Genomic DNA, 72,089 nt, shown 5'->3' with positions numbered 1-72,089 from the left:
ATTGTTGTTGTTGTTGTTGTTGTTGTTGTTGTTGTTGTTGTTGTTGTTGTTGTTGTTTCTTATTGTTGTTGTCATTGTTGGCATCTTTTCCATTGTTACCGCCTTTATCACCTTTATCACTCTTGTTACTCTTGCCACTCTTGTTGCCTTTGCCACGCTTCCTGCGGCCTCCCTTGTTTTTCGCGAGCTGCGTCCTATTCAGTGTCTGGATACAACAGCTTCTTCAGCTCCGCGAGAGCGTCAGCCACGTCCTCAGGCACTGATGTCACAGTGCCGCACCCCTCGGCCTCACCCATTGTTGGGGGTGCCACCTGCACGTCATACATGCTCTCCACAAGAAGGCGGCAGCCCTGCAGCAGCGGATCTCTCTCTCTCTCTCTCTCTCTCTCTCTCTCTCTCTCTCTCTCTCTCTCTCTCTCTCTCTCTCTCTCTCTCTCTCTCTCTCTCTCTTTCCTCTCTCTCTCTCTCTCTCTCTCTCTCTCTCTCTCTCTCTCTCTCTCTCTCTCTCAACAGTGTCAATCAAAAGTTCATTTCTAGCTCCGCCCTCGTGGACACGGGCCTCAATAATGCCGGCGGGCGGGAAAGGCGCCGTACGCAGCCTCCTCCCACGTGGTTACGAAGGGATGCCCGTGGGTCCCAAACACCCGCACGGAGGGCGAGGGCCAGACGGGCGTCCTATCGGATACCGGCTGTTAGTGGGTGCCCGCGACGAGCCAGTCCTCGCTTTTAGTCCTGGCGGCTAATGCCTTGCGGCGGGCCCTTCGCCGCCTCGTAGCGCTCGTCCCGCCACAAGTCGCCGGGGCAGCAGTAGCTTTAGTCACCAAGGGATCCCCGTCGCTCCCAGACGCCCGCGCTGAGGGCGAGGGCCAAATGGGTGTCCTGTCGGGTGTGCGAGTCTCCTCGGTGCAATCAGCGCGCGAGGTTTTCTCGGCACACGGCAGCCGAGCAACACTCTTCATCCTCGCAGCTGATGCCTCATTTTCTGCTGCTGCGCGAGTTTCTTCGAGCTTCGCAGCAGCCTCGCCTTCTGCTGAAGCTTTAAGAGCTTCAGCTAAGGCCTTGCGGCGGGTCCTTTGCATCTGGGAGGTGCTCAACTTGATCTCAGTGGCTACAGCTGCAGTAGCCTTATTTTCTGCTGACACGCGAGTTTCCTCGGGCTTCGCGGCAGCCTCGCTTTCTGCTGAAGGTTTAAGAGCTTCAGCTAAGGCCCTGCGGCGGGCTCTGCCCTTCTGAGTGGCACTCATCTTGATCTCAATGGCTGCAGCTGCAGCAGCCTGATTTTCTTCTGAGGCGCCTGTCTCGCAGTGAAGTATCACACTGTAGGGAAGGCAGTTTGTCTGCGGGGCGAACACGTCCAGGCCTTTCTCCTCCGCCTCATCCACTTCCTGAGCCCAGGTCTTGACAGCCTTGGGCTCCAGCTGCAGGTACACGTGGGCTGAGGGCAGGTCATCCATGTGGAAGACGACGACGCGATCCGTGGCCTGCGTCAGGAGGTGGTCCGTCTCGTGTTTGTTGGTGCCCATGACCAACGTAGCGGGAGGGTCGACGACAGCGGAGCTATGGAAGGTGCGGGCGGCGCCTTGCGGCCACAGCAGCAGCTCGTGTGTGGTGGAGGGCGCGGCGGAGGGCGGGGCGGTAGCCATCATGCTGTTGTTCTCGGCCTTGCCTAGGGAGGCCTTGCCCTGACATGCAAGCCGCGGACACTCTTCCCAAGACGACTGCTTGGAGCCTGAGTCGTCAGCGACATCGTCGTCGAAATCAGAGTCGCTGTCGTCAGGCTCTTCCACTGCAGGCTGGGCCGCCATGCTCTTGTCCCGCACAGGCTGTTCCTTCACAGGCTCTTCCAGCACAGCCTCTTCCATCAAATGCTCTTCGATCTCCTGCTCCTCCATCAGATGTTCTTTGACCTCTTGTTCTTCCATCAGATACTCTATGACCTCTTGTTCTTCCATCAGAGGCTCTTTGACCTTTTGTTCTTTCATCACATGTCCTTCGACCTTTTGTTCTTCCATCATATGATCTTTGACGTTTTGTTCTTCCATCAGATGTTTTTCGACCTCTTGTTTTTCGAGTAGATGTTCTTTGACCTCATGTTCTTTCATGAGATGTTCTACACCAGGTTCTTGCATAACAGGTTCCTTCACAATAGTTTCTTCTCTAGCAGTAGATTCTTGCACTATAATTTTTTCCATAACGTGTTCTTCCTTAAAATGTTCTTCCTTAAAATGTTTTTCCTTAATATGTTCTTCCATAACAGTTTCTTCCTTAAGATGTTCTTCCATAACAGGTTCTTCCTTAAGATGTTCTTCTTTAAGATGTTTTTCTTCAAGATGTTCTTCCATAAGATGTTCTTCCTTAAGATGTTCTTCCATAACATGTTCTTCCATAACAGTCTGGTGCACCGCAGACTCTCCGAGATGAGTCAGCACAGGCAGAGACTCTTCCAGGGAAGTGTGTATCATAGCAGGCTTTTCTTGCCCACGCTTCTTGCGTGTGAACAGCCGCAGGAAGGCGTGGATGAAGGCGCAGCATCCAACCTTCCTGGGTGCCTTGTTGCGCTTGTCTGGCTTGGTTTTTTCATTGCTTCTCGCTTTGATGAATTTGCGTGTTTCTCTGGACTGATTGTCGCCACTGTCTGTTTCTCTCCACTAACTGCTGTCACCGTCTGAGTCCCGGTCATGCCATAGAGTTACACAGTGTCTCTTTTTCGGCAGCAGGTGCGGCAGGGTTATGTTTAGCAGGAATTGGGCCCCACCAAGCAACACAAAAGGAGATTGGAGTTAGCGCCCCACGGCTGCTTGGAGTGGCGCCTGTGATTGGCTGGCGTGGTGGATGATGGACAGTGATTGGTTGGCGTTGTGAGGATTTAATTGGGTGGTAAATATATATATATATATATATATATATATATATATATATATATATATATATATATATATATATATATATATATATATATATATATATATATATATATATATATATATATATATATATATATATATATATATATATATATATATGTATATATAAATATTAGAGGTGAAAAGGATAAACATTCAGAGTTTTTTTTTTCATCACTTTATTGCTTCCAACGTTTCACCCTCACGGAAGGCATCCTCAGGCATTGCATGTTGTGGAGTAGGTGTATAGACCTCACTCCATCAGACTCCACCTCTATATATATATATATATATATATATATATATATATATATATATATATATATATATATATATATATATATATATATATATATATATATATATATATATATATATATATATATATATATAACATGCAATGCCTGAGGATATATATATATATATATATATATATATATATATATATATATATATATATATATATATATATATATATATATATATATATATATATATATATATATATATATATATATATATATATATATATATATATACATATATGTATATATATATATATATATATATATATATATATATATATATATATATATATATATATATATATATATATATATATATATATATATATATATATATATACATATATGTATATATATATATATATATATATATATATATATATATATATATATATATATATATATATATATATATATATATATATATATATATATATATATATATATATATATATATATATATATATATGGCAAATAATTGGCGCATTTTGTGCGCTCGAGCTCGATCTGTAGTGATGAGGCGATAGTTGTGCGAGTTGCGAGGCAGAAACCTTCGCCCACATGCCGATAAATCGAAATATGCAAAATATAACAAAAAGGTGAGTCTGACGAAGAAATTAAATAAAATAACAAAGATACGCCATCAGAAGTTACCAAGAAGTGTTTCCGAAAATGAAATCGAAACTTTTATATACGATGGACATCAAAAGGTGCTCCTGGCCAAATCATCGTTGTGCCCTCCAGGGCCAGGCGGGAGCGGTGGGGTGTACAGATGTGCGGTAACAAAAATAGAGCCCCCTCGCTCCGCTACGGGAATGATCCCTCCAAAGATATTAAATACGTTACTAAATGATTAAGAAAATCATGAATTATCTTTCATTCGCTGACAAGGAAAATAAAAACGTTAGGAAAACTAATATTTTCAGAAATCTACAACGACGAGCCTCTAAAAAAAGGGAGACAAATAGTGTGGGCCGGCTCTAGTCATCAAGGCCCACGTCACCTTGACTTTTCAAGGCGACAATCAACACACACAGAGACAAATAAGAACACTTCACAGAACTATACAAGCTTTCCTCTCTTTGATTTTACTTGAATAAAGCTGCAACAAAGGTTATGACGCTAAAAAGTTACCTTAGGTTAGGTCACAAATATCATGGTGGTGGCGCTTCCCGGGAAATCAGAGTTAAAAATAATATCAATACCAATTGAACAAAGAAAATATAAATATCTTTTCTCCATAGAAGGAGAGTTTTTTTTTTTTTACGTGGAAACCAAATTCACACTAAATGAAATGTGTTACAGTAATAGTTTCCAAGGACACTTTATCATAACGTGCAAAAGAGTATTAATCTACATAACGGTAAAATACAGTAAAGGATAAATAGACATATAAATTTGAAGATCTGATATTTGTTACCTAAAAAAGTCTTCAAGTGAATATTCAAGTGAATATTGTGGATTTTATTGTAATTGCATCTTTCCTTTCTTCACTCATATATTCGTACATACAATATATATATATATATATATATATATATATATATATATATATATATATATATATATATATATATATATATATATATATATATATGAACGAACGCAATAATAACGGCTAATTGTTAGGTTTCAACTGAATCTCTAAATAAATATTTATACCAAAAAGATGACATCATTATAGAAAATATCCTTTTCTCTATGCATACACTAAAATAAGCACACGAATACTGGAATACAAAAATTATAGTTTTGAAAAGAATCTTTGTTAATCCTCAAAGGACTTTTTTCCCTGTAAGATGTAGCAATGAACATTATACACTAAATTTACATTCTTTCTTCTTTCATAATATATATATATATATACCATAGGGAGGCAGAAAAATGAGAGACAAAACAACGCTTTGGAAAAAAAAATTAAACTAATCCTTCCATGGATAATAGTACTGACACGATACCATGGAAGCACATCCTTTCTTTCCTTAATAGATTCGTGGGAAGCTGACAGGAGAAAGGCAGGCAACAGTGACAGGTATCCGTTGACATGAATAAAAAAAAAAATTTACAGTGAGTTCCAAAATAGTGGGGCACATGATGTAATGAAGCAGGTACTCACTTTCCTCCTGCATGTGTTGGGAGTGTTCACCGCGGCACCACCTGCCATCCTTTCCTGAAAATATCAAAACATCCACATAAAAAAGTGATGCAGCTTCACTATTCTAAAAAGAGCTAAAAATGAAGCATCATAAACAGAACCACCAGAAATCCTTTACTGCATGAGTTAACAACATACACATGAACAAAAGAGGAAAGAATAAATACTGAACAAAAACACGAAATGTCATAAATAAAACGTGTCAAATTCCTCCAAGCAAGAACACATGGATACATGGAAAACAACACTGAAAACAGAACACACTTCAAACGCTGAGAATGTTAAATATGCACAACAGCTGCAACAAAATAAAACGAACAAACACCATTACATATATAACAAGATCAAATAAGAAAATAAAAAGAAGCAAAAATAATAAATGTAAAGCTTGCCAACATTCAGCGGTACAAACCTAAATACAACAGCAAGGATATACTTAGAAAATAATAAGTACCACTTCAGTCTAGCCATAAAAAGTATTCACGGCACAAAACATGAAAATAACTTTTTAGTATCTCCGCCAAGGTGGCCTGACTCATCTATTCTTCTTTCTTTATTGTTGTTCAGTAATACAACACCTCCGCCTTCCTCCGTTTGTGGTTCTGATAACAACAACAACAAAAACAAAAACAACTCTCACCACTCCTAGTTAGATACCTCCCTTTTCGAGTAGTTACTGCGAGGACACAGGATGTTCCCTATAACGTCTTACACAACAAAACAACAACAACAACAAAGGCTCCAGAGACCACACAGATATCGTAGTTGCTGTTGGTTCTGGATGTCACCGCTTCTTGGTAAGAAGCGAACACCTGTGAGATCCACCCTCCTTCATGCTTGTGCTGCTAACTCGTCTGGATGAACCAATACATTTAGTGTGATACCTTTCACTGGACCTGCCTAGTATAGTATAGAATACTATACTAAATACTATACATATATACTATAGTATATATATATATATATATATATATATATATATATATATATATATATATATATATATATATATATATATATATATATATATATATATATATATATATATATATATATATATATAAAACCCAAAACCTTTAGAGTTCCTTTAATCCCCTGAAAAGTGTACATCATGATGAACTTTTCAAATTTAATATATATATATATATATATATATATATATATATATATATATATATATATATATATATATATATATATATATATATATATATATATATATATATATATATATATATATATATATATATATATATATATATATAGGGGCGGAGGAGAGAGGGAGGGGGAGATGGGTGTGAGTATGGTGGATTCCACTATCCAAGTCATTGATATAAATTAGAAATAATAATGGCCCTAATACTGATCCCTGTGGCACCCCACTAATTACATGACCCCACTCGGATTTCGAGCCGTTTATTACCACTCTCTGTCGCCTGTCACTAAGCCATGACCCTATCCAGCCTAACACCTTCCCATCTATCCCGTGTGCCCTAACCTTTCTCAGGAGCCTTTGATGGGGTACCTTGTCAAATGCTTTACTAAAGTCCAGATATAAGATATCATAACTATCACCATTATCTACTGCCTCGTACACCTTACTATAAAAACTTAACAAGTTTGTCAGGCAAGACTTTCCCTTCGTGAAGCCATGCTGTGACTGATTTATCAAGTTATGTTTGTCTAAATGTTCCCTAATGTTCCTCGCTATTATTGACTCTAACATTTTACCTACAACTGAAGTTAAGCTGACAGGTCTATAATTAGACGCTAAAGTTTTATCTCCTTTCTTAAAGATGGGTACTACATTAGCCTGCCTCCACATTACCGGTACCTCACCCGACTCCAGTGATTTCCTAAAGACAGAAACTAACGGCTCACTAATAATCTCTTTACATTCCTTAAGTACTCTGGGGTATATTTCATCAGGTCCTGGTGACTTGAACTTTTTTAGCCTATCTATCTCCTGTTCCACTATCTCCCCAGTTATGGAAATATCTGTCAGCTTCTCATTCTCATCTGCTCTAAACACCTGTTCACTATCTGGCATATCCTGCATGTTTTCCTGGGTGAAGACAGTTAAAAAATAATCATTCAGAAGTTTACTAATCTCCTCCCCAGAACTAACCAGCTCCCCATCTGCTGCGTTTAATGGACCTACAGTATCCTTATTCTTCGTCCTGTATACCTGATAAAATCCCTTGGGGTCCGTCTTCGCCTGGCTGGCTACCTTGGATTCATAATTGTCCTTAGCTTTCCTCGTTAACTTCCTGACTGTTCTAACTAATTCATTATATTGTGTCCTTAAAACTTCTTCACCTGCCCTTAATCTCCTATATATACTTCTCTTACGCCCTATATAATGCTTTAACCTAGCAGTCATCCATTTAGGGTCATTTTTTTGTGATCTTATTGTTCTATACGGGATATTTGCTAACTGACCTGTATGAACTTTATCTACGAAATATTTATACAATTCATCTACATTTACTTCACCTAGTCCCCTCATCTCGTCCCCTACCATCCTCTCCACTCCCTCATCTACTCGCCTCGACCTCACCTCTCTCATTTATATATATATATATATATATATATATATATATATATATATATATATATATATATATATATATATATATATATATATATATATATATATATATATATATATATATATATATATATATATATATATATATATATATATATATATATATATATATATATATATATATATATATATATTTTTTTTTTTTTTATTTGGAAAGAATTGCCCTCAAACGCAGTCAGCTCGAATACGATAGCAACATTTAAAAATCGCCTTGATAAATATCTGATGTCAAATCCCCGGTTGTCACTGTTCACCTCCTCATAAAAATCTTACCGCGGATATTTAGTCTTTCGGTGCGATTACATCTGTCATCTGGTGAGAGTATATATCACTGAGGAAGAAAAACAACTAATTCACAACAAAGAAAATGAATCACATCAAAGAGACCTTGGTGATGGCCAGGTTCCTCGGCGACTTACTGCTGACCCCGCCACAATAATGGTATAAGGAATCGAGTCCTTGCTGGGCAACTAACCCATCACTATAGTCATCTAGTAAACATGTATCCCACGCAGGCATGTTTAAGGAAGAGGAAACGCCTCATCAGATATCACTAATAAAAATAGGACCGTATGTAGACTAGATGTGATAGAAGTAGACATCATCTCTTTCTTACTTTCCTCTCAAATTACATGTTTTTTTGTTTTTTTTTGTTTTTTTTTCTATACAAATGTTATAATTTCCCTTTTCCTCCCAAGTTCTGCAGGAGGGATGGGGAAGAGAGTTCTTCTGTGGTATCCTGTCTCTCCCACTAATAGCGTAGAATTGTTAACCAAACAACCAAGTAAGAACCACAGGGTCTGTTGCTGTCTCGTCTTCTTTGTATATTCCTCTGTATATTCCTCCACGACCACCACCACCACCACCACCACCACCACCTCCACCACCACCACCACCTACACCTCCTAGTCTTGCCCTTGCTCTTTTTCTTTCTCTTTCTCTTTCTCTTTCTCCTCTTCCTCCTCGTCCTCCTTCCATCCTCCTGTCTGTGACGTAGGGTGGCGTGATCATGTCCGCCCAACCTTTATCCACCAACACCCATTATCTACACTACATTATACATTACATTATCTACATTATGTATGTGTACATACATGTACATGTACATGTATTGCTAACTAGGCGAAGCATTATAAATACAATACACATTATTATTAATTGTGTGACACCGTTACTTGTAGTGGATAAACTTGTGGAATCAATGGTACGGGATAGAACAGTAGAATTCCTGGAAAGTAACCGTATCATAAAGGACGCTCAACATGGATTTAGTAGTAAACGTTCATGTTTAACGAATTTACTGGACTTTTTTCACGACTTACATAATATGTGTGATAATACCAGGCCACTAGATATAGTTTATTTTGATTTTCAAAAAGCATTTGATAAAGTTCCTCATAAGCGTCTCCTACATGAAGTAAAAGCTCACGGCATATCAGGTGACCTCGCTGCGAGGATAGAGGATTGGTTGACAGACCGCAAACAGCGAGTAGTAATTAACGTGTCGTGGTCCGAGATGTTGCAAAGAATTGGTTTATAAAGGCTACTGGGAAACTCACAAACATTTTCATATTTTGATTAATAACTACTATTTACATTTCTTACAACTCAAAATTTCTCACTCGCATTCATCTTCAAATCATTCAAAGTTATTAAGTGTTACCTTATATTTCTTCAACATATTCACTGATCAGCGCAGTCATCGTGCAAAACACAGACAATATCAAATGCTCAAACACAACAAATATTCAGTCGGCGCCATTAATGTTCAGTTAGAAAAACACATGATATCAGCAACACATCACTTACTATAAACATTCCATGACTGAGTAAATCTTCGTACATCATACACACCTGTCATGACAAACATAAAACATCAGTTAAACATCCTGCTCCTCCTTTAATAAGATCATTGATTTATAGACTGCATTAATACGCTTTCAAACTGCACTTACTTTCAAGTTATTCCGTCCATCTCGACCCCTCTCTGGTCAGGCCCTGTGGAACCTCTGGGTCTGTGTCTGCCACTCTCTAGTACTCTCCGCTACTGAATTATTCCACTGTTACACGCTATAATATACAGTCGTTTGGGACTGCCTGTTTCCCTCAAAAAACTATCGTAATTTTCATAACATTTTACGTATCTACTATTCACATTGCTCATCTATGCATGTGATCCGCCCACAGGCGTGGTGCTTGATACAGAAGCCAGTCAGAGGGTAGGGGCAGTTTGGAGGCGGAGCGTTAAGTGGGCGTAGGCTGACTTGTCCTTCTTGGTGCCTCACGCCTCCTGGCCTACTTTCCCTTTCAAATCCTTTCTCTGCCTTGCCCGTGCTATCATTACCGTTAATCCCTCCTTGACCCAGGCTGCCTTCCCAGGTTGTATGGCCGTCTTCCTGTTGTGGAGTGCTTGGGTCCTGTGTCCTTGTTTGTGTTTCCTCGGTTTCCTCGATATCAAGTGCCAATTATCTTCCCTTTCCCGTGTAGTATGATCGTTTGTTATTCTCCATACTTCATTCATCTTCTCCATTTCTTCTTTCTTTTTATTTATTATACCTTCTTTTCTTTCCTCTTCCTTATTGTTTTTTTTTTCGTTTTTTCTTCTTTCTTGTTTTTTGACAGTACAATATATATTGTAGTTTGGGGTCACCAGAAACTCTAATTCTTCAAATTGGATTAATGTAAGCAGTGGCGTTTCTCAATGTTCAATCTTAGGGCAGATCCTCTTCATAATATATATGAATAACATAGACGAAGGAATCAGAAGTAAACTGTCAAAATTCACAGACACTAAAATTGCTAACAAGACTGACACCAAACCAGCGTCAAATTTTACAAAATGATGCATACACTCTCATTGAATGGTGTGAAACGTGGCTTATAACTTTAATTTTGATAAATGCCACGTATCAAATATTGAAAACAGCAATCCGCAGGAAAATTATAAAAAGTAATCCCCCATCAAAAGTTTGGATCCTGAGAAAGATAACTTCGGGCAAACATTGCCCGAAGTCATTGAAATTGCCAATAAATTAATAGTTTTCACCTTCCAATCTGAAAAAAAAAAATCTCACCTTGTACAACTCACTTGTACGTCTTCATTTTGAATACAATGTACAGTTTTTGTCATCCTGTTATAAAAGGAATATTGAGAGATTATAAAAAAAAAAAAATACGAAGTAGAGTAACGAAAATTACTCGAAGGCTTCGCAATAAACCCTACAAGGAACGCCTTAAAGACCGAAATCTATTCTCCCTCTCCAAACGCAGGATAAGAGGGGATCTGATATTGCTTTACTAAACTTTTAAGGCTTTCACAAATATCAGACCGGAATTCTTCCTAAGATTCAACATGTCTAATATTACAAGAAACAATAGCAAATAATAGGTAAGCGATTTTAAACAAATGAAGCCAAACATTTTATTTCAATCGTGTCATAAATATGTTGAATTGTGTTCCATCAAGCGTCGTTAACTCAGGTACTGTTCACTCATTGAAAACCTGTCTTGACAAGTATGTAGACACTAATTCCCGGTTGTCATTGTTCATGTCTGAATAACGAACACGTTCACTCCGTACTGTCCGTGCTGGCATGTAGATTGTATGTGGTCGAAGTAGTCCTCCTGTCTTTCTTAGTTTCCTCTCACACTCCATGTTGTTTTTTCTGTACAACATGGTACCATTTCCTTTTTCAGGTGAGCCTTGCCTGGAGGGATAGGGGGTGGGGGATGGAAGGACCCTTCTTCTGTGCTATCCTTTCTCTACCACTAATAGAGTAGAATAGTTACCCAAACAGACTTACAAGGACCTCTTGGTCTGTTACTGTTTGGACTTCTTTTGTATTCGTTTGGTTCCTCTTTCTGTGCTATCCTGTTTGTCTCTTCAACTAGTTAGCGTAGAGTAGTTACCCAAACAGCCCAGTATAGACCTCAGGAACTTTTGCTTGTTTGGACTTTCTTTTTATTCTCCTCCTTCTCCTCCTCCTCCTCCTCCTCTCATCACATGATGAACAATTAGCTGTGAGGGCCATTGAAAACTGAACAACCCAATCAGTTAGTGACTATCATAGGGATTTGAGGTACCAGGGGTCACTGCTGCAGGAGTGCGGCGCTTCTTTACGAGAAGTGCACTCTTATAGGAGTCGCATGGTAGCCGGAGCCTCATTGACTGATGCCTCTCTTGAAAGCGCCAGGCACAGTATAGAGAACCCAGGAAGCCCACTTTTGTTACAATTTTTTTTTCAATTTTCCGCGCATGACGTCACGTTGTCGGAGATCAGGACTGCCAGATTCGCCTTTTTTAGGCCAAAACATAATTTTTGGCTTTTTTCATGCATTTGGTCTAAGGATATCTGGTTTGCCATGAATTACATTATTATTATTATTATTATTATTATTATTATTATTATTATTATTATTATTATTATTATTATTTATTTATTTTTTTAAATATGTTGCTTAAATATGCTCCATTTGGCCATAACAAGTTTATTTAATATAGTAAGTTTGTTCGCTGCCACCTAAGACAAAACTTTTTTTTTCAAGTTGTCAAGTGCGCGTATGTTTTCCTTTATTCTCCTTCTGTTACCATGGTTATCCTTGCAGTTTTTCCCATTTTCTCTTATTGCTATTGAATAACAATAAGGAAAAATTGGACAAATCAACTGGGTGATGATGCTGATGACGCGCGAGTCCACGGCTGAACTCTGGCGTGTTTATTTATTTATTTTTTTTCAAGCAGCTGATGTAATTTAAGGCTTCCTATCAACAGCTACCTGTGTTCATGAACAAGCCAGGAGTACGTTGATAGGGTGCTGTCTATGGTAGTACCGTATATTTTGTTATGATGAGTCATTGGTAAACTCGTTTTCCATCCCCCAAAAGCGATCGTTCTGGTTGTTTATATTTATGTCGAGTGGGAAAGAAAAATGTCTAGAGCAGTGTGATTGAACTGTAGGCCCGCGCGCCAGTTGATTTAGTGTGGCCCGCGTGCACTCATTGATTAATTTTATGAGGAAAAAAATACTTAAATGATATTCAGCAAAGGTCAAGTGTGTGGAATAATAACGATTAGCTTGTTATGACATTGCTGCTACAATAACATAATGCCTGCAGAGCGAAAGTCCTTCCCCATGGTTATGAAGTAGGGACGTAGGTATATGGTACACGTCATGAACACGGCCACTTCTTTGTGCCAAGAACGTTTTCATAATGTGTTGTTAGTATTTTTGCATTCACTCCTGAACCCACCAATCTCAGTTAGTGTACATTGGATTGGGGTCAGGTTTCAGATGAGGCGTCGGGAGCTGTATGGCCTTAGGCCTAGTTGCCTAGCACATACCGTTACAAGTAACTCTCTTCCACTGTCGGTATTCTCACACTGGAATTGAATTATCTGAATTCGTTTCCGTTTTTTGGCCCAGGCGAAGGACTGACGAAGTACGTGGCACTTGTATACACAGATCGCCACTCCAGTAGTCCGCTATAGCCCAGTGCTCAGTACACATCGTGTAATATTATTAATATTATAATATTATAATAATAATACACATTGTGTAATATTATTAAAATTAATTTTTCGATGTTTATTCATCAGTTTAGTTTGTCATCCATAATCAGTATTATCATTATTAGTAACATTTATAATTCCTGTGTGCACCGTTACCTAGTGAACATAAAAGAAGAAAAACACAAACCTCAACACACTTAAGAAGAAAGTATCCTACACAACACAAATAAGTAAATCTACATAAATGTTAACTTGAGCGAAAATCAAGTTGTATGGTAATAAAACAATTCTGCAAAACAAATAGATTCAGTACATAAGTAACAGAAAAAAAAAAACACTAGGAAATACAGATGTAAATGCCAATGACACCGTGCAGAGCATAAAGAATAAAAAACAAGGTCTCCATCGTTACAAATACGAGTACTGAACTATTAAAACTTACAGCTTACAAGATACGACGCGGAAATAAAAGGACACAAACCAGCTACACTACAATGATGGTGCTGATGACGATGATGACGGTAATAATGATAATTTTAATGATAATAATAATAATAATAATAATGATAATAATAATAAATAATAGAAAAAATAATAATAAATAATATAATAATAATAATAATAATAATAATAATAATAATAATAATAATAATAATAATAAAATAATAACAACAACAACATTACCACTTCAGCACGTATCGCCTCACGCGGGGAGCAGGGGTGGGAGGGGCACAGGTCTTTCTTCTTTTTCATGCAGTATTCTTTTTTATACCTATGAAGCATAACCACACTTCCAGCCTCCGCTGGTCCCCCCTACCCTCTCTCTCTTAATCCTTCCCGACGCCGCCCTTCCTCCCAGTCGGAAGCTTTCATCCTGCTGATAGGTAGTAAAGCCTGTGTGAAGAAGTGAGTGCTTCACCAACTTTTTTCAGTGACATAATTTGATTGATGTCTATGTTGAGAGTGGACGTGAATTACGAATAAAGCAATCCGTGGTTCTCTGGGCTGAGTCATTCTCGTGCTGCAGGATGGACAGGTGTAATGGTGTGTTGTTGTTATTGTTGTTGTTGTCTGTGGTGGTGGTGGTGGTGCAGCACAGGGGAGGGTTCCAGAAGGCTGCTCCATAACCAAGGAATTCCTGCCTCTGTAAAGTTCTCTGATCTTACCTACTGCTATTTGTACTCCACGACATACTCCCACAAGTCAACAGTTATGTAATTATCACTGTGGGATGAACGTTCACATTAGAATGAGCAGCAGTTTTTCTTATTGAACTTTTGGTGCTGCATGAACACAGGAAGGGAAATGATGTGTTCAAATATATCTTGTTTACCGTTGGGGTTTCATGGCGTAGTGACAGTCTTGGGAACCCAGTGTGTGTGGGATGCCAGCGGTCTTATCCCATACAAAATACAATAAATAAATAACGTCATGAAAATAATTGACATCGTAATTCTTTAATACATACTGGCGTGAACATAAGGTGGTTAAATAGAGCAACTTTACAAAAAAGATGGGGAAGATGGGGAAATAGACCAACTTTAAAAAAAAGAAAAAGGGCCCTCGTGGCCCAGTGGGTAGAGTGATGCACTTTGAGTTTGGCGTGAGGGAAGTGAGGGGCGCGTAGGTTCGAACCCCCCTCTCGGAACTCACAAAAACCTTGAAAGAGCATCCCTCCATCACCATGTGTGATGGAACTGCCCACGGGGAGGAGGGGAGGTGAGTGCGCAGCACCTCCCTACCCCTCCCCAGGGGAGGAAGGCACCGCCTTACCGGCCCCCGGGAGAGCAAGGGAGGTGAGTGCACAGCGCTTCCCTTCTCTCCCCTACCTAACCCTGGCAAGTCTACGGACTACCAGGCAAAAAAAAATAAATAAATAAATAAATAAATAAATAAAGGTAAGTGCATAGCACTTCTCTTCTCTTCCAACCTACCAGGCAAAAGATAGAAAAAAAATAATAAATAAAGAATTAAGGTGAGTGCATAGCACTTCCCTTGTCTCCTAACCTACCACGCAAAAAAAAAAAAAAATAAATAAATAAATAAAGATAAATAAATAAATAAATAAAAATAAATAAAAACCTCCTTACCACCTCGGACCTCGGGAGAGCAAGGGAGGTGAGTGCACAGCACTTCCCTTCTATCCCCAAGTCTACGGACTGCCAGACTAAAAAGAATAAAATATATATGGGTATAAATAATAATGATAATAATAATAATAATAATAAAATAAGTAAAAAAAAATTAAGTAAAACAAAAACAATAAAACTCCTAGTCGCACCTCAATAAAACTGACTGAGTCTGGCAATCAACAATAAATAATAAAAATAAAACAATACCAACTGACTGACCCTGACAACCCCAAAGACCACCACCCCACCTGGGAAGCACGGGAGGTGAGTGTGCAGCACCTCCCTACCCTTCCCAGTCTCCCAGTTTGACTTTGACCACCAATCTGACTCATCCTACCAACTCCAAAGAGCAACTCCAACTGTACAGACCACCACCACCACCACCCTTCTGATCTCGGCAAGGTGAGTGCGTAGCACTTCCCTGGACTGACCCTGACTGACTGACCCTGGCAACTCCAAAAACAACCAACCTGACTGACTTACAGATATGTAATCACCTAACTGACTGGCCCTGGGGAGCATGGGAGGTGAGTGTGCAGCACCTCCCTACACTTCCCAATCTCCCAGTTTGACCTGACTCATCCTGGCAACTTCAAAGAACAACTCCAAATGTACAGACCAACAGTACCTCCTACTCTGTGTCCCACTCTGACCCTGATCCATACATCCCTACATCCTACCCTGTCCTGGCTAGGTGAGTGCGTAGCACTTCCCTACCACCTGCCTTACTGACCCTGGCAACCATAAAAACAACCAACCTGACTGACCTACAAATCTTACTGTAATCTGGCAACAGACCACCAAACTGACGGACTCTGGGGAGCATGGGAGGTGAGTGTGCAGCACCTCCCTACCCTTCCCAGTCTCCCAGTTTGACTTCCACCACCAATGTGACTCATCCTACCAACTCCAAATGTACAGACCACCACCACCACCCCTCTGATCTTGGCAAGGTGAGTGCGTAGCACTTCCCTTGACTGAGTGGGCCTGACTGACTGACCCCCGCAACTCCAAAAACAACCAACCTGACTGAGGTTACACTGAGGTTACTCTCCCCAGCCTTCTAGTTTGACTTTGACCACCAATCTGACTCATCCTAGCAACTCTAACTGTACCGACCACCACCAGTACCCTGACAACTCAGTACTCCCCACCCTGGCAACTGATCCTGGCAAGGTGAGTGCGTAGAACTTCCCGTGACTCCTCCTGGCAACTCCAAAGACCCACCATCCTGACCGCCCCTGGGAAGCACGGGAGGTGAGTGTGCAGCACCTCCCTACACTTCCCAGTCTCCCAGTTTGACTTTGACCACCAATGTGACTCATCCTACCAACTCCAAATGTACACACCACCATCACCACCCCTCTGATCTTGGCAAGGTGAGTGCGTAGCACTACCCTTGACTGACTGGGCCTGACTCCAAAAACAACCAACCTGACTGATGTTACAAATGTAACCTGGGGAGCATGGGAGGTGAGTGTGCAGCACCTCCCTACCCTTCCCAGTCTTCCACCAACCTGACTTGAATTATGAATACCCTATCACCATACAATTCAGACCACCAAACTGTCTTAGAAGAACAACAACAGGAAGCAACGCCATCAGAGGAAGAAGAAGCAGCAGCAGCAGCATTACCGCCATCAGAGGAAGAAAACAAGAAAAAGAAGCAAAGAAAAAGAATTACCACCACTGTTATCGGGGGAAGAAACAGCAGCGTCACCGCCATCAGAGGAAGAAACATATATATGTAAACTACGACTGGTCAAACTTTCTGTGGCACCAGGCTAAGTTCGACCTGTGATGGGCTGTGTTTAGATTTTAGTTTTGTTCCTCCATATAGCGTGGTATTTAAGAAGCTCAAAAACACAATACTCGCTTTCCATGCATTTTCGCGTTCTGGTACTTAACATTGTAAAAACTCAAAATAAACATTTTTAGGAATGTTGTTCTGTTTCTCCATGTAAAGTGCTCTTCAAGCATTTTCTACGTAAGAAGCTCAGGAACACTTGTAATATTGTTGTAATATCGTTTCCTAGGAAAAAAAAAAAAACGTTTTCGGTAATGTTATCCTGTTTCTTAATAAATGGTGCTTCCATGCATTTTTGTGTTTTCGCAAGTAGCTCAAAAACACACGAAAGACATTTTTTTTTCTTTAAAGAGACTGAAAACACTTTTTTTTTTTGGTTATTTCCATACCTTTTAGCGTTTTGGTGTCTAAAACGATAAAAAAAAAACACTAAGTTTTTTGTATGCATTTTGGCGTTTTGTGAAAAAAAGACAAAAAAAACCCGTTCTTTTTAAGCATATAGAGCATATTCACGCATATTCAGCATATTCACGCGTTTTAACGGTTTCTTACCTCTGGTGAATAACACTTATAAGAAACGTTTCTGGTAAATAAATTTTGTTCTACCATATCGGGTATTTTGGATCTTTTTTCCATTCTTCTACAAACAAAATCAAAATTTCTGAAAACACAATTTTTTGTTAATATTATTAAGTTTGTCAATATAGGGTGTTTCGCATGCTTTTAAGGTTTGGTAACAAAGAAGCTCAAAAAGACTCAAAATACACGTTTTTGGTAATGCTATATTTTTCTTTTCTTCCTTTTAATCCATATAGAATGTTCTTCAGGCTTTTTTGTGTGTTTTTTTTAAATTTATTGGTACCTAAGAAGCTCAAAAATAATGAAAAAAAAGTTTCTAGAAGTATCGTTTTATTTCATTTTTTTCTTTTTTTCAGCATTTTGGTACTTAACACGCTCAAAAGCATTTATAATATTCGTTTTTGATAGTGTCGTTTGTTTCCCAATATAGAGTATTTTTCGTGTATTTTTACGTTTTGGTACCTAACATTGTAAAAAAACACTCAAAATACACGTTTTCAGTAAAAATTTTCTGTTTCTCCATATAGAGTGCTATTAACGCATTTTTGCTTTTTAGTACCTAAGAATCTCAAAAATACTTATACACAATTTTCACAATGTCTTTTCGTTTCCTCGTATAGAGTGGTTTGCATGCATATTCGCGTTTTGATATCTAACGAGCTCAAACACACTTAAAATATACGTTTTCTGGGAACGTTGTTCTTTTTCGTCAAATGACGTGCTTTGCATGCATTTTGGTGTTTTGATACCTGATAAGGTGAAAAATAATTAAAACATGTTTTTTGCATTATTCATTTATTTTTTTTCTTCATATAGAGTTGTTAACTTGTTTTAGCATTTTCCTACCTAAGAAGCTCAAAAACAATCATTATACACGTCTCTGGTAAAATCGTTTTGTTTCCCATTATAGAGTACTTTACATGCGTTTTGGCGTTTTTGTATGTAACTTAAAATTATTCAGAATTCAAGACTCTGGTAATGTTATTACGTTTGTTCATGAAGGGTATTTTGCATGCATTTGAGCATCTTGTTATGAAAGAAGCTTGAAAACACACAAAAAACACGATTTTGTTAATGTTCATTTGTATTCCCGAATAGGTTGTACACTTTTCTGGTAATGTCATTTCATTTCCCAACATAAAGTGCTTTCCATGCATTTTGTCGTTTTGATACCTGAGAAAAAAAAAAAGTGAAAATGCACTTTTATCGTAATGTTTCTCCATATTGAATGCTATTCACACGTTTTAGCATTTCGGTACCTAAGAATCTTAAAAACACTCACTTTCTGATAATATCGTTTTGTTTCATTATATAAGGTAGTTGCCAAGCATTTTGACGTGTTGGTATCTAACACTGTGAAACACACTACAAAAATACGGTTTTTGTTAAGTTGTTCTGTTTTTCCATATTTATTGCTATTCATGTCTTTTAGCGTTTTGGTAAGTAAGAAGCTCAAAATACTCAAATACATGTCTACCGTAATGTCTTTTGATTTCCCCATATAGTCATGCATTTTGGCGTTTTGATACGTAACAATTTCAAGAACACACAAAATACTTATTTTTGTTATGTTATTTTGTTTCACCATGAAAGAGTTTTGCATGCGTTTTAACGTTCTGATACGTAGCTAATAAGTAGCTCAGAAACACTTAAAAGACACATTTTTTTTTTAATGAAGTGGTTTTTTTTCCCTATATAGGGTGCTTTCCATGCTTTTTAGAGCATTCAAAAGACAACTTTCTAGAAAATGCGTTTCTTTTACAGATATAGGTTGCTTTACGTGCATTTTGGCCTAATGGTACCTACCAATGTGAAAAACACTGAAATTACATCTTTTTCGTAATATTGTTTTGTTTCTTGAAATAGTATTAACGAATTTAAGGGTTTGGTACCATAAAAGCTCAAAAACATTTATAATGCCTACATGTTTCTGGTAATGTCTTTTCGTTTCCCCATATAGAATAATTTACATGCTTTTTCCCGTTTTTCTACGTAACAACCTCAAAAACAATGCAAAATATTAATTTTATTCTTTTTTTTTTTTAATAAAGTGTGTTTTGCATACCTAACATGCATATATCGTTTTGGTTCATATGAAATTCAACAGCACTGAAAATACATGTTCTTCATAATGTTATTTTTTATTCCCATATATTGTTTTGCTGTGTAACAGGCTCAAAAACAATCAAGAGACATGTTTCTGGTAATGCCGTAATGTTTAACCACATAGGAGACTTTTTATTGCATTTTTGCGTTTTCGTACCTAAAAATATGAAAAAAAAAAAACACATATTCGTCATGCCGTTCTGTTTCTACTTATACAGTTATTTATTTATTTGTTTTAGCCTTTTGATACCTAAGAAGCTCTAAAAACAATGATAATACATGTTTCTTTTAATATGTTTTCGTTGCCCCATCTAGGGTACTTTCTATGGATTTTGGCGTTTATCTTCGTAAGAATCTAAAATAACACTCAAAATACTTGTTTTTCGTCAAATATTATGTTTTTCCATTAAGTCTATTTTATTTATTTATTTATTTATTTATTTATTTTTTTTCATATAGGGAGTTTTCATAAACACTAAAAAGATATGTTTTTTGGAAATCTTGTTTCCTTACCCCATATATGATGCGTTGCATGCATTTTTGGCATTTTTATATCTAACAATGTGAAATGTGCTTAAAATTTGGTAACGTTTTTACTTTTTTTTTTTTTTTTTCATATAGAGTGCTATTCATGCGTTTTCATGTTTTAAAAAATAAGAACCTCAAAAATGCTCAAAATACAAGTTTCTCGTAAAGTGTTTTCGTTTCCTAATTTAGGAGTACATTTTTGTAAGGTTCAAAATACTTTTATTTGCTAATGTTATTGTGTTATTCTATATAACGCGTTTTGCATGCGTTTTATCGTTTTCGTATGTAAGTGGTTGAAAACACTCAAAATCTTTTTTTTTTTTTTGTAGTTTTTCTCCACGTAGGGTGCTTTATCTTTATAAACACTCAAAACACACGATTCTTGAAATCTAGTTTTCTTTGCTTAATGAGGATGCTTTGCATGTTTTGTTACCTAACGATAAGAAATACACTAAAAATACACGTTTCTGGTAATGTTTTTTTTTTTTTTCAATATAGACTGCTATTTGTGGCTTTTAGTGTTTTGTTACCTAAGAAACTTAAAAACACTCATACGAGAAATACGTGTTTCTCGTAACGTCTTTTCGTTTCCCCATATGGGGTAGTTTGCATGGATTTTGATTTTTTTCGACGTAATAAGAACAAAAACACTATTTCTTTTATGATAATGCTATTCTCTTTCTCCATAGAGTATGTTTTGCATGCCTTTTTAGCATTTTAGTACTTATGAAGTTCAGAAAGACTGAAAAGACACATTTTTCGTATCTTCATATTCGTATTTTTTTCGTATGGTTTGTATCGCCATATAGAGTAAATTCCAGGCTTCTTAGCGGTTTTTGTGCTTAAGATTCTCCAATACACTCAAAAGACACGTTTCTTTTAATGTCGCTTCGTTTTCCTATATAAGTAAGAACTTTGCATGCATTTTGTCGTTTTTGTACATAATAATATGAAAAACACTTCAAATACACGCTTTTTGAGAATGTTCTGTTTCTCCATATAAAGAATTCTTTATGCGTTTCAGCGTTTTCATACCTAATAAGCTCAAAAACACTTTTAATACACATTTCTTGTAATATCTTTTCGTTTCTCTGTACAGGGTACTTTCCATGCATTTTGGCGTTTTTCTACCTACAAAGATCCAAAATACTCAAAATATTTGTTTTCGGTAATGTTTTTTGTTTCTCCATAAAAGCTGTTTTGCATGCATTTCAGCATTTTAGTACGCCAACAGCTCAAAAACACTGAAAAGAGACTTTTTTGGTATATTATTTTCTCCCATACAGTGATTTTCATGCTTTTTAGTGTTTTAGTGCCTAGTACTCTCATAAACACTCAGAAGATACGTTCCTGGATATCTCCCTTCCTTTCCATGTACAAGGTACTTTGCTTCTATTTTTGCGTTTTGGTACCTAACAATGAGGAATACACTCAAATTACATGTTTTTGGTAATGTTGCTCTGTTTCTTCTATAGGGTGTTTTTTTATGCGTTTCAGTGTTTTGGTACTTAAGAAGCTGAAAACACTAATAATACAGGTTTCTTGTAATGTCTTTTCGTTTCCTCATATAGGGTACTGTGCACGGATTTTAGCTTCTTTATACGTAACAAACTCAAAACAATCAAAATACTTATGTTTGGTAATGTTATTTTGTTTCTACATAAAGCGTGGTCTTTGAGGCATTTTACAGTTTTCGTACGTAGGTAGTTTAAAAACGCTGAAAAGAAACGTTTTTGGTAATGTTGTTTTGCTCTTACATAGGTTGCTTCCCTTACTTATCCAATTTTTTAGTGCCTGACACGCTCATAAAAACTAAAAAAGACACATTTCTAAAAGTCTTGTTTATTTTACCAATATAGGGGGATTTACGTACATTTTGCCGTTTTAGTACATAAGAATATGAAATACATTAAAAATGTTTTTTGGTGTGTTGTTTTATTTCTCCATATAGATTTCTATTCTAGCGCTTTCGAGTTTTTTTTTTTTCTTTTTACCTATGTTCAAAAACACTCAATACACTTTTCTCATAATGTCTTTTCGTTTCGTCGTATAAGGTACTTTCAATATATTTTGATGTTACTGTACGTAACAAGCTCATAAACAATGAACTTTTTTTTTTTCATAAACATTGTTTTGCATGTGTTTTAACGTTTTGTTACGTAAATAGATTACAACACTCAAAAGACACGTTTTTTCATAATGTTTTGTCTTCGTATATAGAATGCTTTATATGTTTTTTAGCTTTTTTTTCTGGATAATACCCTCATAAAAACTCAAAAGTCACGTTTGTGGAAACGCTATTTTCTTTCCACATATAGTGTATTTTTCATGCATTTTTCGTGCATGCATTTCCATACATATAGAGTGCTATTCAATCTATTTCAAGTTTTTATACCTAAGATGCAGAAAAACATTCATAAATACACGTTTCTCGTAATGCCTTTTTCGTTTCCTCATAAAAGGCACTTTCCATACTTTTGACTTTTTTGTACGTAACAAGCTGAAAACACTCAAAATACTCGTTTTTGGGAATGTTATTATCTTTCTCCATAAAGTGTGTTTTGCATGCGTTTTATTGTTTTGGTACGATCGAAAACACCCAAAGGAAAAGTTTTCCGTAATTTTGTTTTGTTTTGGCATACAGGGTGAATTCCATGCTTTTTAACGTTTTCGTATCGTACACGCTCAAAAACACTGAAAAGACACGTTTCTGGTAATGTCGTTACGCTTCCTCATATTGGAGGCTTTGCATGCATTTTCACGTTTTGGTAATTAACAATGTAAAAACTATGAAAATACACATTTTCATTAATGTTGTGGTTTTCCATATAAAACACTATTCATGTGTTTTAGAGTTTTAGTAACGCTTATAATACACGTCTCTGGTAATGTTCTCTCGTTTCCCCATATAGGGTATTTTGCATGCATTTCAGTGCTGTAAATACTTATGTTTTGCAATATTATTCTGTTTCTACAAAAAGGTTGTTTTGCATGCGTTTAAGTGATTTGGTATGTAAGAAGCTCAAAAACGTTTAAGAGACATCTTTTTTGTAAAATTTGTTTTGTTTTCTCATATAGGTTGATATTCTTGTTTTTTTTTTTTTTTACTTTATGTTGCTTAACACAATGAAAACATTCAAAAGACATGTTTATGGAAATTTTGATTACTTTCCTCATGTAGGCTTTATTGCATGCTTTTAGCCGTTTTGGTACCTAACAATAAGAAATATACTTATTATTCTGTTTCTCCTAGAAGGTTGTTTTCCATGCGTTTAAGTGATTTAGTATATAAGAAGCTCAAAAACGTTTAAAAAGACATCTAATCCGTAAAGTTGTTTTCTTTTCCCATATACGTTATTTTTCATGCTTTTTTAACGTTGTTTGCTCAACACGTTCAAAACATTCAAAAGACATGTTTCTGGAAAACTTGATTCCTTTCCTCATGTGGGGTTTATTGCATGCTTTTTGCCGTTTTGGTACTTAACAATGTGAAATACACTCAATATACACGTTTTTGGTAATGCTGCTCTGTTCCTTCATATAAAGTGCTATTTATCCGTTTTTATGGTTTTGGTACCTAAGAAGCTCAAAACACTAATAATACACGTCTATGGTAATGTTCTTTTTGCTCTTTATATAGATTATTTTGCATGCATCTTTGTTGTTTTTGTACATAACATGCTCAAAAACAATCAAAAGAGTTGTTTTTGGTAATGTCATTCTGTTTCTTCGTAAAGGATGTTTTGCATGCGTTTTAGATTAAAAACTGAGAAAAAAAAAATTTTTGGTAATGTTTTCTGATATGTTGTGCTTTCCATGCTTTTTATCGTTTTCGTGCCTAACATGCAAAAAAAAAAAAAAAAACGCAAAAAATCAGTTTCTCTGAGTGTCATTTCGATTCTAAATGTAAGGGGCTCTTTCTATGCATTTTGTCGTATTGATATCTAACAATGTGAAAAACACTCAATTTTTTATTTATTTATTTTTTTTTTCTAATTATAGACGCGTTTTCTAATTTCCGTAAATGAGATGCTGAACACTCCATATAGATTTTTTTGCATGCATTTGGGTCAATTTTCGACGTAACAAGCTGAAAATTCTCTAAATTCTTGTTTTTGGTAATGTTATTCTGTTTCTCTATAAAGTGTGTTTTCCTTGATTTTTTTGTTATTTTGGTATATAAAAAGTAAAAAAAAAACTTAAAAGATACGTTTTTCGTAATGTTTATTTTTTTTTTATAATCATATAGGGTGAATTCTATGCTCAAAAACACTCAAAAGAAACATATAGGATAATTTCGTTTTTTTCCCCCCAATATCGGAGACTTTGGATGCATTTTGGCGTCTTGGTTCCTAATAATGTGAAAACAATCAAAATATACGTTTTTGTTTATTTTATTCTGTTTCTCCATATTCAGTGATATTGATTCGTTTTAGATTTTTTTTTTTTTTTTGCTGAAAAAACTGTCATAATACATATTCTTCGTAATGTCTTTTAGTTTCTTTATGTAGAGTACTTGGCATATATTTTATATTTTTTTCTACGTAACAATCTAAAAAACACTAAAAATACACGTTTTTTTTCGTAAATATATACAGTTTTTCCATTTAAGTTTTTTTGCATGCTTCTCAGCGTTTTGGTACATAATTCAGAAACAATGAAAAGAGACGTTTATGATAATATTGTTTACTTTTCGGTATATATGGTGCTTTCCATGTTTTAATCGTTTTGGTGCCTATATCGCTAATACCTATATCGCTTAATACCTAAAAAGATTAAAAACGTCCATAATAGAGTTTTTTTTCGTAGTGACTTTACGTTTCGCAATATAACGTACTTTGCATGCATTTTTGACTTTTTTTTTGTACGTAAAAACATCAATAACACTCAAATTAGCTCTTTTAGGTAATGTTCTCCTGTTTATAAAAGGGTGTTATTGAATGCATAACGTACGTTACGTAAGTACCAAAACGCGTACGTAAGTAGTCGAAAACACTCAAAATTCACTTTTTTTTTTGCTTTTTTTCCCATATAGGGTGCATTTTCTTCATAAACACTCAAAAGACACGATTCTTGAAATCTAGTTTTCTTTCCTTATTTTCTTTTTTTGACGTTTTGTTATCTAACGATAAGAAATACACTAAAAATACACGTTTCTGGTAATGTTTATATATATATATATATATATATATATATATATATATATATATATATATATATATATATATATATATATATATATATATATATATACAATGCTATTCATGGCTTTTAGTGTTTGGTTACCTAAGAAAATTAAAAAACACTTATACGAGAAACAAGTGTTTCTCGTAACGTCTTTTCGTTTTCCCATATAGGGTATTTTGTATGCATTTTGACATTTTTCTACGTAATAAGCACAAAAAACTATTTTTTTTTTATGATAATGGTACTTTCTCCGACTATTGACTCGTTTACCGATGAACAATTAAGGCACCACGTGGAAAATAAAAACAGCTCCGCTACAATATTAAAGTCAATTAGAAAATCAAATTACCTGAAAGATTTAGAATAAAAGACAAAAATTAAAAGGTAAAAATAATGACCACAATATTGAAAAAACAGCTACACTTAATGGAAAATAGAGGCTTTCTCCTTAAAGAGAAATGTCTCCAGCATCTGAGAGAGAGATGGAAAGTTCCGTTTGTGAGGTGAGAGGCGGCCCTCCTTCAAGACAAACGTGAAATTGACTCATTAGTATTTAACTCACCGAGACAACTTACGCACTTAAACACCGACACAACCCTTTCTGAGACGAAAAACAAAGGGAACGTGAGTGTAGAAGCGTCCACGAGATAAGAGATCAAAGGGGGATAATGAGCTAGCACACTACCTTAAGAAAAGAAAGTAATTAATTACAAAGAGCCAAACGTTACTTAAAGGTCGAGGGAGACTGGCAAGGGTGTACAAGGCTGAGGGCTATTTGAAGGAGCAGACGACCTGAAGGGAAGGGAGGGGGAGGGAGAGGCAGTACTTCTTTGCTAATTGCCAAACATTACAGTGACGTGCTTGGGTATACAACGAGAGCCCCGAGGATGAATGAACCTCCAAACAATGCCATCTTGCCTTCCCGTAGCCAGGTGCAGGCCATTTGTGTTTGATTACTTGTGAGGAAGGGGAGAGACTCAGAAGGGGAAGAGAAGAGGAGGAGAAGCGGAGACACTGGGATAAAAGAGAAGGGAAGGGGACAGGAGAAGAGAGGAGAGGAGAGGAGAGGAGAGGAGAAAGGAAAGGGAAGGAAAGTTAAGAAAAGAAAAGAAATGGAAAGGAAAGAAAAGAAAAGGAGACGAAAGGAAATGAGAGAGAGGGGAGGGAGGAGGAAAGGAGAGAGGAAGAGAGGAAGGAAGGGAGAGAGGGAGGGAGGAAGGAAGGGAGAAAGGGAGGTAAGAGAAGAGAGGAGAGGCAAGGAAAGTAATGAACAGTGAAGGAAGGGAAAGGAAATGTAAGGAGACAGAGAGAGAGAGAGAGAGAGAGAGAGAGAGAGAGAGAGAGAGAGAGAGAGAGAGAGAGTGAGAGAGCCTACCAATTATGCTCCTTTCCTTCCCCCCTCTCTCTCTCTCTCTCTCTCTCTCTCTCTCTCTCTCTCTCTCTCTGACCACGTGCACCTGTGTTTTGTTACCCCCTCCTTTCATCAGTCTTTCATTAATGCTACAAACTTCACCTATTTCCTTATTAACGTGTTTACCAGAAGCACCACCTGTTGCCTGCCTCATCACGGACACAGCGGTGATGATGGTGGTGGTGGTGGTGGTGGTACAAGGGAGTGCAGGTGACGGATGTATACAAGTCCAACGAAAAGAAAAAAAAAAAGAAGTACAGTAGGCGCAAGATACAACTGAGATTACAATATAAGGTAAAAACAATAGCAGTAACTTAAACTCTCGAAAATGTAAAGTCGCCACGGCTGGAAGTGAAGGAGACTAGCAAGAAATAGCTTCTAGGAAATAGGTGCTAACATACATACTAACACCAACTTTATGGGACGTTTCGACAGCTGTTTTAGCATCTTCATTCCTGATAATGTCCCCACTGAAAATTATTCCTCACACCTCACACTTCTGTCTGAATTCCGTACTCGCTTTATCAGAGAAAAAAATATATAGATTCAATCCAAGACACACCCTAATCCGCCCACTCGCACCGCACACCGCACACACTCCAGCCACACACACTAACGGACCATACCTCTTCATCTTGAGTCCGCTCCAAACTTTAGGCCACACGAAACATTGGCAGACACCATAACGAGACCATAAGACTTCCTGATGTCTGGAGGGGCACGCTGCGACAAAAGCAGAGAAAAAAAAGAAAAAAAAAACACTAAACAAACACCCACCCAACCACCTACTCACCCGCACACACACACACACAAACACATCAGCTGATAAAGCATCATGTGTTAAATAAAGGAAGGTACGTCAAAGAAGCGAATATTTTGCCACGTGTATTCAGGTAGCAAGTTAATTAGTTACCTCCTTCATAATATTTTACTCGGTTTGCGTCAGCCTGAGAGATCTGAGTGGCCTTTAATGTTGTTTTCGCCAGAGAGAGGCTGTATCAAGGGTGAATAAGAGGAGGAGGAGGAGGAGGAGAAGGAGGAGTAAAGGGAGAGGAGAAAGAGGAGGAGGAAGGGGAAGAACGAGGAAGAGGAGGAGGAGCAGAGGTTATGTTTCCTAAGATTAATTTGGAAGTTCTTGTTTCGTCCTGCTGGTCGATGACCCTCAACACGATTACAACTTAGGACCAAGTGCCGGGCTTTGTGGTCAAGGAGTGAAGGGAAACGTGAAGCGAGACAATGCGATTCCAACATGATACACCCTGAGGTGATAATGTTTATGTTGTGGTTTAGGCTGCATGGTGGTCTTTGTGTTGAGTGTTACAAGGAGGTAATGTATGCGAGGTGACATGGCAAGGCCATGCCGCTGTGTTGACGCAAGCCACCATCACAGTCCCAAGCATGCAGCTCCTTGCCAACCGCCGCACAGGGTTTGATTCAGACAAAACACAACACAAATGTTCTTGGCAGACTCGAGCCCAAAAATCTGACGGTCAAGGCCCATCGCCGCCTTGACACAACAGTTGAGAGGCTTGCCATCTAGCAGGGAAATTTACAGCCTGTGGGAGAGTGAAAAATTTATGGCGACTTTTACTTCTCTGTTTACTCGAAGAGCGAGTTCGAGGGAGTGACCGACGAATGGCTGAATGGACAGGTGACCGCTGGTGGCGGTGCTCTATGGCTACAAATGAAAGGGAACCTTCACAACACACTGGGTATCAGGCACTTCGGCAAATCTTACATGTCAACTGTATTATATATATATATATATATATATATATATATATATATATATATATATATATATATATATATATATATATATATATATATATATATATATATATATATATATATATATATATATATATATATATATATATATATATATATATATATATATGTATATAAAATATATAAAATTACACACAAACACCCACTAGTACAACGCAAGGGTCTATGATTCCCTTGCACGCTCTCAGCTTGCCTTTGAAAGACCTGTGTCCTGGCCAGAACACGTCACCCAACACACCTGGCACACAGCCACCCATCGCTAATTATTTATAATCCATCCAAGCAGTCTTGGCACTGCAGACTGCACGGTGCCAGCTGTTCCTTGTCCCAATCTGGCGGACGGTAAAGCAAAATATTCATTTATCTTCTTGAGAATTATAACTTGAGCTGGTAGCAAGGCATTTATTATCACTAGCAGGATGATATACATTTGACTTCACAAAAATGACGAAACATACTGTTACAAGCAATACTTTTTATAAGTTGCAAATATAAGAACAAACACACTGGCTAGGCAATGCTCCCACTTTTCGTCTGACACACTGAACCATTCGAAGCATACATTCCTGAACCACATGTTTAGTCAGTGCAAGTCTGCCTTTCAACACCAGCTGTGGGAGTCCCTCGAGTGCCTTAAGGGTGAGGATTGCAAACCAGCGCCTCACATCCCAGCAAGGAGGTGAACAAGGTGTACAAAGAGGTGAATAGAAAGCGAAGGAAAAGAAGAAAAGAGACAATAATGAGCAATGGAGAGAGGAAGAAAAAGAGGAAGGCAGGTGGAAGGAAGAAGCCTGTTCAGTGCGTTCATTATCCTGTTCATCAACACATGCAAGTCGACGTGGAGAAGTTTTGTGGCCTCCCTGACGACTTTATTTATCCATTTGCTGACGAATGATGTGTGTGTGTGTGTGTGTGTGTGTGTGTGTGTGTGTGTGTGTGTGTATACGAGAGAGAGAGAGAGAGAGAGAGAGAGAGAGAGAGAGAGAGAGAGAGAGAGAGAGAGAGAGAGAGAGAGAGAGAGAGAGAGAGAGAGAGAGAGAGAGAGAGAGACTGACTATGATAAACACAACATATACGAGAAAAGAACATTTCCATGAAGAAACAGGGGTCCACGCTGTTATTTTAATTATAATTCAGTGCAACCTGTAGAAACATTTTCCTTTCATTAACATTTTTATGAAAGAGCGGCTCTGGTCAAAGGCAACAAAAGAGGCACAAAAAAGGTTCATTGAAGACTGCAGTCCCTAAAGATTATCGAAATTATCCGAGATTGTGAGAAGTGTCTTGATAACTCCCTCTTGAAAAAGCGTTTGTCATGGCTTTACCAATACGGGCCAGATTGTCACCACTCTCCTCTTTCCACGGCCCCTCCCACGAGCCTCTCGGGTGTGGATCCGTACTTCCTCTTGATCTCAGTGGTGAGTGGTGCTCTCGATCTCACCGGTGACTGTAGCTGTTGTGTACATTATATAACAAGACTATTCACTTTTAGCATTAGACACAACCATTCTTACGCTATGACCTGACACTCTAAACCTAACAATTGCTATAGACTCCGCACAATGCTTTGAAATTTTTATCTTTTAAGGGAGTACTCATTTTACAGCTGTTTTTAGATATATTTCACTCTGGAAATGTGTCCGTTTGCTCAAATTAAACATAGGGAAGATGAGGAGGAAAACTAGAAGAGAGATAAAGGTGTAACTGTACGAATCCTTTATCAATAATATGAAATTCTGTTTGATATGAAAGCTTTTACGATGTTGACAACACACACATTCGTAACAGCTTCATAAAAACGGCAGGATCTCCTTTTCCTTTTTTTTTTTTTTATCCATTTTATATATGATACCGATGAAACTGAAAATCAAATCCATTAACACAGACTACATCGCTAAGAAAAATGTCAGGTATCGTGTCACGTGTTGCGTTACAGGCTGAGAGATTCAAATACTCTATAGAGCTTTGGTTGATTAAAAATTCTAACACCACCACATTTCCTTCTCCGTTTTCATTCCCGGATCCTTTCTTATCTTTGAGGATGATAAACAGATGAACTAATATGTCTTGGAGGACGATAACATTTATAATTCAGTTTAATGTAGGCTTCCTTAAAAGGCGTTCTGTCTTGTGCCATACTCAGAATATCAAGGACACACTGTGCTAGTTTTGTGGCAACAGTTATATTATCTATTATTCATTTATTTATCTAAAATGTTTCCAAACCTTTACACACGTTTATGACACCGTTCTCCTGCCACCCTTGTACCTGTAATTATGTTGTGACAAACGAAATGGAGATGATAAGTAAAGTTAATTAATCATGGATCGTTTTCTGGTGATGAGGCCTGAAAGGGAAACGAGGTCTCATTTACAGTCTCATGTAATCAAATGATAGGCCGCTTTGAAGCAATGCGGTACAGTCGTGGCGTAGCAGCACAAGGTTAGCCAGGCGTCCAGCTGTGCCCAAGGTGACTTTTCGGTTACAAAACAGCTGGTCATTGCCTTGCGTCGCTGGTGGGTTGTTGCTTGAAGATGTGAGGTGGTTGCTTTGAGGGAGTTTATTTTCTATTTTCTTATTTTCCATAGGGTATTACTTGACAGTTATAAGAAAAAAAATCATGATCAATGCCATCTTAACAAAGTGAAACTACTTAACAAGACAAAGATATTTCAATATATAAGATGCCTTGATAATTTTTTGAGTTGTGCAGGTTATGGAAAGGCAGAAACAAAAGAGCACGGTGGATGCTGTAATGTTTAAGAATGCATGTGATGATGGGATGACGTCAGTGGTTAATGTATTTGACTGAAAACTACTGCATGCTTGTCTTTAGCAATTTATTATACACCTCTTTTTATTTCACGTTTCCTTCTCATACCCTTTGTTTTATTACCGATGACGAATGGAATGAAAAATAATTAATGAAAAGGAAGCTGACCAAGAACAATTAGGCGACAGACGAGGCTACTCCCAACACAAATACGAAACAAATACGACAAAAGAACGATTTGGGAGCTAATATCTTACATTATTCTTCAGGGATTTTCTCGTTGAACGGTTATGAAATAAGGAATGTGGGAAAAAGCGCCTCGCACTTTGTGGCTCCGTGATACATTTAATTAATCGAGGAGAAGATGTAAGAGAATAATACTTTTTCCGTCAGTCTTCATATATAGTTCCTTTGTTTACCCAGAGAGAGAGAGAGAGAGAGAGAGAGAGAGAGAGAGAGAGAGAGAAAAAGCAATATCTATGCTGCCTCAAGAGCTTTCCTGCCGGTGGTACTCTGTTTTCCAGTCTTCCACATCTCGTCCCTGTCCTCCACCCTAGCTCCGCGCCCTCACCCTCTCGGGCGCAATCACTGCCCGCGGTCCACCACTGCTACAGCCGCTCAACAGCCAATAAGGAAGAGCAATTACTGCCCACAAGTGTACCTGGAGGTGGAGGAGATTTTATCAAAAGATATTGGGTTGTCCTCTACTGTAGAATGACCTATAATCGATACATTCCTCAGCAAACACACACACACACACACACACACACACACACACACACATAGCATGGAGCCCATGAATCCACACTTTGGAAATCCTTGCGTCAGCTTAGACTATTTGCTGTGTTCAGTGAGTGCTGCTACAAAATAGCCTTTGAATATGTACTGGCGTAAGAAAATCGTATTACATTATAAGAACCTCTAATCAGTGGAACTATTCATGCTCACGTGCAATGCTACTAGTTAAAAAATAATATTACAGAATATTACGAAACGTCTGAGAATTTACGACACATTTCTCCAGAATATAAAACAGGTGAAGTAAATCTGTATCGAGTGGCTCCGAGCACACCAGTGGTCCCACGAAATCGAACACCCATTCGAGGCCTGTCCCTTCCCTGCTATAGAAAACTCAGCAGGAGTAGGAATGAGCCCGCCGAGGCGCACAGGAACACTCTGGTGTAGCACGTGAAGACTGGTCATGATGGGAGGGGCACGGGCGGTGTTGTGGGCTGTCCTGCTCACTTCTCTGTTTACAGCTGCGTGTGGCCGCGTCTTCTGCTACAATGGAGGGCGGTGTGTGTACAACCGATGCATCTGTCCCAGGGGCTTCTACGGATCCCGCTGCCAGTATGGTGAGTGTTGCTGTCCATTACTTCTTGTTACTTGTAATGTGATCCTTCCTTCTCTTCTATACCAATTGTCTCTTCTTATTCTTACTATTCCTAAGCCACTCAATGCATGCCCTGTAGCAGAGAAGAAATCGGCGACCTTTTTCAGATCAAATTTCTTTCTCTACAAAAATAGTTCATTAATTTTGCAGATACGGCCATTCGCTCCTTAATTGCACATTGACGCCGTGCAACTCTTGTTTATTTACTTTTCTTTAATTGCAGTAATTTGGCCAGCTATTGCACTTGTCCGACTCGTTATCCCTCGCTGGCTTTCTCTTGCGTTTAATACTAGAGCGAACGATGGCGGGAAAGCGGATCGAGAAAGGATCACAGAAACACTTTCCTGGAGGTAACAAGTTGGAAGAGGGACGTTACAAGTAAAGGTGAGCCTGGGGGGAGGTTAATGACGGCTGGTGAGGCGGACGGGAGGATAACATTAAGTAAAAGAGGCTGGGGAGGAGAGCAATTTGTTACAGTGTGGACTATGACGGCTTCAGGTGCTGGGGAAGTTACGGGAACGAGAGAACACGAACTAGGAACAGGAGGCTTGGCATTAAGAGGACTCGTAAAGTTTAAGAGGAGGAAGAAGAAGGAAGAGAAGAAACAAACAAACGAATAAACAAACAAAAGGAAGGAAAGGAAGAAACAGGAATATAAAAGTATGATAAGCATATACCGTGTCTTTGCTATAAAACATCTTCACTATCTCAAAATCGATATGTTAAAATTTATCCAACTATTTGTGGAAGTTTCAGTACAAAAGCCCAGCAACACGAGGATGGGAGTGGACGCTCTTGTGATCAGTGGGGTTCAGAATGTCATCAAGCCACTTTGAGGGCAAACCCAATTGTGGGGAAGCAGAGCCAATGACTCTCACCAGGTAAACAATGAAGGACGGAGGAGATTGAACATCAAACCTCGCTGAACCAGAAAGCTTCCGTGATTCACTATGATACCTCACAAGTACATATTTTCAGTGACAGAAGAAAAATTAATTCAGTCTGCTAAAATGGAAATGGAAAAAGAAATGTAACAGGTTAATGAATGAAGCGTCACCTGATCTAGGTGAAACTATGTAATACTTCAAGGCTTCTGTCACAGGTGGTTTTGAATGGAACACTTTTAAGAGCGAACTATGGATCACATTAATAATAAAGTTCAAAGTTCCCTTCATCATAATTTTGAGGTGTTTCCGCCATGAGTAAGTACATTTATCAAGAGAATTTGTTATCACTTTGTGCGTAACTTCTAACATAACAATAACAACTTGAAATAAGTAGAAATACACATATTACCTGCTTTATAAATACTTGCTTTACTGATACGATTGGGAAGATGTAAAAAAGCAAAAAGAAACCTGAAATTATTATCTATGTACTTTTAACTTAATGCAGGAGGAAAGAGCTATAACACAGAAAAGAAAACTCTTGGTTTGTTCAGTATTGTTCAATAAAGACCATTTTATGAAGCACGCAGTCAGTCATATGACAGTTGTACAACAAAGACAGAATTGTACGCTTCAAAGAATAATTCATGAATATTTGCAAATATTTTGAAACACTGGACAGTTTTTTTTATATCTACACTTACTAATAATTTCTGTACTTGGGTCATCCTACTTAAAGCGATGATAAATGTCACAACACAGGTTATGTTCCATAAGTGCGTTAAGTAAAATTGTGGAATGTAAAATTAAAGTGATCTTTAAATAACGCATGTCATCCCCTTCCATTTATCACAGGTAATTACCCTATGAATCAGTATTACATTCTAAATAAAAAAAAAAGTTTTTCTAAGAAGTTTACGATCAAGAGAAAATGGTCTGAAAACCTGCCCAACATTGTAACACCATTCATGAAAAGAATTATTGCTATTACCACCAAAGGAACGTCTCCTCGTCTCTTAAAACACGAAATATGAAAAAAAATAAATAAATAAAATATGCACCCTTATTTACTACACACACACACACACACACACACACACACACACACACACACACACACACACACACACATTAACGAAGACTTGTGGCCGTCACCTCCTCCACGGCTCCTGGCTGTAGTAATCTGGTGCTGGGAGAATGCAGTGTGATCCATGGCGCCCCCACTTTATATTTTAAATGTGATCACTCCCGACGCACCTCCGTTAAGGGATATATGAGAGAGAGAGAGAGAGAGAGAGAGAGAGAGAGAGAGAGAGAGAGAGAGAGAGAGAGAGAGAGAGAGAGAGAGAGAGAGAGAGAGAGAGAGAGAGAGAGAGAGAGAGAGAGAGAGAGAGAGAGAATAAACACAAAATTATCGCTACATCGAGAATATCCATCTAGTCATATTGAAATCAAGGTTCACACACACAGTCTTGGAAAACTAATTGAAAAGGAAAAACAGAGAAGAGAGGGTGAAGGAAAAAAAAAATAATGATGGGCAGTGGTGATGGTGAATAAGAGGAAGAGAAGAAAAGAGAAAAAGAAACGAGAAAAGGAAGAAGAGAGATAATGAAGGATAAGGATCCTCAGGAAAGGTTCATTGGTCTGATTTTCATAGACATTTGTAAAGATATGTGTGGTTATCCCACTGACACTGACGAGAAAATGTAAGTTTCCTCGCTAATAAGTACCAGTAATAGTAATACTACTTTGTACTACTACTATAGTGTATCATCTAGTCAAGATGATGATGTTGCTGCTGCTGCTGATGATGATGATGATAATTATTATAATGATGATGATGATGATGATAAGAATGATGATGATGATGATGATGATGATGATGATAAATAATAAAATAATAATAACAATAATAATAATAATAATAATAATAATAATAATAATTATTATTATTATTATTATTATTATTATTATTATATAATAATTATATAATAATAATAATAATAATAATAATAATAATAATAATAATAATAATAATAATAATATAATGATAATAATAGTAATAATAATAAAAAACTGATAAAGGGAAAGGATGGGTGAATGTGATTGGCCAGATGGGGAGAACGGGCGCACCTGATTGGCTGAGTCCCTAGCAGAGGAGCTTGGAGCTGAGTAAGAGCTTGCCGAGCCATCATTTCATGTTAAATATTACCCCCTCCCCCATGTCTGCCGTAGCTGCCTAGCTACGGCAAGACTGACTGAATCATGGGTTCCAGGAAGATTCTCAATAATAAGGAGAAGCAAATCACTGGCACAGATAATCCCAGCGCCTGCACAAGCATGGTAAAGCAGCGGACCCAGCAGCTTCCACCACAGGGCGACAAGACTCAATACAAGACCACGAAGACTGACATGGCGCCGCCACCGATCGGCCCAGCACGCGTGGCGTGGGCCCGACGGGAGGCCGCCAGGAAACACCGGAGGCGTGTGAAGGCAGGCGAGGAGCCCAGGAAACTGGCTCCTCCTCTGCAAGTGTGGATCGCTCCTCAGCAGGATATTAAGAATGAAGAGGCGAATTGTCCCGCTATGGAGGCGTCTCTTGGTCTAAAGGAGATAGAAGGTATCCGAAAAGAAATTCCGTCTGTTACTACAGCACTTTATCCTACTAAAGAAGTAACGTCTGCTGTTGAAGAATTACCGTCCATTCCTGAAGAAGCAATTGTAAATGAAGTGATCCCTTGCGTTAACAAGGAGGACTGTACTCCTAAAGAAGTGTCGTCCACTGGAGAAGTAATGCCTGTTTCTGAAGAAGAGATGCCCTCTCATGAAAAAGTAATGTCAAACCCTAAAGAAGACGACACACAGTTTTTGCGGCGACACGTCCCGTTTTTGACAGAGGAACAGCTGCACAGCCTGGGCCCTGGACGCCACCTGGGTGCTGGAGGCTACGGCTCCGTCAAGCAGCTGCGGTATGAGGGCACTGAGGCGGTCGTTAAAGAACTCCTGCGCGATGGCGACCCAGCGCCGTTGTTAAGAGAGGCCCGCGTTCTGGTAAATGTAAATGGTGCTGGTGGAGTGCCACGGTTGCTGGCAGTGTGCCAGACTCCACCAGCTTTGCTCCAGGAGTTCTTAGGGCAGACTTACGACTATTATTTAGACGAGTGCTCGGTTGAGCTATTCCTTAAATCACTTATTAGCATTTGTCAGCGAATGGAAGAAGTCCATGCCAAGGGATACGTTCATAATGATATCAAGTACAATAACATCACGTTTACCGGCGCCGTCAGCGATCCTGATCTTCATATCATTGACTTTGGCTTGGCTTGTCACATCGGGGAAATTCTCTATAAGCGTCCATTCGACCTGACTGAAAGGCATGCGAAGGTTTCACGGAGGAAAGCCAAATACGCAATAACTGGGGATACCTTTGAAAAGTTTTTAGCATGCTTCGATGATAAAATCACTGATGAGGACCAAGGAAAGGAAGACAAAGAGGCCGACGACGACGAGGTAGAAAAATGTCCCTGGATGGCACCCGAGGTGCTGGGAGGAAAGCCAGTGCTGCCATCTGGGGACGTGTACAGTTTTGGTTACTTATTGGAGTTTTTGATGAAATATTCAACACAGTCCTTCGTTGCAAGCCCTCTCAGGAGACTATCACATCTATGCACCGCCTGGGACGCCCACGCACGCCCCTCCCTCACCCAGGTGGTTCAAGGAATTGCAGCACTGCTTCAACATTTGACTGTTACGCAACTCGCCGAAAAATTTGATATCGACGACGGCAACGAAGACGAAGAAAACAAGTCTGTCAATGATGAGGTGCCGTGTGTTGCCCAGAAAGAGTCTCTTGGTCTGGAAGAGAAAGATAATGTTCTCGAGGAAAAGCCTTCTGCCACTCCTCTTGAAGATGTAATGCATAGTCTTGAACAAGTAATACCTGCTCCAGTAGAAGTAATACCGAGCCCTGAGGAGAAAGATAATGTTTCCGAAGAAAAGCCTTCTGCCACTCCTCTTGATGTAATGCATAGTCTTGAACAAGTAATACCTGCTCCAGAAGAAGAAATATCGAGGCCTGAGGAGAAAACTATCAAAGAAGAGGTTCCGCTTGTCAGTGAGGAGACACGTAATTCTCTGGAAAAAGCAGATTGCGTACTGAAAAAGTCACTGTCTGGAACTGAAGGATTGTATGATAGTGAGGAGCCAATGCGTGTTATTGAAGAAGAAATACAAGCGCCTGAAGAAGTAATGCTCGCCGGTGAAAGAGTAATGACAGTTGAAAGCTTTGAACTGGAGCACGGCTACGAAGTGCCGTGTGCTGCCCATGAGGCACCTCTTGCTCTTACTCTTCTTCTGTTCTTCTATTGCCGAAGAGGTGCCGCCTGCCACACGCGTAGAAGAGGTTCTCTTTTTTCTTGAAGAAGTAATACCTGCTCTGAGAAACGACAATGAAGACGAGGATTGAGGGAACACTGATGAAAACCGTGATAAAAGTGAGATAAGTGAAAAAAAAAGTTGTCGCGAAATTATGTACGTATGAGTAAAAAAAATCTTGTTGGATGATAAAAAAAAATAAAAGAAAACTTAAAAGGAAAACAAAAGAGAAAACATCTATTAGACTTTGTATACGTGTGAAAAACGTATCTTGAAGAGGATAGAAAATAGTAAAGAAAAAGAAAATACGTAGTAAGATTATATACGTGAAAAAAGTGAGAAAAGAAATATGGTGTTTCTAAATCACATAAATGTGTAAAAAAGAATAAAAAGAATAAAGCATAAAAAGAAAATAAAAAGAATAAAAAGAAAAGAAATGAAAAATAAAAAGAGAAAGGAGATTAGAATATTTTGGAAAAGAATGATGTATATGTGAGAAAGAAGTATTTAGCAAGATGATAGATGTGTGTGTGTGTGTGTGTGTGTGTGTGTGTGTGTGTGTGTGTGTGTGTGAAAACTAACTTGTTGAAAATGAATAAAAAAGAAAAAAGAAAATAGTATGTTTTGTAATAATGGATGTTTCTGTTAAAGCCGTAATTTTTCAAGAGGATAAAATAAAACAAAGAAAAAAGAATAAAAGAAAATGAAATAAAAGTAGTAAATTTATTTATATACGTATGATGAAAAACTTTAAAAGGACAAAAAAAGAAAATATTTATAATAAAATTATTGATGTATGCGTGAAAATCGTAACTTGAAAGGGATGAAAAAAAAAAAGGCAGTAAAATTACGGATGCGTATATGAAAAATTTGTCTTTTTTTTTTTCTTACATAAATTTGAGGCTTGCTTTTCATGCAGCAAGATCACTACCTTTGGGAGAAAGAAAAAATTAGGAAAAAAAAAAAAGAAAGAATGTTGCAGTAAAATTTCTACGTATAAGTGAAAAATGTTACTTCAAAAGCATTAAACAAGAAAAAAAAGAAAAAAAAACAGAAAATATGTAGTAAAATAATGGATGTATATATGGAAAAATATAGAAAAAAATATACAATAACTATGGATGTTTGTGTGAAAAACGTGACTCGTGCAAGAGGATAAAAGACAACAAAGGAAAAAAAAAGAAAAGGAACACAATCATCTCATAATGTAATAATGTATATAAATGTCAATCCATAACATGTTCAAGAGGATGAAATAAAAAAAAGAAAAAAAAACTATGTTGTAGAAAAATTATGTACATAGCATGTGTGAAAGAAAAAAAATGATGATGATGAATAAGAATAAGAAAACGAAAAAAAATAAAATAATAAAAGTAAATAAAAACAATAAAAACGTAACTTATAAGATAAAAAATAAAAAAAAAAAAAATATGGATATTTGTGTGAAAAAGATTACTTGTGCAATAGGATAAAATGAAACAAAGAAAAGAACTAAAAAGAAAAAAAAAATAAGTGAAAAGTATAACTCCTTGAAGAGAATAAAAAGAAACAATCTAAATTAAAACGTGAAAAAAATTAAAATAAAATTTTTAATACAATGATGTATATAAGTGTGAAATCGTAAGCTGTCCGAAATAAAGAAAAAGAAAGAAAAAAAAGAAAAAAAGAATAAATATATGTTCTGGAAAAATATGTATATATGTGTGCAAAAGAAAACTTAATGATAAAAAGAATAAAGGAAAAAAATAATACAAAAATAAAGGAAAAAAATATGTAAGAGGATAAAAATAAAAAAAATAAAAATATATATAGTAAAATTATAGAAATTTGCAAAAAAAAAAAAGACAATTGTTGAAGAGGATGGCAAAAAATGAAAATACAAAGAAAAGGAAAATACGAACTATAATTATGGATGTTTGTGTGAAAAGAGCATTTAGCAAGATGATAGATGTGTGTGTGTGTGTGTGTGTGTGTGTGTGTGTGTGTGTGTGTGTGTGTGTGTGTGTATGAAAACTAACTTCTTGAAAATTACTAAAAAAGAAAAAAAAATAGTATGTAATGTAATAATGGATGTTTCTGTTAAAACAGTAACTTTTCAAGAGGATAAAATAAAACAAAGGAAAAAGAATAAAAGGTAATGAAATAAAGTAGTAAATTTATTTATATACGTATGATGAAAAACTTTAAAGAGGACAAAAAAAAAAAAAATATTTATAGTAAAATTATTGATGTATGCGTGAAAATCGTAACTTGGAAGGGATGAAAAAAAAAATGCAGTAAAATTACGGATGCGTATTTGAAAAATTTGTTTTTTTTTTTTCTTACATAAATTTGAGGCTTGCTTTTCATGCAGCAAGATCACTACCTTTGGGAGAAAGAGAAAATGACGAGAAAAAAATAAAGAAAGAATGTTGCAGTAAAATTTCTACGTATAAGTGAAAAATGTTACTTCAAAAGCATTAAACAAGAAAAAAAAGAAAAAAAAAGAAAACGGATAATATGTAGTAAAATAATGGATGTATGTATGGAAAAATACAAAGAAAAAAAATATACAATAACTATGGATGTTTGTGTGAAAAACGTGACTCATGCAAGAGGATAAAAGACAACAAAGGAAAAAAAAAAAAAAGAAAAGGAACACAATCATCTCATAATGTAATAATGTATATAAATGTCAATCCATAACATGTTCAAGAGGATGAAATAAAGAAAAGAAAAAAGAAAAAAAAACTATATTGTAGAAAAAAAATATGTACATAGAAAGAAAAAAAATGATGATGATGAATAAGAATAAGGAAACGAAAAAAAAAAAATAATAAAAGCAAATAAAAAGAATAAAAACGTAACTTATAAGATAAAAAAAAATAAAGAAAAAAGAAAAAAATATGGATATTTGTGTGAAAAAAGTTACTTGTGCAATAGGATAAAATGAAACAAAGAAAAGAACTAAAAAGAAAAAAAATAAGTGAAAAGTATAACTCCTTGAAGAGAATAAAAAGAAAAAAGAAAGACATTATGGATGCATGAGTTAAATGTGATGAATTTCTTTTTACCAACAAAAATTTGAATGCTGTTATCCATGCAGCAAGAAAATAATTTTATGAAAAAAAAAATGTAAAACAACAAAGCGAAAAAAAAGAAAAAAAAGAGAAAACGAATATGATGTAATACAAAAAGAAAAAAAATAAGGAAATATGTAGTAAAATAATGAATGTAGATGTAAAAATAATTTTTTAAGAAACGAAAATATATATATATATATATATATATATATATATATATATATATATATATATATATATATATATATATATATATATATATATATATATATATATATATATATATATATATATATATATATATATATATATATATAACACGCAATATAATTATGGATGTTCTGTGTGTGATAAACTAAACTTGGCGGCAGATATGTCTGCCAGTCGCCTTGAAGAGGTTCCCTTTGCTCTTGAAGAAGTAATGCCCGCTCCGAGAGACGCCACTGAAGAGAATTGAGGGAACAATGATGAAAACAGTCAAAGTACGTGAAAAAAAAAGATTAAAGAAAAAGAAAATCAAAATAATGTATGTGTCAAAAAAAAAAAATGTAATCTGCTGAATAAGATGGAAACCCCCAAAAAATACAAAAGAAAAAAATGCTGCAGGTTTATGAATATGTGTGGAAAATGTAATTTGTTTAAGAGCATAAAAGAATATAAAAATAAAAGGAAAACGATAAATAAGTTGTAAAAAAATTACATATATCTGTGTGTGAAAAACGTAATTTGTTGAGAAGGATAAATTGTTCTTTTTACACACTATAATTTAGTTTTTTTTTTTCCAAGCAAAGATATTATTATTTGTCGCAATGAAAAAAAAAAAAATAAATAAACAATGTATTTCAGCATCTAATTAAAATTAAATGACTGCGTATGTTTAGCAACGGTGTGTTCGCTTTACAATGATAACAAAGATAAGAGTATAAGAGGAGGAGGAGGAGGAGGAGGAGGAGGAGGAGGAGGAACTCGGGTAAAGGGATTTAGACACACCTGGCGTGTGGTGCTGGCTGCCTTGCCAGTTAAGGAGCACGTATGGAAGGAAGTTTGCGTGAGAGAGAAGCTGCCACAGAAGTTATCAGAAGAGCGAGGAGCATATGAAGCAATCACATTATCATGCTTCCTCTCGCGCCTTTTTCCGTCTCTCTTCTTTACAATGCTTTTTCTCCTTTTACTCTTATTTTCATTTTTTCCTTTTGCTATTCTTCCTCTGTTTCCTTTCGTACTTATTTTCTCTCTCTGCACGCGTTACTTTCCTTGCAATCGTGGGTTAGTGGATGTGCAAGGCAGGGAGAAGGATTTGGTGTATATTCTTCCTTTGAAAATATCCTTATACTGTTCCCCTCCCCCTTCTTCTCTCTCTCTCTTCCCCCTTCTCTTCCTCCTCCTCCTCCTTTTCTTTGTCTACATAGTTTTTCTACTTTTATCTTCTTATCTTCCTCATATTTCATTAATTTTTCCTCCTTTTTCTCTATCCTTTTCTTGCCTTTCTCCTTTTTCCTCGTCTCCTTTTTTTTTGTTGTTCCTCTTCTTTTTCCTTGTAACTAATTTCTTCCATACTTTCATTTTTTTCCTTGTCTTCTCTTCCTTTTATTCCTTGTATTCTCCTCTTGCGTCCCCTTCTCCTCCACTTCCTTTCAGATTCTTCTAATCATTATTGTCATTATTGTTACTATCATTATAATTACTACTATTATTATTATCATTACTAGTATCAGTATTAGTATTATTTTTTTCCTCCTCCTCCTCCTCCTCCTCCTCCTGTTTACCCTCCTCCTCAGTACTCCACCCACGGTATAGGAACACCCCTTTGTGCACTTTCACCACTTACACTTACTAACCCTTTGTTGACGCCGAGAGACATCCACACACTCATCCAGTACACAAGAGCCATACATCAGGATGGAACTATCAAATGTCATTATAAAGTGGTTATAAAGTGGTATGAACTTGTACATGCCAAGAGGCATAAATATGTTGAGCCTGTATTTTAAAAATGGCATTATTTGAACTTGCTGTGTATGGTGGTCACTTTTTTTTTTGGGTGGGGGGAACTGTCATTTATTAGTTGAACATGGATACCCTCCAGTGGTGGTTGGTTTGCCGCCACACGGGAACCAGTTCTCGCATAAGATAATATTATATGTACTACGGCCACTTGGGTCATTCTCGACTCCTGGGAAGACGTCCCTACACGAGGAGCAGAGAACCCTCAGAATGTGAAGTCAGATGTTCAGTTAGGAAAGTCTTCAAAGTGTGGATACAGCGGGAAATGTTCAGCAACAAGGTGCATATTTTCTTCTTGGATACAGGAAAAGAAATGCAATTTATTGGTTTAGGAATGGTTGTAAGAGAATGGTGCTTGGCAGTAACTTGTGAGAGGCTGCGCTGGTCGAATGTCCGTCGTTTTAAGATGCATCATTTTCTTTGATTTAATAGTAACAAGTATTTTTCCAGCATATATAACGAAATACAGGTGAACAAGTCATCCCTTACGCCAGGTAATTATCCTTCTTAACCTGGCTTTCCTGAGACATTTTATATATTTACACTATGAGGCCACATGTCAATAAATTCTAACTACGGTATGAGGCATTTCTGTGAGATTTGAAACATGGAACATCTTTAAGTCACCCTGAAAACATCCTTGAATTCGTCCAGGTCAGAACTTTTGCCTCCCACCAAGTGTTGGGACCTCACCGCCACAAGACCATGGCTCGTCGTGGACGCTGCTCAGAGACGCCAAACTCAGCACAACTATGTGGAAAAAGTTACGAATTCGATCTATGATGAATAAGTGAAACTGAACTTAAGCCTAGAAAGAAGAACTGTACGGTATGAAAACACTATGATACAAGACGGCGTGCCTCTGGGTCAGACTGGCGCGGGGACATCTTTAATGGAGATACAAGGAAATGATAGTTTAGGTTTTGCAGGAAATATTTTTTTTCTCCCTTCCCATAATGTATCAAAAATATTCTATGGAAAACAAAATAAATTCCATAAGGATGCAAAGGAAGAGAAACTATCACGTTCTACACCCACGCACCTACTACTCACTTTACATAGCCAAGGATAATTTTTTGGGAAACTATTCATAGTTGCTCTCGGGGAAACAATCCATGCCCATCGCCAACCCATCGGCTGTCAAACTTCGGTACATCTATAAATCAATGCTATAAATCAGCTTATCTACATGAGGTGATGAAGCCTTCTAAATGTAACCCAAAACGTGGTGCTGAAAAATAAGTCCCCATTCTCTTTAATAAGGGAGTCGAGGAAATAATGGTAGCAAGGGAGCTCAGACTAGTCCGTGTTACAGTATAACCAATAACTAATATATTTTCTTATGCTATTCTACGTATTTGGGTCATCCTGTACAAGTCTCCAGTTTCGACCTGTGGAGAATGTGTGCATTGAAAAGTAGCAGAGGCGACTCGGGACTTGCTTTCTGTAGGTGATATAAAACTATCACTGATATATGTATGCTTGGAATAAGAGTTTTTGGCTCTGCTTGCAGCGTAACGCCTAGCAGGAGCTGTTAGCCCTTCAGGAAGTGTTCTAAACCAAGATAGTGGCCATACCTGGCGTGATAACTGACTTACTGGTTTGAAAAGTCGTCTATTTCACCTATAAGGCTTGTTGAGACTGGCTTTGGATCGGTGCATAGCATGATGGAGAGCAACTGCTTGTGTGATACAAGTGTAACCCATGTGTGTGTGTGTGTGTGTGTGTGTGTGTGTGTGTGTGTGTGTGTGTGTGTGTGTGTGTGTGTGTGTGTGTCTATATATATATATATATATATATATATATATATATATATATATATATATATATATATATATATATATATATATATATATATATATATATATATATATATATATATATATATATAATTCAGTCCCATTTCATTTTGTCAGTTGATAAAATTCATTTCAGTGGATTACTTTCATCACACGAAGTGCGGACACATGATGGTGGGCAATACTTGGTGTGGCATCGGGATGGCCAGGTCCAGAACCTGTCTCGTATTAGTATCAACAAGTAAATTCTGACCAAAGTTAAGTATTAATCTTAATCTCATGCCACAAGTTAAACTCCCTCCCAATATACATTTATTTCTTACTTGGATGGGGTTCCTCAAACCCCCAACTCGTACTCTCTAAACCCGTGCCTTCACCCGTGAATGCAATTCTAGGAGGAAACTGCTGGGGCCACCCCAGCGCCATCAGGTGAGGAGTGGTGGTCAACCTGAGAGGAGTTATACATAGACCATAGGTTGAATTATTTCATATTCTTGAAAAATACCGCTTGTGTTGTTGAAACGGTCTGCAGCAACCTCTTGGAGCCGTCATCAACATCGTCAATGTCGTCCAAGATGTCCAGCATCCTGTGGTGGTTGAGACCGTCCCGCAAAGGACCCATGTCCTCGCTTGTCCCGTCATCCTGGAGGTGGGAAGGGAAAGTTAAGGGTGGCATCAAGCACCACTCACACCCCTAGTCGAGTGACTCGTATGGAACAGCAGAAGAGTGAGAGCTAAACGCTACCTGGTTCATTTTGCACTGGGGTCGAATAAGCTGTCAGCCACAATGCCATCGTCATGCGAACCAGGACCTCCCTGTAGAACATTAACACTTGTCATTAATTCTTTAGGGGTGATGAATATCTTGGGTTTCTAATTAACATCTATCAGGTGTTTACACTGTACGAAAAAAGTTTCAAGAAAAGGGACAAAACATCATTAAGGATTCATGCGCTCTCATTCGGCTTACTTTTGGCAGGGTTAAAGCTTCCTTACCTTCGTATCTCAGTGTTGGTTCTGTGTGGCGGGAGGTAGAGTGGCTAGCATGGGCCTGTAATCATCAGGTTCTGTTCCATGATCCCTGCCTGAGGACTTTACCCCATTGACGTACACCATGCGGCATGTCCCATTACCCTAAAAGTTACTACTTCATCACCACCACACATCACTCACATGTTTATGGTCATCCGGTTCATCCTCAACAAGCAGATTAAGGCAGCAAGGGAATCAACAGCTGTAGTGAACTCTGTAGTGTTTATTTTGGAATCTGCCTCTATTCAAAAGCTAATTATTAATAGACGAAAATGTGCATGAGTTCAGCATTCATTTAAATCATGCTTGCTTAGGGGAGGCATCACTCATGGGTAGTTTTTTGGTATTGTAGCAAATTCACATCTCATTCATAGGCAACAAACCAAAAATACAGCACGTTCATTATGATTAATCTCCTCCTCATCGTCAGCATCATGACCATCAGCAGTAGTAGCAGCAGCACAAATGGTACTGAGCTGGACAAGACACTCACCTGAAACACTGACGGAGAGTTGTTTCTGAGGCGCAGGATCCTGAGGCAGAGCAAGACTGCTACAACACAGGTTACTATCACCAGGAAGGACACCACGCTGATCACTGCCACTGCTGCCACACACACACACACACACACACACACGCGCGCGCACACACACGAAAGGGAAAGCAGTTAGTACATGGCACACAGCCTCGGAAGCGACTTAACACATAAGTTACACAGGCATATCTACATATACTATTTAATTAAGGGAAACAGTGATAAAATAATGAACAATCAGAATTTCCATGTAAGATTATGAACATGAAGAATAAATTGACAAGCCACAGAACGCCTGACTTCTGATCTTTCTAAAATTTCTGATTGGGGCAGAGCAAACTTGGTATTGTTCAATGCCTCAAAAACTCAATTCCTCCATCTATCAACTCGACACAATCTTCCAGACAACTATCCCCTCTTCTTCAATGACACTCAACTGTCCCCCTCTTCTACACTGAACATCCTCGGTCTGTCCTTTACTTATAATCTGAACTGGAAACTTCACATCTCATCTCTAGCTAAAACAGCTTCTATGAAGTTAGGTGTTCTGAGACGTCTCCGCCAGTTTTTCTCACCCTCCCAGCTGCTAACTCTGTACAAGGGCCTTATCCGTCCATGTATGTAGTATGCTTCACATGTCTGGGGGGGTTCCACTCATACTGCTCTTCTAGACAGGGTGGAATCAAAAGCTTTTCGTCTCATCAACTCCTCTCCTCTAACTGACTGTCTTCAGCCCCTCTCTCACCGCCGCAATGTTGCATATCTAGCTGTCTTCTACCGCTATTTTCATGCCAACTGCTCTTCTGATCTTGCTAACTGCATGCCTCCCCTCCTTCCGCGGCCTCGCTGCACAAGACTTTCTTCTTTCTCTCACCCCTATTCTGTCCACCTCTCTAACGCAAGAGTTAACCAGTATTCTCAATCATTCATCCCTTTCTCTGGTAAACTCTGGAACTCCCTGCCTGCTTCTGTATTTCCACCTTCCTATGACTTGAATTCCTTCAAGAGGGAGGTTTCAAGACACTTATCCACCAATTTTTGACCACTGCTTTGACCCTTTTAAGGGACTGGCATTTCAGTGGGCATTTTTTTTTTATTAGATTTTTGTTGCCCTTGGCCAGTATCCTTCCTACATAAAAAAAAAAAAATAGTGAGCTATGTTGGCACCCTTACCAACACACACACACCCACACACATACATACGGATAAAGACATAGATAGATAGCTAGATAGATATATAGGTAGGTAGACAGCTAGATACAAAGATAGAGACAGATAAAACGAGATAGATAAACAGAGAGAGAGAGAGAGAGAGAGAGAGAGAGAGAGAGAGAGAGAGAGAGAGAGAGAGAGAAAGGGAGAGTTTAGGGGAATATGAGTGTAAGCACAAAGTTGAGCGCTCAGCAGACTTACACTCAGTATTTCTGTGCAGTTCGGGTTCCAGGGTTGCCCGGATGTAGATGTAGACAGTGGTTGAGGCGCCCACGCCCTTCCCTGTCCTCCCAGCAATGAGCACCGTGTAATTGGTATTGGAGACCAAGTCCTGGATCTGAGAGTAGCCGTGAAGTAGGCGGTCAGTTGCCACTACTTAATGGTCATTGTTGATATATAACTTCTTTCCTGCCTCTGTTTTCCTTTCACCCCTTCTCCTCGTCCTACTCCTTTTAATCTTTTTTCTTCTTCCTTTTATGTTCAATCAGTTCTCAATTCATTCATTTATTTATTTAATATTTTCTGTGACTCTCATGTAAGGAAAACGAAATGGACGGAAGGTAATGGAGGATAGAGAGGTGGCCTGGAGGAGTGAGTGGGCGTCGGTGGAGAGCTGCGGGACTAACCTGAGTGGTGGTGGAGTCAGGAGGGACGGTCTGGTTGCGCCACTCTTGCTGATCGTGAGAAAATTTCACCAGGTAGTGCACTAAACGGCCGTTGATGAGGCGTGGAGGGCTCCAGGTGAGAACGGCATCTTTCGGGCTTGCAGGAACCCACGTCACGTTCAGCGGCGCCGTGGGAACTGAATGGGGAATGGAGATTTAGAGGCTTTTTTTATTGTTTTACATTTTTCATGGTTCTCAAGCAATGGATGATATCAGGGGGGTTTGCTTCTTAAATATGCTAAACATGATGCACATTATATGAGTCAAATAAAATGGCATTAAATTTTTGTTAAACTTTTAGATAACACAAAGGAGCACTGTATAAATTCACTCTATTCACATGAAACTTATATTTATTTTATCATTGCTGTTGTTGTTGTTGTTGGTGGTGGTGGCGGTGGCGGTGGTGGTGATGGTGTTTTTATTATTATTTTTATTAATTTTTCATTTTATTTAGTAAAGCCACACTCCTAACAGTGTCCTGAGCATTAAAATCGCGGTGCTTACCTCCTTCATCTGGAGTGACGTAGGTGGTGGCGGAGTGACCTGTGAGCGTGGTGGTGGAGGCCGTGACGGTGACCTTGTAGTTGTGGTCCTGCTTCAGGCTCGTCACCGTCATCTTCCGGTTGGTGACTCGGTACAGCTTGACCTCATGGTCCTGTAGGAGCGTATAGCGTGCAGGTGTTAGCGAGCGATTGCAGGGATTTGTATGTGTGTGTGTGTGTGTGTGTGTGTGTGTGTGTGTCATGGTGTGGGACTCCTTATCAACACATACACACACACACACACACACACACACACACACACACACATAGAGAGAGAAGCACAGTTTGGATACCATAACTAACTATATATTCATCATGTTACATATTTACGTCACCAAATGTACATATTTTTATATTAACCGTGTCTCGGGAATCTTCGTATTTCGTCGGCTGTGGGCTGCGAGGACCTCTTCCCGCGGCCTCCAAATGCGTCCCCTTCACCTCACTCCGCTTGTCTTCGGGTGTTTCCGTTTGGCTGTTCGGGTCTGATTCAACGTTCTCGACCCTAATGGTGTAGAAGTCGACCTGGATCTTCCGCGGCGTGTGTTTCCAGGTGATGCGCATGCTGGTAGTGTTCAGCACCTTGGTCTGTGATGGAAGGTGGACTTAGCATGAAGGGTAATACTTTTCTCACATTTTTTTTTTTCGTTCCTCAAATCTAATGCAGAAAATTAAGCTTTATCATAAGTTTTCCGCCTAATTCGACCTCTTGGCCTTGGAAATGTAAGGTAGACATGAAAATAGATATTGTGAACAGAATGATCTGTGAAAAAAAAAGATTTGTGTTCTAGACAAAAAAAAAAAAAAGCACTTAAAATTGATGTAAGAGTAATGCTAAATGTCACACTGAACAATATGAAGTAGTATGCATGATGAGATACTAGGTCATGATACTAATATGTAAATGCTACGGTAATGCCCAGGAGTTGTCCAGTGCAGGGAAGGAGGAATGATGATGATGATGATGATGATGATGATGATGATGATAGCGGCAGTGCTGGTGGTCATGATGATGATAATAGTGGTGATGATGATAGAGATGATGTAGCAGTTAAAAAAATATATATACCTTAATAAAACAAAGCCTCAATTATCAATTTAGACTATAAGTATAAAGATCAGCTGATCATGTGACAGTCTTATAGATAGACATTGGCGTACATATTTCACAGAAAGAGTTATAAAACAGATTGTAAAAAGAACTGGGAATAAACACTAACCCTGAGCTTGTTCACTTTGATCCTGTTGGTGTTGGAGTGTTGGGAGAGGATGTGGGGAGGCTGTGGCAGTGTGCAGATGGTCTTCAGGTAAGACTCGGTGCTGTTTCGCCCGGTGCTGTAGGTGGCTCGGACCTTCACGCCGTAACACGTTCTCGGAACTTTAGGATAAGAGACATGACACATATAGCAGCGGTTCAGTTTTGTTAAGTATGTGAAATTTTAAACAAATTATCATGGATATAGAAAAATGTACAAGGGCACTGTTATCTTTCACTGATTTCATTAATTTCTATCACAGTTACCTAGATCTGTGAGTGTTAGGGAAGTTTCGGTCGTTGGGAGTTCTTTTTGCCAGACAGAGGTGGAGGTGTTATACAACACATGATAATTGGCAAGATCCTTCTGCAGTGAGGCGTCCAGCGTCCAATTTACCTGTGGCAAAAATAAGATTCATAAATCCTGAGTATCATTAATGTGGTAATGTAGAAATAGTGAGTGCAAGTCACAGAATCCTGGAAAGGCTCCTAAGAAACTGAAGATTTTACTTGAAGCGTTAACTATGACAGTGTTGTTAAATAGCCGCGTAAGTACACCTCTTCACACTATTGAAGACGAAAGCTATCACTTCGAGAGGGCGTTTGTTGTTCAACAACGGCACTCACCAAGACCTCGGTGGGCCTCTGGCTGCAAGTGGAGAGATGAACGATGAGGAAGACATTATCCCGTGGCAAGTCAGAGCTGCTGCGTGGCATCCTGACGGTGTACCAGGGCAGCCGAATCATGTGTTCTGGGTAGCCAGCACTGGTGGCCAACAGGACTCTCACTTTGTAAGATTTGTTTGGCTGCAGATCTGCCAGAACGAAAAATAACATCGATTCTCCAGTAAATTGAAACCATTCATATCTGATAACATTCCATATTCAATGATTATCTCCCGAGAGAGGAGAGACATGAAGATAGAGAGGGTGGCAGGACAATTCTTACCCTTTCCTGCATGTAGATACGAGTACATCATTGTTATACATTAATTCAAATATATTTTTGGCTAGATACAAGCACGGAGCCATTGTTACTCTAACCATTCGCTCGCACCTTGAGCTGTAAAGTACTGGACATGAATGGTTAAGGACTAAAAAGAAAAAAAAAAAAGAAAAACATTCGAACTGTGTAAGAGCTTACTTTACCTCCAAATATTGTACAAATACAAGTCTAAAAATTGTGACTACATGATGAAGTGCAACGAAAAACTACACACACATCTTCAGTAATTATGAGAAAAAGAAAAAAAAAATCAGCAAATATAAAATTAGCGAAGTACAGGCCAAAAAGTGTGCTTGTGTTTGATGTGTGAAAAATAAATAGTCGATAGAAGAAGAAGCAGACCAAAGCCAACTACACCAGGTGGGGGACTGTCTCTGCTTTACGAGATAAGCTTGGAATGTTAAGGAGCACTTGTATGGGGTGTCCAAAACATCTGTCTCACCTAATGAGGACTAAAGGGCTGCAAGACTCACTCCCCATTGGTTCTATACAAACTGATAATAATATGATCTCACTCCAAGTCAGGTCTATATAAACTGTTAATAGTATGATCTGAATGTCGACATCACAAGTAGTAAGTCATCAAGCTTCAACACAGTCTTACTATTAATGGTGTACTCCGTGACGTTTGGCTGCAAGAACTCCTCCAGATGGTAGTGTTTTCTTTTCCTCTTCCACTGAATGTTCTGCTGCATGATGGGACATTTGGTCTTGCACTCCACGAGGGTCCAGTTCGCGTACAGTTTGGTGGGCGATTTAGGGTATAGCGTCACCACCGGCATTCGGATTTTATCTGTGTTGTCAACTATACAAACTAATAGTAATATACCAGCAGAGAGCTGCATTGCTAGCATTAATTTATCACAATACGGGTGGAGATTATAACTTGCAAAAATATATACACATTTCTTTATATAACTTCGGAATGTTAAGTCAATGTTCGCATGTCTTCATTCACACACAATACCTGTAAAACAAAATCCTCTTTTGGACTGCTTTCCATTCTTCTATTCTTAGTTTTGCCCAAGAAAAATTAGGTGATATTTACCCTCCTCTTTCAACTTGATGGTGATATAATTCGAAGCCTCACTGAACAGCCCTTTTTTCGAGCCATCACTGATAAGGAAGGACCTGATGTAGAAGATGGAGGTGTGACCCGGCAGCAGCTTGTTGACCGAAGCGAAAGTCTGGTTGGTGAGGGACTGCAACTCCTGAACTTGCTTATCTGAAGGCACACAGTAAAATAACTATTGGAGTTCTTTAATGTTATGGGTAAAAAAAAAAAAAAAAAAAAAAAGTGTGTGTGTGTGTGTGTGTGTGTGTGTGTGTGTGTGTGTGTGTGTGTGTGTGTGTGTGTGATGGTACTGGGTAAGGGGGCATTAGGAGACAAAGAAACGTTAGAAATATTCCATATATTCATGAATAAGAAAAAAATATAAATGGCTTAGCTTACTGTAATCTTGAAGGTTTTCTATGTACAGTTAAGTTGCAGGTTTCAGGTGTAATTAAATTTTTTTTTTCCGAGGCTTACCTGTTATAAAGTTGATGATGTATCCGGATACATTATCAGGTGAGGGCATCCAGCTCACGTTCACACTTTCGTGATCGATCGCCACTGCACTCACGTTGACGGGAGGCAAGGGTAAATTTGCCACCATGGGAATGTTAAGGATGAAAGCATCGGAGGCCACACCTGCCCTGTTCCTGGTCACACACTGGTAAAGGCCCTGGGGCAGAAGGATTAAGAGGTGGGTGCTTTAGAAGAATATCTATGATACCCATTAATGAAAAACATAAATAATTGGATGCCTCATCTTACAAATTCGCGGATTCTAGTCCCTGGCTAAACCCGACGACGAAAGACACCGTTCGCAAGAGAGCGCGAGAGTGCACACATTTAGATAACTGGTGTACATGCATATCTTAAATATTAATGAAATAAACAATACAAGTTATCTTTTTATCTTAAATTGCTGCAATTATGCAAAAAGAAAGTATTACTTATTAGTCTGCAGAATCATAATATTCTGGATGTGGATTTTTAGGAACCATTGTGACTAAATATTTTAGACACAAGTGCGATGAGCTGCCACGTACTGTGTCTGTGGACATGATGATGCCAATGAATAAGTCCTCCGAGTTGAAGGTTTTGGTTGAATTTTTATTGGTGAATTTGTGGCGGCCAGTCTCCACGTGCAGGATTCCATTCTTGTACCAGGAGATGGAGGGTGCAGGTGTGCCCCACGTGGCGCAGGTGATCCGCACTGTCTCTCCGTTGCTGACGTTGGTGTTGAGTGGAACGGGGCGCTTGCTGACGCTCATGGAGAGCTGAACCCTCGGCGGCGTCATCATAGTGAACTCGATCATCTGAATGTGCACAGGAACAAGTAATGAAAACAATAATAATAAAAAAAAAAAAAACACTGTATATACACCGTACACATCTGTAAAAATTTGAAATACACAATATCGTTGAAGTATCCATCACTTGCACAATTCTACATTTACAATCTAGTGCCAGTACCTGAGTACTGATCGGGTCCCTGCTCTTCTTGCTGACGGCGGTGCAATTGTAGACGCCGGTGTCTTGTTCCGAGACGCTGGGAAATACTAGGGACCCTTGACCTTTTCTAATTGTCCTGTTTTTCGCGATGGGAGTCTCATCTGAGGTAAGGTTAGATGAACTTGAAAGACAGATAAAAACTCAGGCATAAGTTGAAATAATGCCAAAGCACGCGAGTTATGGAGAACCAACCATTCTTTGCAGTATTTAATGAATAAAACATCAGGAAATTATGTAATTGTGAATGTAAATTTTAGAAGCAGGTCTGGTATAAAAGACTGATATGGTTAATGGGTTGCCAGAGATTTTTTTTTTATTTCATATTATACCGGTATATTACGTTTAATTCTCTTCTGAGAGCTAAGAATACTCTGACTGAAGTTTCGTTTCCCTCACAGAGTGACAAGTGTACATGTGGCAATGTATGTGTAATCCTGTAGTAAAGGAAGCAAACCACCACGCAATAAGATAACACTACAAATGATGTGGATTCATGGAGATGATTGAGTAGTACAACATTACAATGTGGTCCCATCAGACTCAGTCACGACCCACCTATCCTCGTCCAGTGAAGGTCAGGCTCCTCGTCGTCAGTGATACATTCCAGCACCGCCTCCTCTTCATTCTTGCGAGGGACCACAGTGAGGTAGCCCCAGTTGCTCAGAAACTCCTCATTGAGCATGTCATTGATTGCTTTACACCTTAAAAGAGATAATAAAAAAACACACATAGAAAAGTACTATTTATCTTATTAAGCTGAAGCCACGTGGCCAAAGAATGTATAATTCAAACTTTATGAACATTAAGAAAACTATATGTACTGAGGCAAGACTTATTAAGACTACACAAATTCAATTTTCAGATCACAAGTTTGTCAAAATCCAGTGCAATACCCAAATACCAATAGAATGGCGATGAAAGTAGGAGTGATAATATTTCCTTTTGACTGACCTTACCTGAACATGCCTTGGTCCTGGGGCTGCACGTTAGTGATCTACAGCACCCCGGGCTTGGGCTGGTAGTACCTGGTGGGGCAAAGAGGCGTGTTATCAACTCAATAAACTCAATAAATGCTTCACAGCGGTGTGTGTGTGTGTGTGTGTGTGTGTGTGTGTGTGTGTGTGTGTGTGTGTGTGTGTGTGTGTGTGTGTGTGTGTGTTTTCTCCTCGCGAAGGAATTCTATCAATCTTGGCACTTTTTTGTGATCACTCTTTACTTTCCTCAACCTGTCTATTGTGTGTGTGTGTGTGTGTGTGTGTGTGTGTGTCTTTATGGTGACCATCTTTGTGCCTATCAATCAATCAGTTAATCGTGTTATCTATCTGTCTATTTATTTATCTATTTATTTATCTATACACCAGGCCGACAAACATCACGAAAGATGGGTAGGCGAGAGAAAGCACCGCCCCTCCATATGAACAACCACACACAAACTCCGGGGTGGTGACAGTGGAGACTAGGGCGGCGCCGCTCGAGGATACGTGATGGGGTAGGAAGGCTTCCCGAGTCGTGCACCGCGTCCACAGAGCCGCTCGCTACCTGTCATCACCAGGAAGTCCGGAATGAGGTCTAAGCCTGCGCCAGCGGTACTTCAGTCGCGGTTCTTCATTACATGTCAAAAAACCTTCAGAAACGGAGGACATTAAAGAATACGTTCGGAAGCTGAATGGTAGCGAGCGCCAGGTGGATACACTGAAACAAAGATTCCGACTTATTCGTCATTCGTCGTCACCTGAAGCAAGGGGCATGAGTCAGTAGTCATGGATCAGGACGAGTGGGAGGAGGGAGTGCTAATGCGTCACTTGTACGGAAGCGTGAACAGCGCGGAGCAGCGGCAAGAGCTGTACAAGTCCGCGGCGTAAAAATAATGTCCGTTGATGGAAAATCTTTTGTTTTTGTTTTATTGTTTAGTTAATACCTCTTTTCATGCACTTGGTATTCTTAATAACCTTTTAAACATTGTCAATAAATGACTTAAAGCTGAAATAAAGATAATAATAATAATAATAATAATAATAATAATAATAATAATAATAATAATAATAATAATAATAATAATAATAACAATATTTATTATTATTAATAATACTAATATTATTATTATTATTATTATCATTATTATTATTATTATTATTATTATTATTATTATTATTATTATTATTATTATTATTACTATTATTATTATTATTATTATTATTATTATTATTATTATTATTTTTGTTATCATTATTATTATTACTATAATCATCACATGAGAGTAGATAAATTGCTTCCCAGCCTTCACGCACACATTATTATATTTCCGCACACACAGCATCACAGCTTCACGCACACACCACCATACTTTCAAGAAAACAGCACTGGATTTTCACGCATACAGCACCATATTTTCATTTACACTGCAGTATATTTTCACGTACACAGCACCACACAGCCTTTACGAGAAAGCAATACAAAACCATGAAAAAAAATGAAATACATCAGTTACATTAAATTATGTGAATGTTTCACATACACACATTACACACAAATGTGTTATCCCGTAGCAAATTATAAATAAAATAAGTACAGTTGGAAAATGATCATCTAGCTCAGGTAAAAGCCCGGGAATTACCTGGAGGTTAGAATATATATCTCGTGCTTTTGGATCTAACATTGACAGTGTTTATGATAGACACACATGTGGTGGCCACGCCCATCATGTATGGCACACTTCCTTTTCGGCTGCGTTTCACAGATGATGATTTCAATGTACTCTGAGTCGCGAGAATCACTATCACTGCCAAGGACATTGCACTGGTATTGTAAATCATCGTAATTCCTGAAGATTTCAAAATAATCTTTCATATTGTGATACGTGGCATAACTTCATTCCTCCCAGAGTTCGGCGAGAAGTCTCAATCAAGTCTTAGTGAGCGAGGCCGTAACCTGGAAAAGAGGGAGTGGTAAACCACAAAGAGGTTTGCCGCTGAAAAATAATGTCTTGTCTTCAGTTACTCCCGAGGACTGCGCTAGTACATATTTCCGGGACCACGCTTCTTAACACTAATACAGAAGGTGGGCTACACTCCCTCGCTGGTGGTGATGACGACAAACCTTACACGATTTATAGATTAGAGCTGAAGACATTAAAAGTTACTCCAAAATTACGAAGAAAATTATGTTTTCTTCTAAAAGAATTTGGTGGGATAAGACAACGAGACACTGGCGTCTGTCGAGGTTGAAAGATCACTGGAATCGCAAGAGACATCAACCGTGGCGGAAGTATCACAAGAATCATTAGCATGAGGGACCACAGGTATAAAACAAAGAAATAGTTGAAGTGATGTAGTTGATTAAGATTTAGTCAGAACTGCCACAACAAATATGGTTAAGTCTCACTCATAGAGAGATCGAAGATGCAGTATCTTGTAGGATCTTTACAGAGTACTGGGAAGTAATGACCTTCACCAAAATAGAGTAGGGGGAATAGGAATAATCAGGGGCAATATCACTTGTAACCGCCTGCACCACACCTCCGGAAACAGTGGATTCCAAAGAAGCAACAGCCTTCTTCTCACAACCTTCTTGAAAGAGCAATAGTCTCAGGGGGGAGAAAGAGAAGATAATCTTTCATCAGAAATAGGTGGCTCTTATGATGATGGGGTTAGGAAATTAAGAAAATAGACGCAAAATGAATCGATTGCACGACCAGATTTTTTTCTATCACCTATCTATGGTCAAGTCTGTGACAATATGTGCTTGTCAGGGAACGTGTGGAGATATGTGAGTGGTGGTGTATTTGTGTTGTGAGACACAAGGAGACTTACTCGGCTTACAGGTTTTCTGTTTGAAGCTTTGACGGGGAAATTACATAGTGGGCTGGGAACGGTCTTGGAGACAAAGTTACTTTTATTTTTTATTAGACCACGAAACAGATACCAGTCATCAGCATACACAACAGCTTGAGCGGCTGTTCTAACCCCCTTGTCTGCAAAGTCAGGAAGTATGGAACTCTAGGTCAATTTTCGCCATAAAATTCCCCAAGATAGCCAGTTCCGCTAACCTCTCATAGCTACCCGACACTTGCTCACAACGCACCCATAGTTTGAATGTATCATCTAACTTTGAGGACACCCCCCTCAACTTTTTCTTCATTAACTTCTGCAACATTCGCGGTCTAAGATCTAATTTTCAATCTGTAGAACATCACCTCTCCTCTTCTAAACCTCATCTTCTTTTCCTCACTGAAACTCAGGTGTCTGAGGCAACTGACAGTAGCCCCTTTTCTGTTCCCTCCTACTTTCTCTATCCTCATTTTCGATCCAAAGCTGGATGCTGCGTTTATGTGCGCAATGACTTAACCTGCTCTCGTGCCCACGCTCTTGAATCTTCCGAGTTTTCCACCATCTGGCTACGACTACAGAGTCATTCTCATACTAAATTTATCTGTGCTGTATACCTCTCTCCTAACTCCTCTGACTATAAGAAATTCTTTGACTACTTAACTTCCAAAGTGGAGCACATTCTGACCCTCTTCCCTTTTGCAGAGATCTCCATTCTTGGAGACTTCAATGTTCACCACCAGCTTTGGCTTTCCTCTCCCTTCACTGACCATCCTGGTGAACTAGCCTACAACTTTGCTATCCTCCATGACCTAGAGCAATTGGTGCAACACCCTACTCGTATTCCTGACCGTCTTGGAGATACGCCCAACATTCTTGACCTTTTCCTGACCTCTAATCCTTCTGCTTATGCTGTCACCCTTTCTTCTCCGTTGGGCTCCTCCGATCACAATCTCATATCTTTATCTTGTCCTATCACTCCAATCCCTCCTCAGGATCCCCCTAAGCGAAGGTGCCTCTGGCGTTTTGCCTCTGCTAGTTGGGGGGACCTGAGGAGGTATTTTGCTGATTTTCCTTGGAATGACTACGGCTTCCCTGTCAGAGACCCGTCTTTGTGTGCTGAGCGCATAACAGAGGTGATAGTGTCTGGCATGGAGGCGTACATTCCTCACTCTTTTTCTCGTCCTAAACCTTCTAAACCTTGGTTTAACACAGCTTGTTCTCGTGCTATACATGATAGAGAGGTGGCCCACAAAAGGTACTTAAGCCTTCCATCACCAGAATCTCATGCACTTTATATTTCTGCCCGGAACCATGCCAAGTCTGTTCTCCAACTAGCCAAAAACTCCTTCATTAACAGAAAATGTCAAAACCTTTCAAGATCTAACTCCCCTCGTGATTTCTGGCATCTAGCCAAAAATATCTCCAATAACTTTGCTTCTTCTTCTTTCCCTCCTCTACTTCAACCAGATGGCACCACTGCTATCACATCTATTTCTAAAGCTTAACTCTTTGCTCAAACCTTTGCTAAAAACTCTACCTTGGACGATTCTGGGCTTGTTCCTCCCTCTCCTCCACCCTCTGACTTCATGCCACGTATTAAAATTCTTCGTAATGATGTTTTCCATGCCCTCGCTGGTCTAAACCCTCGGAAGGCTTATGGACCTGATGGGGTCCCTCCTATTGTTCTCCGAAACGGTACCTCCGTGCTTGCTCCTTGCCTAGTCAAACTCTTTCAGCTCTGTCTGTCAACATCTACCTTTCCTTCTTGCTGGAAGTTTGCCTACATTCAACCTGTTCCTAAAAAGGGTGACCGCTCTAATCCCTCAAACTACCGTCCTATTACTTTAATTTCCTGCTTATCTAAAGTTTTTGAATCTATCCTCAACAGGAAGATTCTTAAACATCTATCACTTCACAACATTCAATCTGATCGCCAGTATGGGTTCCGTCAAGGCCGCTCTACTGGTGATCTTCTGGCTTTCCTTACTGAGTCTTGGTCATCCTCTTTTAGAGACTTTGGTGAAACTTTTGCTGTTGCCTTGGACATATCAAAAGCCTTTGATAGAGTCTGGCACAAAGCTTTGATTTCCAAACTACCCTCCTACGGTTTCTATCCTTCTCTCTGTAACTTCATCTCAAGTTTCCTTTCTGACCGTTCTATTGCTGCTGTGGTAGACGGTCACTGTTCTTCTCCTAAATCTATTAACAGTGGTGTTCCTCAGGGTTCTGTCCTGTCACCCACTCTCTTCTTATTATTCATTAATGATCTTCTAAACCAAACTTCTTGCCCTATCCACTCCTATGCTGATGATACCAACCTGCACTTTTCCACGTCTTTTCATAGTCGTCCAACCCTTCAGGAGGTAAACATATCACGCAGGGAAGCCACAGAACGCCTGACTTCTGATCTTTCTAAAATTTCTGATTGGGGCAGAGCAAACTTGGTATTGTTCAATGCCTCAAAAACTCAATTCCTCCATCTATCAACTCGACACAATCTTCCAGACAACTATCCCCTCTTCTTCAATGACACTCAACTGTCCCCCTCTTCTACACTGAACATCCTCGGTCTGTCCTTTACTTATAATCTGAACTGGAAACTTCACATCTCATCTCTAGCTAAAACAGCTTCTATGAAGTTAGGTGTTCTGAGACGTCTCCGCCAGTTTCTCTCACCCCCCCAGCTGATAACTCTGTACAAGGGCCTTATCCGTCCATGTATGGAGTATGCTTCACATGTCTGGGAGGGTTCCACTCATACTGCTCTTTTAGACAGGGTGGAATCAAAAGCTTTTCGTTTCATCAACTCCTCTCCTCTAACTGACTGTCTTCAGCCCCTCTCTCACCGCCGCAATGTTGCATATCTAGCTGTCTTCTACAGCTATTTTCATGCTAACTGCTCTTCTGATCTTGCTAACTGCATGCCTCCCCTCCTTCCGCGGCCTCGCTGCACAAGACTTTCTTCTTTCTCTCACCCCTATTCTGTCCACCTCTCTAACGCAAGAGTTAACCAGTATTCTCAATCATTCATCCCTTTCTCTGGTAAACTCTGGAACTCCCTGCCTTCTTCTGTATTTCCACCTTCCTATGACTTGAATTCCTTCAAGAGGGAGGTTTCAAGACACTTATCCACCAATTTTTGACCACTGCTTTGACCCTTTTATGGGACTGGCATTTCAGTGGGCATTTTTTTTATTAGATCTTTGTTGCCCTTGGCCAGTGTCCTTCCTACATAAAAAAAAAAAAAAAATGAAAGTATCGGTATACTTATCAGTACAGTCTAGGGAGGTCCAACCCTCAAAAGCACCAACTGGAACAACAAGGCACAACTTCCCAGAAGTGTCAGCTGGCCGCGCTTACATGACCTCGCACGACCCTACTACTGGTTCACACCGAACCAGTAATGAGTTTTCGAGACACTAAGTGTGGCACTTCGAACACCCTAGTACTAATTCATTGCCGACACACACACACCAGAAACTACCAAACATCAGAATTAAATACGTGGTTACAATGAGGCGTGCGAAACAATTATTACGGTATTAATATCAGAAAGGAGATTATGGCGTCAGCTCTGTAGATAAATATGTATTGTTATGTAAAGAGTCACGTTTATGTAATGCTAAAAACCTCCGAAACTGCATGACAGCTGCTCTAGCTGGGGTGGGGATGGAAGTGGTGTCCGCTTTCGCTCCCCCAAGAAAGGAAAGCACTTTACGAGTGTGCTAACCCTATAAAAATACTACATTAACTAAGAACAGAAAAAAAAGAAGAAAATGAGAAAACAAGAAAACAAAATAGGAAAGAAGAAAGAAGTAAAGTAGGAAGGATGCAATAGTACAAATCCGTGGAAGATCTCGGTCACGACACGAGAAACCTTCCCTCTGGTGGAGAATAATGACGCAACTTTCGCGATGTTCTACAGATTATGGTACTTTATTTTGTGTTCCTGATGTTGCTGAAGCGGATTGCGCTGAACCTCTACAGTACTGATGCCCGTAGCTTTTCAAAACTTCTGTGAGACTGAGACTATTACATATTGTAGTTGATGCAGTACAAAGGTCAGTGAGAGTCAAGAACGCTACAGAATCAGCATTATTTAAGAAATATGTAGCTGAGGTACAAACCAAAAAGCTCTGTGTACTCTTTCTATCTTCTGGGTTTATTTCGGTTTCATGGCGGTGATGCAAAAAGCAGGCAACAGATGTTAACAGAGCCCATAATTATTACAGTATACAGCCATTGCTTTCGTTACATTTTAAAATGAGAACGATGTATTTCCTATTCTAAAAACACTTAAGTAAGAGGAGAAAGTTCTAAAGATTTAAAGGCTTATGGCCGAGGAAGCATTGTATATGATTAAGCCTATGAACGCTCCACAACAGCCTCGCTTACAACTAAAGTCTTAAGATGAACAAAAGGCGAAACTTGGTATTTACAACTTCTCAGCTGTAAAATCGTTGCTACCAAGTCAGTCAATCACACTTTAAAGCATTCAGTCTAATTGACAGCCGGCGGTGCACAATTAGAAAACGCCAAAAAGGAACTTTGCACAAACACACAAAAGAAAGAATGCACGTCAGTTTAGCTCACCTGGATTTGTTTACCGGCAGTGCGGCATTGTCTTTGAGCCAGATGTAGGAGGCCACGGGTAAGGAGGCCATGTGGCAAGTTAGACGGACAGCACGACCTTCCTCCACCGTGTTGTTCCTCGGCTTTATCTGCCACACGCCTGTGCCTGCGGAGTGGAAAACGTGCCAGAAGTTATCACAAATCAGCTTCAGGATTCAGTCAGACATCTCTAGATGACAGTCATGAGGAGATAATAGTTACAAGATCTTCACCATCACGAAGGCACGGCTCCTGGAAGGCTGTAGTTAGGTTTCCGACGTTAGAGAACCATTGTTATAAGGTCGTAACATACCTACAATTACCAGTTACGGTTATCACGGAGGGTAATAAGCCCATGCCACGCAGGAAATTATAAAGGAGATTCTGAGAGCGCGCTGTCAAGGACTCGTGCGACGCACTTCATCACTGGCCTAAATGACCCGCAAGCAGCGCCCACCCACCGCCACCAGCCAACGCCGCTCACTCGAGACTTGGAGACGCGTTTACGACTTCCTTACAACACATAACAAAAGTCCTCCAGTAGTCGATATACAAAGCGCACACACACACACACACACACACACACACACACACACACACACACACACACACACACAGATAGAGGCAGATAAGTTTATTGACAATAAATTGAATACAGCTATTAATTACAGTTGCAGATAGTTCTGTAGAATGATTCCCATTATTACACATTAGTTAGTCCTGGACCAAGAACAATGATCCTACTTTAAAACAAACTCAAACGATAAACTACTACTACTACTACTACTACTATTACTACTACTACTACTACTACTACTACTACTACTACTACTACTACTACTGCTACTACTACTACTACTATTACCACTACTACTACTACTACTACTACTACTACTACTACTACTACTACTACTACTACTACTACACACACGAATTTTGTCCAAAAATGATTTTTTGTCATATAAAAAAAAAAAAAATGAAACAAACTCATTATCTAATAAACACAACACTTCACTGAAGAAAAACAGCCTTGCAGTGAAGAACAAGGAACGACGTGCTAATACTGGCACTGAAACTGGCGAACTCTGGCAGGGCAATGATAGGAGGCACCTTTCGACAACACTATCATTGCAAGACAAACAGAATACTACCACGCACTCCAACATTCTCAAAATAAAGTAACAAGGGAAGGCAACTATGAGACCGCGGCTTTCAACTATTACGAGACATTGTATATATATAAAAGATAGTTAGGTATGTGAATGTAAACAGTGGAAGAAAAAATGTTGGAACGTTACTTCCTCCTCTCTCTCTCTCTCTCTCTCTCTCTCTCTCTCTCTCTCTCTCTCTCTCTCTCTCTCTCTCTCTCTCTCTCTCTCTCTCTCTCTCTCCGAGAAATGCATCAATAAAGCAGATGTACGAGTTTTGGATGAGGGGTTTCAAACTGTGCACTGAGACAAGAATAAAAATAAAAAGTACCGGTTGCTCAAATTTTCCAGCCTGCACTGATGAACTCCGCTTGGCAGTCATGGAAAAATAGGCAGAGAAAAAGTAACGCGCTGCTCCTTGCAATTAGCGTCATTTTCACGAGAGAGAGAGAGAGAGAGAGAGAGAGAGAGAGAGAGAGAGAGAGAGAGAGAGAGAGAGAGAGAGAGAGAGAGAGTAACAGAAAGAAAGAAAGAGAAGGAAAGAGACACAGAAAGACAGAGACAAACAGATTTCTCACCTTTCTCACCAGACGCAAGGTAGGCAATGCCTGTCAGTGTCCGGCCTCTACGAATCTTCTCCAAAGGTCTCTATCCATGAAATCCTCATCTCTGGTTATTTCTTGTAGATTTCTTCCTCTTCGTTCAGCAGCTTCTTCAACTCCCTGCATCCATCGCTTCCTAGGTCGTCCCACCGGCCTCCTGCCTAGAGGAACCCATTCCAGAAACTTCCTTGCGTATCTTGTATCTTCCATTCTTTGGACATGTCCATACCATCTCAATTTGTTCTTTTCAATTATCTTCAGTACAGATGTTATCCCTAATCTCTCTCTGGTTTCTTCATTTCTAATTCTATCAAGTCTGGTCACACCTCGGATCATTCTCAGAACTCTCATTTCTGCTGCTTATATTTGTGAAGATGTTCTTGTTGTCAGTGTCCAAGTTTCTGACCCATATAGAAGTACTGGTCTTAGTATTGTTGTAAATATTATGGTTTTAGCTTTTGTTGGAATATTCTTATCTTTAAGTATGGGATACAATGCACTGACATTTGCATTGTACTTCTGTATTCTATTTAAAATTTCTATATTCTGTCTGTTTTCCTCGTCGAAAAGTACTCCCAGATAACAAAATTTGTCGGTCTGCTTCAGTTTAACGTTTTCTATGTAAATATTACATTCCTCCTTTATTCTGCCAACTTTCATTATTTCTGTTTTTTGTTTGTTCATTCTCATTCCTTCCCTATTTAAGACATCATTCCATCTTGTCATGGCCTCTTGAAGATCTTGTTGGCTTCCTGGCACGACAGCGACATCGTCTGCATAGGCCAGCGTGATCTCTTTATCCTCCCTTACACACACTTCCTTCAGGCATCTGTCCATGTATATAATGAATAGCAAAGGAGAGAGCACTCCCCCTTGTCTCACTCCTGTCTTAATGCTAAACCATTCACTCTCCAGCTCTCTGTTCTTGACTCTGCTCTCCGTGTTCTTATATATACTCTTAATTACTCGTATCAGTTTAGAGTTTATGCCGTAGTCTTGATGTTGTAAGACTCTCCACAAGCAATCTCTTCTAATTCTATCAAAGGCTTTTTCCAGATCTATAAAAGCCACATATTTATCAGTGCTCCACTCCCAATTCTTTTCCATTATCATCTTTAAAGTGAACACTAGATCTGTCGTGCTCCTATTGGGCCTGAAACCATACTGCCATATTCCTAGTTTCTCCTCGACACAGGTTCTTAATCTTTTCTCAACTATTCTTTCATACAATTTTCCAACATGAGATAACAGGGATATGCCTCTATAATTTGCACAATCTGTTTTACTGCCTTTCTTATATATTGGACATACTATTGCTTTGTGCCAGTCATGGGGCACTTTCTCCTCTTTCCACGCATTACTAAAAATGTACCTCATCCACTCTACACATTCTTCCCCAGCAGCTTTAAATAGCTCTATAGGGAGCTCGTCGTCCCCTGGGGCTTTGCCGCTTCTCATCTTCTTTAGTGCCTCCTTCACTTCCTCTATACTGATCTCATTTGGGTTCTCTCCTTGTTCCTCCTGTATATCTAGATTCCGCTCTTCATCCACTTCCACATCCTCCACATTTAGAAGTTCTTGGAAGTATTCTCTCCATCTTTCTTCAATCTCCTGTGGTTTTGTTAGTAGTTCTCCTGTTTTGTTCATTATTGCATATGTTGATTCGTTATTTCCTTTCCTATAGTTCTTAGCCATGCTATACAATAATTTTCTTGTTCCTTCTACGTCTCTCTCTAGATCTTGACCAATCTTGATCCACATGTCCCCCTTGGCTGCTCTTTTGGTTGCTTTTGCACTGTTTCGTTTATCTACGTAATCTTTTCTATCTTCAATGTTTCTTGTTTTCATCCATTTTCTGAAAGATCTTGTTTTTTCTTTGACTGCTTCCTTAACATCATAAGTCCACCATGCACTACTTTTCTTTTTGGTTCCATATTTGATTTTAATACCAACTGTCTCCTCAGCTGCCCCATACACAGTGTTCTTGAATTTATTCCATTGTTCTTCTATGTTCATTTCTTCCAATTCCAGTTCGGTTGGTTTTCGTAATGTTACCAGTTGCCGCAGTGCTTGCTTCTTCTCTTCGTCCTTGAGGTTTTCCAGTTTGAATCTCTTTTGCTTTTTCTTGACTTTTTCCTTTGGTTTTACAATTTTCAATTTAGCCACCACCAACCTGTGGTCAGAGTCTAAGGACACAGATGGTATGGTCCTAACATCTTTAAATATGTTTTTCTTGTTGGTGAGAAACAGGTCAATCATTGACCTCTCAGTATATCCTTGTTGTGCTGCATTCCACCGATACCATGTCCATTTATGGCTCTCCTGATGTTTATAATAAGTTTTCATAATGGACATGTTATTCATCACACAATAATCTATTATTCTTTCTCCCTCCTGGTTCCTTTCGCCAATGCTAAACTCTCCGATGACGTGCTCTACTCCATCTCTATTCTGTCCGACATGTCCATTCATGTCTCCCATGACAATGACATTCTCATGATGTCTTATTGTTTCTGTCATTTCCTGTAGAGTTTCATAAAACTGCTCTTTCTCCCTCAGACTTCTGCCCTGTTGTGGAGCATATGTTTGGATAATGCTAATTTTTGTCTGTTCTATAGTTAACGTTATAGCCATCACTCTCTCATTTATGCAGTCCATACTGTCCATCCTTTCTGCCATCAGTGGTGACATCATTTGAGTGTATTCCTCATTGTTAGGTACCAAAACGCAAAAATAGAAGCAAAGTACCTTGTACATGGAAAGGAAGGGAGATATCCAGGAACGTATCTTCTGAGTGTTTATGAGAGTACTAGGCACTAAAACACTAAAAAGCATGAAAATCACCGTATGAGAGAAAATAATATACCAAAAAAGTCTCTTTTCAGTGTTTTTGAGCTGTTGGCGTACTAAAATGCTGAAATGCATGCAAAACAGCTTTTATGGAGAAACATAAAAACATTACCGAAAACAAATATTTTGAGTATTTCGGATCTTGGTAGGTAGAAAAATGCCAAAATGCATGGAAAGTACCCTGTACAGAGAAACGAAAAGATATTACAAGAAATGTGTATTAAAAGAGTTTTTGAGCTTATTAGGTATGAAAACGCTGAAACGCATAAAGAATTCTTTATATGGAGAAACAGAACATTCTCAAAAAGCGTGTATTTCAAGTGTTTTTCATATTATTATGTACGAAAACGACAAAATGCATGCAAAGTTCTTACTTGTATAGGAAAACGAAGCGACATTAAAACAAACGTGTCTTTTGAGTGTTTTGGAGAATCTTAAGCACAAAAAGCGCTAAGAAGCCTGGAATTTACTCTATATGGCGATACAAACCATACGAAAAAATACGAATACGAAGATACGAAAAATGTGTCTTTTCAGTCTTTCTGAACTTCATAAGTACAAAAATGCTAAAAAGGCATGCAAAACATACTCTATGGAGAAAGAGAATAGCATTATCATAAAAGAAATAGTGTTTTTGTTCTTATTACGTCGAAAAAATCAAAATCCATGCAAACTACCCCATATGGGGAAACGAAAAGACGTTACGAGAAACACGTATTTCCCGTATGAGTGTTTTTAAGTTTCTTAGGTAACAAAACACTAAAAGTCACAAATAGCAGTCTATATTGAAAAAAAAAACATTACCAGAAACGTGTATTTTTAGTGTATTTCTTATCGTTAGGTAACAAAACATGCAAAGCATCCTCATTAAGCAAAGAAAACTAGATTTCAAGAATCGTGTGTTTTGAGTGCTTATGAAGATAAAGCACCCTACATGGGGAAAAAAAAAAAAAAAGATTTTGAGTATTTTAAACTACTTACATACGAAAACGATAAAACGCATGCAAAACGCGTTATATAGAGTAACACAATAACATTAACAAATAAAAGTATTTTGAACCTTACAAAAATGTACTCCTAAATTAGGAAACGAAAAGACTTAACGAGAAACTTGTATTTTGAGCATTTTTGAGGTTCTTATTTCTTAAAACATGAAAACGCATGAATAGCATTCTATATGAAAAAAAGAAAAACATTAACAAATTTTAAGCACATTTCACATTGTCAGATATAAAAATGCCAAAAATGCATGCAACGCATCATATATGGGGTAAGGAAACGAGATTTCCAAAAACATATCTTTTTAGTGTTTATGAGTGTTCACTGCCAAAACGAAAAAAGACCATGAAAACACCTTATATGAAAAGAATAAATATGTAAATAAAATAAACTTTATGGAAAAACAAAATATTTGACGAAAAACCAGTATTTTGAGTGTTATTTTAGATTCTTACGAAGATAAACGCCATAATCCATAGAAAGTACCCTAGATGGGGCAACGAAAACATATTACAAGAAACATGTATTATCATTGTTTTTAGAGCTTCTTAGGTATCAAAAGGCTAAAACAAATAAATAAATAACTGTATAAATAGAAACAGAACGGCATGACGAATATGTGTATTTTATTTTTTTTTCCATGTACGAAAACGCAAATATGCAATAAAAGTCTCCTATGTGGTTAAACATTACGGCATTACAAGAAACATGTCTCTTGATTGTTTTTGAGCCTGTTACACAGCAAAACGATATATGGGAATACAAAATAACATGAAGAACATGTATTTTCAGTGCTGTTGAACTTCATATGAACCAAAACAATATATGCATGTTAGGTATGCAAAACACACTTTATTAAAAAAATGAATAAAATTAATATTTTCCAGTGTTTTTGAGGTTGTTACGTAGAAAAACGGGAAAAAGCATGTAAATTATTCTATATGGGGAAACGAAAAGACATTACCAGAAACATGTAGGCATTATAAATGTTTTTGAGCTTTTATGGTACCAAACCCTTAAATTCGTTCATACTATTTCAAGAAACAAAACAATATTACGACAAAAATGTAATTTCAGTGTTTTTCACATTGGTAGGTACCATTATGCCAAAATGCATGTAAAGCAACCTATATCTGTAAAAGAAACGCATTTTCTAGAAAGTTGTCTTTTGAATGCTCTAAAAAGCATGGAAAGCACCCTATATAGGGAAAAAAACCACTTCATTAAAAAAAAAATGTGTCTTTTAAGTGTTTCTGAGCTACTTATTAGCTACGTATCAGAACGTTAAAACGCATGCAAAACTCTTTCATGGTGAAACAAAATAACATAACAAAAATAAGTATTTTGTGTGTTCTTGAAATTGTTACGTATCAAAACGCCAAAATGCATGACTATATGGGGAAATCAAAAGACATTACGGTAGACATGTATTTGAGTATTTTAAGCTTCTTACCAAAACGCTAAAAGACATGAATAGCAATAAATATGGAAAAACAGAACAACTTAACAATAAACGTATTTTTGGAGTGTGTTTCACAGTGTTAGGTACCAACACGTCAAAATGCTTGGGAACTACCTTATACAATGAAACAAAACGATATTATCAGAAAGTGACTGTTTTTAAGATTCTTAGGTACCGAAATGCTAAAACGTGTGAATAGCATTCAATATGGAGAAATATTATGATAAGAGTGCATTTTCACTTTTTTTTTTTTTTTTTTTTTTTTTTGTCCGGTACCAAAACGACAAAATGCATGGAAAGCACTTTATGTTGGGAAATGAAATGACATTACTAGGAAAGTGTGCAACCTATTTGGGAATACAAATGAATATTAACAAAATGGTGTTTTTTGTGTGTTTTCAAGCTTCTTTCATAACAAGATGCTGAAATGCATTTAAATACCCTTCACGAACAAACTTAATAACATTACCAAAGTCTTAAATTTTGAATATTTTTAACTTCTTACATAATTATAAAAAACGCCAAAATGCATGTAAACTACTCTATAATGGGAAACAAAACGATTTTACCAGAGACGTGTATAATGATTGTTTTTGAGCTTCTCAGGTAGGAAAATGATAAAACAAGTGAACAAGTCTTTATAAAAAGAAAAAAAAAATAATAATATAAAAAAAAACATACGTTTTAATTGTTTTTCACCTTATCAGGTACCAAAACACCAGAATGCATCCAAAGCACGTCATTTGATGAAAAGAGAACAACGTTCCCCCCAAAAAAAACATATATTTTAAGTGTGTTTGAGCTCGTTAGATATCAAAACGCGAATATGCATGCAAACCACTCTATACGAGGAAACGAAAAGGCCTTATGAAAATTGTATATAAGTATTTTTGAACTTCTTAGGTACTAAAAAGCAAAAGTGCGTTAATAGCACTCTATATGGAGAAACAGAAAATTATTACTAAAAACGTGTATTTTGAGTGTTTTTACAATGTTAGGTACCAAAACGTAAAAATAAACGAAAAGTACTCTATATTGGGAAATAAATAACACTGTCAAAAACGAATATTTTAAGTGCTTTTGAGCGTGTTAAGACCAAAATGCTTAAAAAAAAGTGAAATAAAACGATACTTCTAGAAACTTTTGTTTTCATTATTTTTGAGCTTCTTAAGTACCAATAAAAAAAAAAAACGCAAAAACGCTAGAACAACATTCTATATGAAAGATAAAAAATAAAAATAAAAATATAGCATTACCAAAAACGTGTATTTTGAGTCGTTTTGAGCTTCTTCGTTACCAAACCTTAAAAGCATGCGAAACACCCTATATTGACAAACATAATAACATTAAGAAAAAAATTGTTTTCAGAAATTTTGAACTTGTTAGGTACAAAAATAGAAAAAAAGATCCAAATACCCGATATGGTAGATCAAAACTTATTTACGAGAAACGTTTCTTATGAGTATTATTCACCAGAGGTAAGAAACCGTTAAAACGCGTGAATAATACTCTATAAGCTTAAAAAGAACGGTTTTTTTTCGTCTATTTTCACGACGCCAAAATGCATGCAAAAAACTTTCTATGGAGAAGTGAAACCATAACTTGCCTTTTTAGTGTTTTTTATTTATTTATTTTTTTTTTTTTATCGTTTTAGACACCAAAACGCTAAAAAGTATGGAAATAACCCCCCCCCCACAAAAAAAAAGTGTTTTCAGTGTCTTTAAAGAAAAAAAAATTGTCTTTTGAGTCTTATTGAGCTACTTACGAAAACATAAAAATGCATGCAAGCACCTTTTATTAAGAAACAGAATAACATTACCCAAAACGTTATTTTTTTCTTTGTTTTTTTTTTTTTTTTTTACGTAGGAAACGATATTACAACGATATTACAATATTACAAGTGTTCCTGAGGTTCTTAGGTACAAAACGCTTGAAGAGATCTTTACATGGAGAAACAGTAACAACATTCCTAAAAATGTTTATTTTGAGTGTTTTTTACAATGTTACGTACCAGAACGCCCAAATGCATGGAAAGCACCCTATATGGGGAAACGAAAGGATATTACGAGAAACGTGTATTGTGTTTTTCAGCTTCTTTAGTACTAAAACTCTAAAATGCGTCAATACCACGCTATATGGGGGAACAAAAACTTTTTTTCATAATCTTAGGTACCAAAGCGCCAAAATGCATGTGAAATATGGGGAAAAGAAACGACATTAGTAGAAACATATCTTTTGACTTTTTTTCAACCTGTTAGGCAACAAAACAATAAAATGCATGGGAAGCACTCAATATTGGAAGACAATAACATTACAAAAAGCGTTAAAACAAAAAAACGTCCTTTGTGAAGAAAGAGAAAAAAAAATTACCAACAAATGTGTATTTTGAGTGTTTTTATGCTTGTTACCTACATACCTAAAATGTATGAAAAAGTACTTCATATCGTTCAACAACTCTTT

General features: G+C 38.1%; 3 protein-coding genes across 6 annotated transcripts in view; all 3 read right to left on the bottom strand.

Annotated features, from left to right (window-relative positions):
* The window catches only part of LOC135116409 (mitochondrial inner membrane protease subunit 1-like), a 387,804-nt gene extending 382,042 nt beyond the window's left edge, over positions 1-5,762 (bottom strand). The window contains exon 1 of one of the 4 annotated variants that reach the window (XR_010276301.1): positions 5,325-5,752. Coding sequence is in view for 2 of the 4 variants with exons in the window: in XM_064033851.1 (XP_063889921.1) it covers positions 5,325-5,372 (48 nt within the window). In the remaining 2 variants the exon portion in view is untranslated. Of the gene's footprint in view, positions 1-5,324 lie in introns of all 4 variants that reach the window. The other 3 variants (XM_064033851.1, XM_064033858.1, XM_064033850.1) reach the window with 3 other exon arrangements.
* A 39,653-nt stretch (positions 5,763-45,415) lies between these two features.
* On the bottom strand, positions 45,416-55,094 carry LOC135116282 (protogenin-like). The gene is made up of 16 exons (XM_064033644.1): positions 55,087-55,094; positions 54,686-54,831; positions 54,092-54,231; positions 53,665-53,934; positions 53,099-53,294; positions 52,616-52,792; positions 52,172-52,360; positions 51,189-51,376; positions 50,829-50,958; positions 50,527-50,684; positions 49,667-49,894; positions 49,269-49,419; positions 48,723-48,898; positions 48,298-48,433; positions 46,843-46,955; positions 45,416-45,960 (listed from the first exon to the last, which is right to left on the bottom strand). Exons 1-16 carry the CDS (start codon positions 55,092-55,094, stop codon positions 45,799-45,801), a joined length of 2,568 nt encoding a protein of 855 aa, XP_063889714.1. The 3' UTR covers positions 45,416-45,798.
* A 30-nt stretch (positions 55,095-55,124) lies between these two features.
* Positions 55,125-66,985, bottom strand: LOC135116281 (craniofacial development protein 2-like). The gene is made up of 3 exons (XM_064033643.1): positions 66,268-66,985; positions 62,551-62,695; positions 55,125-55,155 (listed from the first exon to the last, which is right to left on the bottom strand). Exons 1-3 carry the CDS (start codon positions 66,983-66,985, stop codon positions 55,125-55,127), a joined length of 894 nt encoding a protein of 297 aa, XP_063889713.1.
* Between the last annotated feature and the right edge of the window lie 5,104 nt (positions 66,986-72,089).

Source organism: Scylla paramamosain, chromosome 31 (assembly GCF_035594125.1).
Source record: "Scylla paramamosain isolate STU-SP2022 chromosome 31, ASM3559412v1, whole genome shotgun sequence".
Taxonomy (NCBI): domain Eukaryota; kingdom Metazoa; phylum Arthropoda; class Malacostraca; order Decapoda; family Portunidae; genus Scylla; species Scylla paramamosain.
Note: the sequence above shows the minus strand (reverse complement) of the source record. Positions and strands in the feature narration are given on the sequence as shown.

What these genes read in the sequence shown, in the direction of transcription:
- LOC135116281 (XM_064033643.1), bottom strand. Translation starts at nt 66,985, where the DNA reads ATGGACAGTATGGACTGCATAAATGAGAGAGTGATGGCTATAACGTTA. An exon ending in GGCAGCTGAGGAGACAGTTG is followed by an intron (nt 62,696 to 66,267) that starts GTATTAAAATCA and finishes TCCACTCCGCAG; the next exon opens with GCACAGGCGTGTGGCAGATA. An exon ending in CTGCCGGTAAACAAATCCAG is followed by an intron (nt 55,156 to 62,550) that starts GTGAGCTAAACT and finishes TTGCCCCACCAG; the next exon opens with GTACTACCAGCCCAAGCCCG.
- LOC135116282 (XM_064033644.1), bottom strand. An exon ending in TCAAAGTGAACAAGCTCAGG is followed by an intron (nt 49,895 to 50,526) that starts GTTAGTGTTTAT and finishes CTTCCATCACAG; the next exon opens with ACCAAGGTGCTGAACACTAC. An exon ending in CGTCACTCCAGATGAAGGAG is followed by an intron (nt 48,899 to 49,268) that starts GTAAGCACCGCG and finishes TTCCCCATTCAG; the next exon opens with TTCCCACGGCGCCGCTGAAC.